The sequence below is a fragment of the Labrus bergylta genome, chromosome 2, assembly GCF_963930695.1.
Source record: "Labrus bergylta chromosome 2, fLabBer1.1, whole genome shotgun sequence".
NCBI lineage: Eukaryota > Metazoa > Chordata > Actinopteri > Labriformes > Labridae > Labrus > Labrus bergylta.
Window position 1 is genome coordinate 24,938,825 of NC_089196.1, and position 61,916 is coordinate 25,000,740.

Sequence of the window (61,916 nt, forward strand, 5' to 3'; positions counted from 1 at the left end):
TGCTCCTGGAAGACAAGAGGCAGCTGGAGGTCTGGTATTCATTCATACTTCCAAAACATGACCTCCCCCACCTTACCCAAGCGGCCGGCATGTGGGTATGTATACTATTGGCTCAGGGACTGTAGATTTAAAGCATTCTTTTTTTTAAACGTACTTAAGTGTTTTTACTCTGCATTCAGAAGGAAAATAGTTCATCTTCAGGCTGCAGCTCATTCATGTCTCCATTCATTCACTTCAGTGTAAACACAACTTTATTCATCCACATTTACAGGGCCAGTCCTTGTCCAGCTTCGACCTCCATGAGCTCTTCAGGATCACAGAGTAATAACAGAGGATTTAGTGATGTTATCTTCTGCATACCTGCCCTGGAAACAGGCCCCCACGGTTTACTATTTTTTTGAATGTGGTCCACTTTCATGGCTGGACAGTTTGTTGCGATGAACAAGCACACAGAAACCTACTACATATGTAACATAGTACACATCAGGACCAAAGAGAGAGTGCATCCTGTTTACACAGAGAAGGACACAATGAAATGTTGATGTCTGATTCTGTCTGTCTGCAATACTCAGAAACACACAGAAACACACAAACACACACACACACAAACACACACACACACACACACACACACACACACACACACACACACACCTTCATTTCACTAGGGGGAAAAAAAAAATCAATCTCCGCTTCACCTATATTCAACTCAGCTTAATGCACCTAAATTGCGTCAATCACGGTCCTATTTTAAATCTGTATGCCTATAAAAATGATTGTTGAGACTTAGCCTACCTTTTAATGGATGAGCCGCTGTTGGGAACGTATGTTTTTCTTTTCTTTTTCTTTTTTACAAAGATTTGTGGTTACCAAGGGGACTGGATCAAAAGAGCATCAGTGAAGCAGATCATCTTGTCATGTCTTACATGCTGCTTGTTGGAGCTATTTAATTGGGGTTAGAATTAGTTTTTGTATTTAGTTTACTAAACAACTGGTGTTGTTTATTTAATTATTCTACACATTTTCTTTATTTAGAAAAGATTTTGGGTAATTGTTTCTTTTTTTTGCTAGTTATTTGTTTAGTAAATTTTGTTTTGTATTAGTATTTTTGTTAGGTATTTGGGTAACACTGTGGGCACCGGAGATTATTTAAGTAAGAGGCAGGTGGAGGACCGGCATGCACCTGGGTGGGCCTATACTGTTTTTTACCAGGTCAAGAGAGGCAGCGGGAGCCACGATTTTCTTTGTTCTTTTGTTTGTTTTCCTCAAATAAACCAGCAAAATACCACAGCTCTTGCATGGACATTGGATTTCTCTTGCCTGCGTACATTACATCCCCATGGTGCATCAGTGGTCATTTGATTATTTTTGATATTAGTTTATTTGGTTTTTTTTTGTTGTTTTTTTGGACAAATAGCCACTACACTGCTATTAGGCCATAGGACCACTACCGCGAGAACAGGGCACTAAACATCACTTAGGAGGTAATATTCAGCGGAGTAACTCAACTTGAAAGCATTATCAGGAACTGACTTTTGTCTATGGACAATAAGGTTGGAAGTGTTTGGGGGTATTTTTCAGTCAATTCAAATGAAAAGCAATGAACATGTTGAAATTTGTATTTGTCAAATGTGTACCCAAGTATTTAGTATTCGTATGATTTCACAAGCTCATGTATAATGCACTCCTGTACTCTCTCCTACACTGCCTCTCTCCCATGTCTAAAATAAATCAATTTGTTCAAAGGTTTAGGTAAGATAAGTCCAAAGGTTTCCATCACACTAAGAAATAAAGTCAGTTAAAGTATTCTTGTGGTCTGATACTTGACCTTAAAGGAGGGACAGCAGCGATGTATTATCAGAACATTTGATGCGGTATCTGCTGCCTGAGATCTCCTGCATCCATCAGTGTCCGTGATAAAGAGAAGGGGCGAAGGTCACACCCTTGTGAGCATGTGGATGTGGTTAGGGAGTCTGACAATTGTCCATTTTCAGACACCCTTTGCTCCATTTAGAAAGCTCTTATTCCACAGAGGAAGCTTGGTGCTACATGGTTCAGTTGTTTGTTAAAAGTTTTTTTTGGCCAACATGTCTGTATGGTTCTCTTAACATATTTAAGATTTAAAGTCACACATGTTTTAAAGGCAGTTCAAAGGCAAAGCTTTCTTTTCACACAGCACTGAATAACATTACTCCTAGTGGCACCCCCTGGTGGCTTAAAATGATACCCGGTCATGCCTACAGATGTGGATTGAAGTGTTTATGCCAGGTCTGACCTCAGAGGAAAGGAACCACAGGGCAACTCTTGTGCACATTACTCAACAGGGGAAAAAAACACTTTACAGAGAAAAGAATAAGGAAGAAAAGAACAAAGGAAAATGAGGAAAGCGAAAACATGACTCACGGTGAGAAGGTGGTTTAGTTATTGTTATAATTTCACATTTAAAAATGAGGATGAAGTGATGCAAGAAAATGAAAGTGTGACTCGTTCATCACCTTGGAAGTAAGAAGTTGTCAAGCCATTTCTAGAACTAAGTGATTTCGCATCATATATAAAATGTAAACATTTGAGATCATAAAGTTATAAAGAGTTTATTGTATTACAAAATGTATTGATTGCATAAGCATTGTGTTTTCAATACATTCAAGTGCTTGATTTACAGATTGGCAGCAGCATTAACTTTCACTATCCTTGCATAGGGCTTTGCCAGGGCTGGACAAAAACTTCTAGTTGAGCCTTTCACAATGCTGCACTCTGTGGATTGTTTTAATTGTGTAAACCAATCAAAGTCTTGCACAGCGCTTAGCCCAAGATATAGCTTTATTAAACAGTGCCAGGATTGAGCTTTTTCTATGATTAGCCTTTTTCTATCTTTTTAGAACATTTAAATATTGAGAGGTGCACTCTGGCATAAACAAGGCTTAATCACCAAAACCATCAAAAGAAACAAGCAGACCTGTGTTGCTGCACGGACCAAATCTTTACCATTTTTGTGAGTGCGCTGGCTTGGACGTTTTTGTTATTTCATGTCGTCCCAGGAAAAGAAATATGCAAAGGAGAATTCCATCTTAAATATGCAGCCAATGGCCGGTTAATCATCACAATCTACAGTTGATTTAGGGAGAATTGAATCACCCTGCAGCAGCATAGAGCTCTGTATGCAACCCAAATCTTTAAGGGTTATTGTGAAACTCTCGCATGTTTGTATAACTTTCTATCCAGCTATAAATCCTTTGTATGTCTCTTTCCATAAAAACAAGAGGCCCTGGCTTTTATTCTCTGCAATTTCTTACAGAGAGTAAAAGTTCTGGCAGTCTTGCTGCTCATCCAATTCATTAAATTCCACAGGCAGTTTTCCCATCCAGAGACACTGAGTTCACATTTGGTACACATTACTCAGGAAATGCCGGAGTATCTTGGTGTCAGGATGACACAGCAGAGAAGTCTGTGGTTTGAATTCATCTAGCAGCAGCAGCCGCAGAAGTTAACTAGCTGTGAACTAGCTACCAACGAGTTTGACTCCAGAACATCTCAGCAACCAGGAAATACCATCCAAAAGACCTGACAGGGATTCTGCTACGGTATCCTGCACCTGAATCAGACAGAGGAACAAAATCAGTGACACTTGATAGCAATAAATGCGGCAGAAGATTTCAAAAATACTGAAATGATTTAATGCCAAAAAAAATTACCATCCAGGGGTTAGCCAGTTTTGGAAGGCCGAGTCTCTTTGCCATGTAAACACAGGAAGTGCGACACCTGTCCGTACTTCTTCTGATTGCGTCTGGTTCTTCTCTGGAAATGCAGGAGAGAACCAGCAGAGGCCTGGAAGCCGAACCCCCGGCGGCGCTCAGCAGAGCCCGAATCTGAGCCACCTCAGACTCACCTTCACCTGAACACATAGAATTTCATGCAAAGGTACTCAGCTAAACACGTCTATGGCTGCAACCAATGTGAATGACGTGATAAGAGAGGGTTCTCAGGGGGAAGAGCTGCAAATAAAAATGTCCTCTTCTTATCCTACCTTTTCCAGGCTCTGCATTGGCTACATAGATGAAACCATCCACCACCTGGCACACTTGCTGGACCTGAGGAGCAGGGATGTAGATCGGCTGTCCGGAGTCATCTGTTCCTTCCAAAGAAAACAGTTTATTATTGACGCTCTGCTGCTCCAGCCTGGCTCTTTCCCTCTCCGCCCTGCACACACAAACACAAGAAGTTACGTTGAAAGACTGACAATTATGTAACGAGGAACATAAATAGCAAATGCAATTTTTATGTTGACCTACAGGGCGAGGTGCTCACCTATTTGTCGAGTACAGAGTCAGGATATTGAATTTGTGTTGGTTATTGAACAGGTAGCTGATCCCTGAGCCAATACCTAAGATCAAAGAAAAGTTTGGAATTCGTTTCTTTACATTCTGGGCTGATAGAAAACATCTTTGGGAAAATACTGCCACCTAGTGGTAGGAAAGAAAACCTTACAACAACTCCAACTAATAATGCAACTTTTTAAATAAACGTGTTTCCTGATGTATGCATCATAGATGTATCATAACAACAGTTTTTAGAACATAAGCACTATAGTTTGGGGATAGAGTAATGTAAGATACACATTTTAAAACTGGTTAAAAGGGGAGATTTAACACTGTTATTTTAATGATAAGAGAGTACCAGTAGAAGTTTGTCCTTTATCCTCATCGTCAGAGTTATCTCACCATTTATCTGCCTGTGTGGAGTGCCGGACACGGGAAGCACATCTGGTGCATGCATGAGCCTTCTGACTAAAGAGACATCCAGCTGCTCCATGCCGGGGCCAAACATTGCATAGCGAGGCTCAGCTGAGGCTACCAGAGACTGAAGAAATGAAGTCACAACCGCGTATGCTGGGCGAGAGGGAAGCCATTGTTGTCTGCAGGATGGGCAACCTCTCAGGTATCTGATGAGACAGAAACAATGGTTCAAACCGTTTCCATCACATGGCTACCAAATGTTGCGCAAAACAATGGATACCTACTCTGACATGTAGTCAAATCTTGATTCCATCCCTTTGTCATCCCCTTCTTCTCTGTCATCTAGGCTCTCATCTGCATTGATTAGGGGTGCGTCCAATACCTCCAGTTGGGGCATGCTCAAATGATCAATGGAGGTCCAGTATGGCATGTCCCTGAGCAGGAAGTATCTCCACAGTAACCGATCTCTCACCACCGCCCTCCAGTACTGACTGGTGGCTCCCAGGCGGCAGATGTCAGCAGGAGACAGATACGCCATGATCAGGAACTGCACGTCCACCTTAAGAGGAGGGGTGTGATTTGACATGATGGTGATGAGGAATTTCCCCACAATTTCAAACGTGATACATCATAATGTGATATGTCCTCGCTCCAAAAAACGATTTGATGTTTAAATGATTCTATGCCCGTTATGTTGTTCTTTTTTAAGCAAAGAGACTAAAACAGTTTAAAGCAGAAAGTTGTAAAACAAACAGAAGACTCAAAAGCTGTGAAAGAGGTGAAGACAACACCTGTCTATTTATAGCTAATAAAAATGTACAAACATGAAAATAAACATGTTTAAAAGAAGCTTCAACATCTCAGATGAAAGCAGTAAAGTCTGCAAAGATAAGACTTAGAACTTTAAACTTTATGCAAACTCTTTAAACTCTTATGTAAAAAGAAATATTAACACTGTGTTGAATTAATAATCTGATAGTATCAGTTTCTGGGTCTCTGAGTTCAAAGTCAGGGAATATTATATTCTTTTATAACTAATGCAAAGACGAGAAAATAGGCTATTGCTGTTGTTCCAAACTGGAGTAGATAAATCTGAGCTTGTCCTTCATTACAAGTGGACATAAGTGCAGTGATTTTAAGTGCTGAGTAAAAGTAGGAAGTAAACACGAAGTGGCCAATTAAGGTTCAAAGTCTGTCCTTGAATGCATCTTTTATTTGCCGTTCAATAGTTCATTCGTTACATGGGACAAATACCCATTAATGATTCGTATATCTTACCGGCAAGCTATCCAGAAATCCATGTTGAAGCTCATCTCTATCTTCCACAGACGTCAAATCACTTTTCCCAACAAGCCCCTTATTTGGAAAGTATCTGTCTCTGAATCTGCGGAGGCTGCGGATCACCACAGACTCGCTGAGCTGCTGTGTCTCACCTGACATGACTTCACATGAAGGAGGATGTGCGAAAAGCTAACAAAATGCGGTCAAAACAGACCTTTGAGATGGTAACTAAAGTTGACGTTTTCCCTATACATGTCACACTTCCTTGTTGCTGGCGGCCGTGGTGCATTGTGGGCATTGCCGTTCTACAGTACCCGCTGAAACTACAACTAAAAACAGCGAGTAGACATGAGATGCAAACGAAGTCTCTTAATTAAAACAACGCGCGTGTTTATTGTCAACGACGACATAAAAAAAGAAAGTGATTTTTCGCAAAAACAACATTGATTCTGTATTAATAGTTGTACTATCAAGATAACGCAAGTGGAAGAAAAATGGAAGTTGCAATAGATGAGAATACAAGTGGTGCATTACAAGCCGGTATGACAAAAAAAATGAACATACTTCAATTATTAATACATCATTGTCAAATAGTTTCTGAACAACTTTCTTTGCCTTTAGAGTTTATATTTTTATGCACACATACATATATAATGTATATGCAATTATAATATATTAAAAGCATTACAAAATGGCAAAAAAAAAAAAAAACAATAAATAAAATGTTACTGTGCAATGTCTTATTTCCAGCTGGATTATCTTCAAACTTGTAACAATCTTATTAAAAAACGAAAAAAGGTCAATTGTATTAATAACCTTTTTTATACTCATATTAATGTTATTATAACACATTCTCAGAGCAAAGTAAGTGCCCCAGTCAACAGTCTGGAATCAGGATGATAACTGCTTTTTTCAGCAGGACATGGCAAACAAACAAAAACAAACAGAAAAAGAAAACAACCAACACCCTTCTCTGCAGCCCCTGCCAGTTTTACACCACCTATCTTATACTTTTCATATTCGCCTGCTTTGGCCTGTGCCGTTTGGCAAGGGATGAGGTTGCCTGTAGACACTGATCCATAGACTCTTTTTCATCACATACTCTTCCTATCCGTGCCTCCCCTTAACCTTCCACAACTTTACACCCCTCCTGATAGGCTCCATTTTTATTTGGGGTTGACACACACTTGAATACTGAACTTAGATCTGTGCCTGAGGGCAACTACAACACAGCAGCAGTTAGCTTCACTGTAAAATACTAAGGATTTCCTTGGCATTTTCTGTGTTCCAGCCCTGGCCCTGCAGCGGGCCCTCACAGGCGAGCACGTATTTGTTGAGGATCTGAGTGCCAATGTCCCGAAACTGAAGGCGATCTTCTTTGCGATCCATTGTGTCAGCGCTGCAATCCTCATACTTGACCGCCCAGAAACACATTTCCCCGATGTACATCATCGTCAACAGGTGTGTGTCAGAGAAGATGCCTGGTTAAAAAACGGAGGTAGAAAGCGAGAATCATTATTGGCTCAGACTAAAAGCTTTCTCCTAATTTAACTATAAAGTCACAACAAAACATGTTCTGCTATTATGAGAAAGGTGAACATAAATGTTTACCTTCAGATAAGAAGCTTGCTGTAGCAGGGTCATGGAGCACCACCCCATCGTTGAGCTTCACAGAGTTTCTCACCTGCAGCATCCGCATCAGGTAGCGCACACCTTCCTGAATACACTGGATTAAAATATACAAAACCAACTTGTTTCAGAATCAGTCAAGTCCACATGAACACAAATGCAATTTCCAGATATGCCTTGGATCTATTTTTATAGTGTGGTACCTTAAGGAATGTGTCCTTGTTTTTCTTGATCCACTGTTTTCGTTGGTGAAGGGTGTGGCAGTACATGTACAGCAGAGCTCCCCGTCTCCAATAGAGGCATTCTAACAGCTCCAAGCCCAACACAGACTGCACCTGTAAGAGAAAAATGATACGTTTAGTGCTGTCATATATGACATGGATGTGCGAGTGTGTTTTACAAAGCCAGAAATAACAGAGAAAACTAAAGTGGAATCAATCATTTACAAGAAATGGTAACAAACAAGAAGATGAGAGGGGTCTTATCGGTTGTAAGAAACCGATACTGACTATTCATCTTTCACACATACACTCTTTTCCATTCAAATATGGAACATCGCACATCATGAAACAGATATAAACACTGTGAAAAATAGTTTAATAACCCATAACACATATATACTCACTTCTTGTGCTGGTGCTAGCCTCCCTGCCAAAACTTCTGGCTCGGTCAGGTCTTGCAGCAGCTGCTGGATTTTAAACGGTGAACAGTCCTCAGGAAACTCCTGATCCACCAGCTTATTCTCTTCATAAAATGTGATGTCTAGGATCACCTGCAAAGTAAAAATTAAAACACATACCCACACTATATTTTAATATAAAAGCCAAGAACATTTTGTCAGACTTTCCCAATAAAAAAGAAAACAGTTTGTCCTGAAACCTCTGCTCAAGAAACTACTAAAATGTTACACCAAAACAGCCAAAAAACTGTAGTCACAACATTAGCCTTTCTCCCAAAATTAATTCATATTTAAACCCTTTCCTAAAAGCTAAATAGCGATCCAATTGTCTTCTCCTCTCTTACATTGGACTAACTTCTCTTGAAGAAAGTCACATCTTAAACAATCGTTACAAATGTGGATTGCAGCTTGCAGACAACGTAATGGACTTTGATGTAAAGCAGTACCTGTGTGTAATCCTGCAGCACCTTTGAAAGGTTGCCACTCTCCCCTCCATGCCTGTAATAGCTTTTCAATTTGTCTAGTATGGCAGACGCATTCTGTAAATAATCATCATCTGTGGAAAAAAGCAAAAGTTTTAAGTTTACATGTCAAAGAAAAACATCCTTTGTATAAAATTAAGGCAAAATACACAAAAAAAAAAGCCAAAGCAGAACCTTCGACTGACGATTCAATAAAACAAGTTATCACGTTTTTAAAACAAATGTAATGAACAGATGGACAACATAATACACCACTGTCTATATACTAACATCTACTGATTGACTATAATGATAGGATGTGACAGCTGCAACAATAAACACTAAAACGTCCCCTCACGTAGTCTCAACATTAAGGGCCCGCAGCGTCATGTTTGTAGTCCAGCTGATCGTTTGTCAACAAAACATTTTAAGCTAACACTAGCGAGATTACGCTAGCCGTGAACTCCCAACAAAATAAACCGCACAGTGACGACACGCCACCGTAAAGTGATCAAAGTACACATTTCACCGCATGTTTGCATTGCATGTCACCGTTTCAACATTTCATTATAGACTACGAGCTGTTGTTATGGCAGCGAGATATATAATTATTTTTTTTTCCACAACGTTAAGCTAGGTTGCTAGTTTTGCTAAAACAAAACTCGAGCCGTGACGCAATCGACGTGGAAAAGAAGGTCGCCGGACACGACGCGGGGAAAAGTCAACTCAATACCTTGTTTTTCAGCTCGGAGGCTTGAACACTTGATGTCTAACTCGAATATCCTTCTCTCCAACTCGAAACCTTGTCGCCTGTACTCGTCGGCCATGACTGAAACTATTCGTCACGTGACCCGGGGATTTTACTCACGTGCTCGTTGAATGTCACTTTTGTTTCCATGACATCCAAAACATCAAAGGAAACGACCGACTATCAAACCCTACACTCGTTTTTTTTTGTTTTTAAAATCACGTTTATGATATAGAAACATTTTAAAAGTGCGGTTGTTCTAATTCTAGTATAGAATAGAATAGAATAGAATAGAATTACTTTATTGATCCCAAGCTGGGAAATTGTGGCGCTACAGCAGCAGGTTATCCAAACACACAATATGAGTAAAAAACACAATGTTAGCAAATCTAAACACAATATAATATTAAATACAAGGTAAATAAGTTCTAAAAATATCAAAACTAAGAATGTGAATATATACAACCAGGATTTCACTAAGCATTACTAGTCTTAAATGGGAAGTTTTATACTTCTTCTTACTCCTTTTCAGGCATATAAATTGAATATATGTAATTTTCTTTTTTTTTTTTTTTTTTGTGAAATAATTTGAACATTGTTTTTGTTTATTGTATTTTCATGCTTTTCATTTTGTTTTGTATTTTTGATATGTTTGATTTTATTTGATATGTCTGAAATAAATTGAATCAATAATCAATAAAAAAAGATTAAATATGGAAGATTGAATGTAAATGTGCAAAAACAGAGTCGTAGATGGTTATAGATTAAATATAAAAAAAAGATTAAATGTAAATGTGCACAAACAGAGTTGTAAATGGACAGTATTGACATAAGTTAAAGTGCATGAGTGTAGACATATTATCAGCAGAAACTACACAATATAACGGCGAGTAGACAGCCAAATGAAGTGGACATGAGTGCAGGGATAATTTGTAAATTTAACATGTGCAGAACAGATAACAGTATGGAGAGACAGATATTATCATGATGACAGTTCTCTGCTCGCAGCTGTTGTAGAGAGTTATGGCCTTCCATAACCACCCTCTAACCATTATCTAAAAGATAATTAGACACTAACTTTATGAACATCCATTGGTAGAAACCTAGTTAGCTTAAGCTCTAAAAAAAAGATTCAAACTGCTCTTTGAGATGCTCTTTATTTTGCTTTTCTTATTGCCTTATGCCTCAGTCTTTTTCGGGTCATCAAATATAATTTGCTTTTATTTTGAAAAACTGCGAAGGGGACTTCCGCTACATCGTAAAGATAAAGATAAACTTCTTGACATTTTTGTGTTACAACAGCTCTAGAAAACAGGAAGCAGGAATATAATTATTAAAAATAACAAGAAGTTAAAAATCAAACATATTTACATCCGTTAAATAAAGGGTGAAAAAAATACAATAATAGAATAGAATAATTATATTCCTACTTCCTGTTTTCTAGAGCTGTTGTAACACAAAAAATTCAATAAGTTTATCTTTATGCATTTACACTTCCACTTGTGGAAAGAGTTATTGTTGTTAAAATTAAAGTTACGGGAGTAAATAAATACAGCTAAAAGAACAACCAAGAGGAGAAAATGTGGATTTATCTTGCTCTGACTCAGCCAGTGATGAGTGATGAGGATTATTGCTAAATGCACGTAACTTCACCATTTTATTATTTTAATGTATCCTTTATTTTAGCAGGGAGGTCCCACTGAGACCGAGGTCTTTTTTTGCCCTGCAGCAATACAAAACTAGAAACAGCACAAATATAAACACATTAACAGCTAACAATAATAGCATCTAGACACTGAAACACATATTCACACATGTAAAACCATGTCCATTTAAAATGAATTCACATTGTGAAACAGTTACAATTTCCTTCCTGAGGTAGTTTGGACTCAAGGTCTTTAAAACCATGCTTCAACTATAACCAAACAGCTACTTAATTGCCTCTTAATAAATCTTACTTGACCAATAGATTTTCATCAATGACTCCACTGGTAAAAAGTCAAAAAGTGTGGGGGATGAAATTACGTTTCAGTGAAAGTGTGAGACGCACCTGCATGGCTGTGTTCAGTAGTGAAGGGGTTACATTTAAATGAGTCCGCCGGGCCTCTCTGTTTCCACTTGAGCTGGCCCAGCCCATTGAGAAACCAGCCAATGTCAACGTAGCGCTGACTTTTCACTGTGTGTGTGTGTGTTAGTAAGTGCTAGTCGCCACATTTTGCGTCCTCAGACTGCATCATCTGTCACCAGCTGCAGCTATCAGTCTGCCCCCTCGGCTTTCATACACCGCGTGTGTGTGTGTGCGTGTGTGCGTGTGTGTGTGTATCTCCTGAACATGGCGGCACTCAAAGCTTTGTGCAGAGCGGAGAATTTATTCTACAAAAACCTCTCAGGTCCCTTCACAACAAAATTAAACGTCGCTCATCTCCAATTAAGCAAGGTCGGTATTAAACAGTCATTAGCTGTGAAACTACCAAGGTTGACTTTAAGATGGTTTGCCATGGCTGTGCAAGATTAAAAGGTCATACTATTATGGAGATTGTCTTCCTTTAGTCGTCCTTTAAATCAAAATAAAGTGATTCAGGTTAAGGTGATGTAACAATATTGATTTTTTTTATTTTTTATGTTTAATTTATGAGTTTACTTTTCGGTGATTGCTGCTGACTGATCTGACCTCAAACCGCAGCCTGCATTTCTGCCGGGGATTCTTAGTATTGTCGTTTTTAAGCTTACAGATCATAGACGAGTGACTTAGACAACATGATTTAGAATCATTTAGAAAAATTAGTTAAACCAGCAGGAGCAATATATTTAAACATCCAGCGTTAACACGTGTGCATGTTTGTGCAGATGGTGATAACACACGCGTGCATTGCCCAGTTTGTTTACCAGCATAGATTCACACTAAAAGTGTGTGTTTTTATTTTAGTCGGTACCCATAGTCTGGATATTAATCACGGTGCTCCTGTCTATAAATAGAGCAGTATGATTTCGGACATCGATGTGACGTCTGAGTTTCCAACCAATGAGGAAAGCAAATTTGTGGATCGCTTTGGGGAACATGCCCTGATGAGCGTTTCCTCTCCTATTAAAGTTATGATGAATCAATGCTTTTATCTTAAAAAAGGGTTAAACATTAAAATCTAACTTTTACATTTTTTTTTTTTTTTAATGAACAAGCAGATCAAGCAAGCATCAACTTTGAGCAAGAAAAGAGACAGAAGGCAGAGATATAGTGTTTAATGTATGTAAGAGCAGAAGTAACTTCCCATTTAACATTTTAGGCTACTGCATGTGTTTTCAAAACTTTCTCTCCATAACCTTATGTTACTACAGTTAATATTGTAGCTAAACCTTGAGAGGTGTCTTCTTTTTTCCCCCACACAGAACATTATTAATCATCTGTATTATGATGAATAAACGTTATTTATTCAAACAAGCTTTGATTTACAATAAGAGATACATGTGCACCTGATTTCTGGATAATGGGGAAAATGTGTTTTTGTAAACGATCAAATCCTGGCAAAAACGCTGAAAATATATCACACACAATAATACATTAAAGAGTCTGATCACCACATTTACAATTGCACTTGCAGAGGACATGCAAGGTTTTGAACTGGGTCTTTAGGAAGCTATATTTGGTTGGGTCTCCTCACTCTGAGCCTCCCTAATCTCCAGTCCTTTTGTGGTAGGATTTGTGCAGCAGTTTTGCTTATTTTTCCCCTTCTCAACTGGATGAGCCTTTCGAAACTATACAAACGTATTGTCTGCCTTCAGGCACATCAGGCAATATATTTAAACAAACAATGTCATGTGTTTGAAAGCGCTATACCATTATGTGTTTTTTTTCAATAATCACTAACATGTTTTGTCAAATACTATTTCCTTTTTTACTCCCTACAGGCATCCAGCTGTTACTTCTCCACCTCCTGCCAAAGAAGTTCACAGTTCTACTCAGATCCTGCAGAGGCAGTCAAAGATATCCCAGATGGAGCTACTCTTTTAGTCGGAGGTAAGATACACGAGGCTTTTATGAACTGACTCCAAGATAGTAGGATGAACACAATCGCACCTTAATGACCTGAGCCTAAACTCTGTATGACAAGGTGGTTGATAAGTATTCACAAACACACACACACACAAATATACGCACACACACAAACACACAAACACACACACAGAGGACACACAAGTTCCACAGCTCTTATTTATAGTCAAGTTCAGAGTGACATTGTTAAACATTTTCCACTGTGTCACACTTCAATGTGACGGAAAAAGACTAACCTGCCTTGTTCAGAGTTATATCACAAATGTGTTCCCATGCCATTTAACAAGGACTGGAATTACGTGCATTGATCCAGGGTTAGAGCTGAAAAGATCCTCTACTTCCTGTACCAGTCTGCTTCGTTACTTAACCAATATGTGAAACATTTGGCAAATGTTTTGAAAATGTTTTCCCTAATTTTCAATGCTTCCTTGCTTGTGTCTATGTTTTGTTTTTAATGCATTGGCTTCTTCATTTGCTTCCAACACAGGCTTTGGATTATGTGGTATCCCAGAGAATCTTATCAACAGTTTGCTGAAGACCGGCGTGAAGGGTCTCACAGCAGTCAGCAACAATGCGGGGTAAGTTTGTTTATGTATGTGTGGAGGGGAGGAAGCATGTGTTTTCTGTTCATCCGTTACTCGCATGCAGGTGCCTGCACAGAAATGTATGCTTAAACCATGCAGTGTGTATTCCATGGTGGTGCTTGATTTTGTTACTTAGTTAACACGTTCAACATCCCGACAAAATCCAATGCTGGTTTACGACAGAGGTGAGTTTGTTAATCTACTGATAGTTGGAGCCAGTTTCACATTTGGATCTGGAAATGTTTGTAGTGAAATGTCTCAACGGAAGTTGTGTAATCCTTAGTTATCTGACTTTCAACTCTTTCGCTAGTCCTTGAGGTAACATATTGTTGACAATTGCATGATTAAAGTCTCAAGTTCAAATAAGTTACTCGCAGTTGGACTAGTTCTTCTTTCAGATGTCTTGCAAGGTCAATCAATCAGTCTTAATTAGTGTAGCACCAATTACGAGCAAATGTTATCTCAAGACACTTGACAAAAACAGCAGGTCTTGACCATACCCTTGGTTATAATTCAAAAATGTCCCTCGATTTAAGAAGTGCTGTACAACATACCCAAACAGAGATTTGTACATTGTGAATCCTTCCCCTCATGTCAACATCAAAGTCCTACGTTTTGCCTCTAAAAAATGTAAAACAGGACTCCGAGTTGGTTAATATCTCTCCCTTCTATGTAGCACTCGAGCTAGTAAAATTGGGAATTACGAGTTGAAAACACTATCTTTATAGACATTTTTTTAAAATTCCCTACAGAGCTGTTAGTAACCTTTGTCATTACGTATTTGTTCAAGCTGGCAGCACTGACCTGTCATAAACAGGTACCACTGACCTGGAGGATGTCCATAAGTATGCCTCTCAAAGGAGGACAGAGGTCAGTGGAGCAGGCACAAGGGAAAGGCTGTTGTTGGTGGTATAGTATGTGACGAGTGACTTTGCTCTCAGCAGAATAGACTCTACTCCCTTAAACAAAAACCTCTTCCAGCGACACTGTGAGGCCTCTGTTACGCCTCGCCTTCTGTGTAAAAGCCGCAGAGGCAGAATGATTGTTGCGCTGTTTGTTGACACATGACACCTTTTTTTTTCCCCGGTCAGATTCCTTAACGCCGTGTAGAACCACACACACTATGCCAGCGTTATGACTGCACTTCTTGGTTTTGGTTTAAATATACAAAGGTGGAGTAACGGCTGAGCTCGGTCAGAGGCTTCCTTTGTGGCACATGACAGCTGCTGCCCTAAATTCCTTTTTTTTTTATGTACTCTATCTTTTTATTGCATTCCTAGATGTGTGGTATCTCAATCTAGAGATGTAATAATCTATTTTTCTGAACCCTGAGTTTATGGCAGTTTATGGCTCAGAATTGTTTAAAAAAATCTGAACGGCAATAACAAAAGGAAGAAAAGGACTGCGTAATGTTGACAATAGAAGTTTTAAACATACGGGTAGATAGCTGTCTGGGGGGGCGAGCAAGATCAAGGACACTCATTTTGAGACATAAATGCAACACTGCCACATTAGCTTTTCACTGAAAGTTCCCAGAGCATTGTTCAGCGTAGTTTATTTCCCCTCTTTTGCAGTCTTGGAAACAGCCTGTTTTCATGATGCATTCTTTCTCTGTAATTGAATCCCAGTGGGCCGTCACACAAGAGACAAAGTTTTATCCTCATTGTTGACAGAGCAACACTGAAAGGCGAGATGGCGCCCAAACCTGATCTCATCTGCTAAAATATTGAACAGATCCCCAGTATATTACAATTTTTTTTACTCTGATGTTGACTACAATTTAAGACCATGCATTTACAAAAACCACATACACAATAATATGTGTTTGTAGCACTCTATTTGAACATGCATACAAAACCAAACTTACTTATCCAACAAGTAATTTGCTAATAATATGTTATTCTCTGACTCATTTAATTTGTTGTACTTGGTTCCTTTTTGGTCATAAAGCTTAGTACAAGATGCAGATTTGCAGCCTGTCTTTGGAAGAGGACTCTGTGGAAGTCTGTTCATCTATTATAGAAACTACTCACTCCTTAAACTCGCAGAATATTGATCCTGCCATATACAGTTGGCCCAAACTCATGGGTTACTTTACCTGATACAACAAGCAAATTGCAGGCGCCAAATATATTTTACCCTCCAAACAAATTTCCTCTGGCATCATGACTCATCACATCTCCACTTCAAGACTCCATGGTGGTCACACTGATGACATTACCGGGGGTTACCTGAATGGAAGTTAAATTGGCCATAGAAGAAGTTGACAGCGGGATAAAGGAAGAAGTAGAAGCAGACAGTGGAATAATGTTGGATTATACGATGGTTATCAGAGCCGGAAAAGACAACATATTACAGAAGTTAAATATATTCATCCTGCGCATGACCTTTTCTTTAGGGGTGTTTCATATTCTTCAGCAAATCAAATACTGTGCTCGTGATATTACCATTAAATCCAGTGTATAAAACGCTATTTTAATACTAGTTTTTTCATCTAAAAATTGGGCTGCGTCATCTATTCATGGGTGCGACCCGAGACGATTGAAAATTCATCACCATTCATTGTGTATTGTAAGCTGACAGATGGTATTCAAAGAGCAACAAGCCTGAACAGAAATTTCACATTGTAGACTTCACTGAACACAATCCAAATCGTCCAACAGGAAGACAGTTAAAATGTACTGTATTGTGAGTTACTCTGGGATTCCCAGCCCTACTTTATGGACCAGCTCCTGTCCTTGCAGTGTAGAACTCTTATTCAAGTGCAACCTAAAAAATGGTAAGAGTTGTCTACACTAGTTATTACTGAAAGACTTTTGTCACACAGTGATAATTTACTATTATCAGAAGTGTAGATGTGCTGTAGGACGATGAGAAAGTCACACTGGATTTTGAATCCATTTTCCTGAGTTATTTTAACCTGAAAAACACACTCCTTTTTAAAGTGTGTGTTAGTGTACTACCCAGAGGTTTCTTTCCACTAGACTTTTGCGATGGACTTTGATTTTTGGGAATATTGATTTTTGGAACAGGTGCACAAAAAGTTTGTTTGAGCCAGGCCATTCCTCTGTACACTCTTTGCTCCACTTAATATTTCCCCTCTACAGGCACTAGTTTTTGGGGGGGAGGGTGATACCACTTGCAAAAAGTGTACATAATGTGTGTTGTTCCTAAAAAGTCTAACATGGTGAAACTTTAAAAAAATCTCTACTACATGTCTGCATGAAGTTTTGCTTGTGCCTTGTACATGCAGTGCCCTAGTACATGTCTTCCCTTCATTGTCTTTGAGAATACTAGTTTGATTTTGAGCTTATGGACAGAGAGATGCATTCATCCGAGTTTTCAACAAAGAGAGGAAAGTGGAGTGAAAAATAAATGTTCATTTGCAGGAATTGGTTGCACATGTGTCTTGGATTGTACTTGTTTTATAAAAGCCTCCAGGCCTGTGTGCTGTATACATCCAAAGTTTTCTTGACCAGCACAGATGAATCTTGTTTAAGCTTCCTGGCAGTCCTCCTCAGTGAAACCTGCTAAACAAGTAGTACAGTTCGTGTTCATTCTCAGAAGACGAGTAACGTGCAGGTGTATTTACACGAACCGTACAGGAAGAAAAAGTTTATAAATGGCTATCATTTGAATTCCAGTATCTGAAGTAATGTTTGTTCCTCTAATGCTGAAAAATGATATCAGGCAGAGAAGTTTGAATCCTTACAGGACATTAAACAGTGTACAGAGATTCTGCTATTTCACTTTGTAGGACACAGAGACACACTGAGCTCTTTATTCCCTGTAACATGAGCTGAGAGGGATTCAGCTGAACGCAGGAAGAGCTGTGACCAAACTGCACTCCCTGCAGCACTTATATGTTTTATGAAATAAGCTGCTTCAGAAAGGTCAAACCAAAAAAATCTGATCAACTTAAAGTGAAAAGTCAAAAATGAATATTCATTGAATATAAATATTCATTACCTGATAAAAAAAAAAAGTCCAATGCTTGAGAAGACTTTAGTCCTCTAACAAACACAGAAGACTCACTGAAGTTACACACACAAGAGATCACTAAATGTTAGTGTGGGAGTGACAGGGTGCCGCATCAGTCATCTGTTTTTAGTATTCTGAGTCCACATGGCCTAGATATCTTGTCAGCTGACTTGAGGTTAGAGTGGAGTACTAAACAAAGAGAGACCACTCTTTGCAGATCTTCCCTTTCCGCTTGTCCTCTTGGCTCTGATTTTCACGAGAGAGTGAGAGACGGAGCATTTGGTAGAGACTAGAGAGACTCTTTTCTGGAATAAATGATTTGAGAGTAACATAAAATAAACATTTAAAAATGCTGTAAGGTGTTTCATTGGCATTAACTTCATTAAATACACAGAAGAAAGTTCATAACAAGCAATGGAGGGAAATATGTTAACTCGTATCACATCACAGTACCTCCTTTAAAACAGTTTTATAGGTGTTATACATTTTATGATGACTTTATTGGTTAATAAGTGACGAGCATCACACCACACAGTCATTCCTCTCATAGCTGCAGGCTCATTTTATGATTCTTTGTCCCCGTGTAGTCACACAATAACTTAATGTAGTCACAGAAAGTTAAAAGAAAAGGGTTTGTCCAAGTTTGAGCTTCCAAATCTTAATATGTGACATCCAATAGTATCAGGTGGAGAATGTGTAACTAACACTAAAGAGCGAGATGAAACAGTGTCTGCAATTTATCATCTGACGACACCTTGCAGTCATTTAACTTTTATTAGCCTTTGAATTATCCCGAGACAAAAAGCTGAAAAAATGTCACTCTGTTCAGCCGAGTTATAACCTTGAATAACCCCATAATGGGAATGTCACTGAATGTGAGCTGTTACAAATTGTTAGCTAGCACCCTGACTGCGAGTGTTTGTGTGTGTGTGTGTGTGTGACAGAGTGTGTGTGTGACAGAGGCGCTGATGGCCTCTATGTTAGGACATTGACGGTATTTAATTCCACAGCTTGTCTTACTCTTAAAGCCCTTTTTAAAATCATTTGTAATTGTTTCTTACTTTTTGTTTTCTGTTTATTATGGTTGTACGTTTGTGTTAATGCTTTGGTATCTTCGTGTTATTTGCTGTCATGTCATAAAACCCTCATAAATACAATTGAACAGAAGTGCATTGATTAGGGAAACATCCAAGAGTTTTACAGGGAAGTGAGTTATGTTGAATCCTAGCCTAAGAACTTTTTCATTGTCTGTTTAATGTATATTTACGGCAGTATTTGCCTTATGTATACTGTGTACAGTCACTAGCAGCTTATAGGTGTTTGTAGATCACACAAAGATGCTGGTCTGTTTAAATTAAATGTCCTCTGTTTTACACAACCTTTGCGACTGTTTCTCTCGCTTTACACATTACCTATTGCTTTCACACTCAAAGTTTTCAGGAGTTTCACAAAACTCCTGAAAACTTCCCGAAAATTTTGGGGTGAGCTGCATGTGTGAACGCAAACGGCTGAATTTTTCACCCCGTCTTTATCTGGAGTTCTACCAAAAATGTTTGTAATATTCCACTTCTTACATATCATCCCAGTCCAATGGAACAACATGTCATTTCACTGTGTACGTCTATTCTGTTGAAATGACGACAGAGAAAAAGTTGACCTGACGTATTGGTTTATTTTTGGCACAGATGAACAGAAAACATATTTAAATGTCCGATTGATGACACATTTCTACAACTGACCAAATATGAAACATCAAAAAATTGACTTACTGTAAGAGAGTTTGTAGTCCAGTCCCTTTTGACATCCGGTAGTTTGATTCTGATAACATCTAAACACTAAACCCCCCCCCCCCATTGTTCCTAGTAACAAGGATAGGATAGGATAATACTTTATTGATCCCCAGAGGGGAAGTTCGGGCGTTGCAGCAGCACAGACAAGTAAGCTCAAAAACAATTGCTCAAGCTTTAATATGCAACATGGAGGGAATGAGTGAACAGCAGAACCTGCATAACATGGACTAATAATTAACCTTCATACTATATTAACACGGCTTACTGTTAGTTCAGTATATCATAACCTCATTGATCTGTTTAAAGTCGTTAATGCTGTGTGTGTATGTTCACTTCAGGGTGGATAACTTTGGCCTGGGTCTGCTGCTCCAGACTAAGCAGATCAAGAGGATGATCTCTTCGTACGTCGGGGAGAACGCGGAGTTTGAGCGACAGTATCTGACAGGAGAGCTGGAAGTTGAGCTGACGCCGCAGGTTGGTCAGAAAACACACGGAGCAGTTAACGCATAATCGTTCTACACAAGTAAGAACGAGAAACCTGAAAATACACATCAGAAAAACCAAGCTCAAACCAGCCATGGTGTCTTGATTTCTCTATTGTAAGCATGACATTAACAAATACATGCAAATGACATTGATCTGAGTACTACTTGTTAATCCGTCACCTTCTCCCCCACAGGGTACTCTAGCAGAGAGGATCAGGGCAGGGGGTGCTGGGATTCCAGCCTTCTTCACAGCCACCGGCTATGGCACACTAATCCAAGAGGGAGGCTCTCCTATTAAGTACAACAAAGATGGCACCATTGCCATTGCTAGCGAGAAGAGACCGGTGAGAGTGCTGTGATACCTGTTGTGGCTGTCAAGCTTGAGATGACTGCAGATGTGCCAAGAGTTTGTTTTGTTGGCTTTCAAGCTGTGATCAAACTTCAGTGCAGGGCACAGACGTTGTCTCGAGTGGTCCGCTTTTAAGAGTACACTTGAAAGCGGACAGGCCACTGCAGAGAGAAGCACAGTAAAAGATCTCATGTCTTTGGAAAGCCTTCAATGTTCTCCATAAGAAAAAGACTTGTTGGACTGGTTTGATTTTAGTGTTGTAGGTGGCGCAAATCATTTCATTTCATATTTGATTTATTTGCTCATTTCAGTGTATGGTTTCAACACAATAATACACAACAACAAAAATATTTTTTCATAATACTGAAACACTGTTCATGAGCAAACAGGAGCAGGAAGAAGAAATCTTTCTTTATATGCAGGTTAAAAAATGCTTTTCACAGATGAAACATGTGGCGTAATGCATGGACGTTTATCAAATTCTAATCCAGTCCTGAACCATAGGTATATGTGCCATGTCGCAATATGCTTTAAAACAGGTCCATGCATTCAGTGTACCTCACTCCTTGGATTGTGTTTTCATTTTGTACAGGTGCAGGAGTTCAATGGCAGGCACTACATCATGGAAAAGGCCATCACTGGAGACTTTGCCCTAATCAAAGCATGGAAAGCTGACAGGGCTGGAAACATTGTTTTCAGGTAACTGATGAAATGAGCAAGAGCTAACTCACTAAACAGGAATGTGAACAGACCCCACATCATTAGTCCAGGCCTGCTGTATGATGTTGGTGCCAGTATTTATCTTGTAAAGAATCAGCTTCTCCCTGCCTTAAAGCATGTCAGACTCGATTTGAATCACCTTTGTTGTGTTTGCACAACAGTCAGATCACGAGCAGCCCCGTGTCATGTGAAAATATTGAAACAGGAGTTTAAGAAGCGTAAACTGATTTATTTTCCAGCATTTGTCTTTGATTGACCTTGACTTTAATTGTGATTGAATCTTTGGGAATGAACTGTATGAACTATTTTTATCAGCAGATGTTCAATTTGTATTAATGACGCAGTTGTTGTTGTTGTTTTTCTGAGTTTAAAACAAACTGTTGTACTGACACAAGCCTCCATATGATGAATCATTCAGACAGCACACTTAGGAAAAAAGGTCTAATGTAATTGCAGTTCAACAATGTCCAAGGAAGCTGCACAAACTCAGAGAAATCACAATAAGGTGATATTATTATAACAATATTAAACTGGTTTGTGGTTATCCTGAATATTTACAGATAACCTTAAATAAGGTAAAGGTCGTCAGTTGAGTAACAGTTGTGTGATTAAAATTATTAGATGTAGTAAAATCTTTGTCCACAAGAGGGCAGTGTCTCCAAGTTAACTGTTGACAGCACATATAAGAGATGACGCTGAGAGTTCCTGAAACTTCCTGCGTATCTTTGTGTATTTTTTTGTTGTTACCTTAAATTTGTTTAAAAACCACTAACTTTTTTCAATTTTTCTTTCAGGAAAACAGCCAGGAACTTTAACCAACCTATGTGCAAGGCAGCCAAAACCACAATAGTTGAGGTATGCATCTTCAAACTCACAGTCTAAATCACTAACTGTTCTGAAGAAGAAATGTGTTCTTAAAGATGACTTGTGCAGTTTTTAAGAAGATCCTGACAATCACCACTTAACCAAGTTTTCTTACCTGAGATTTGTTTAGTTTAGAACAAAACTTGAGAACACTCAAGAGCACTCTTATGCACATTTAAGTGCTGATGTGTCAGAGCAAAATTACATGTTTTTGTGTTGTTCTTAATGGTCAAATCTGTAAGATATCTACTGAACTAAATCATAAAATGACCTTACTATATAATGTAACATTAAGGAAACATGCATTGTTGAAATACTAGCTTCACACAACAATGCAGCAGTCCTCCTTTTAAGTTTTGATTCCGGTGTGGGATTGTCTGCATTCGTTTTGACCAGAGAAAGAAGGCGGTTTTAATTCACCCCCACACAGCCGTTGTGGACGCCTTTCAGTTTGCCAATCCTAACCCTAAATTATGTTAACTGTTATAAATGAAGAAAATAAGAGGAATAAAAACAAACCGTTTTTTATCGAAACCACTCAAAAGCATCCTGTAGGCGTTAAGCATAAAAACAAAGTCGCAATGTCTGGTAGATGCTGGAGTATGTAATTACCTTGCGATGACGAGCTAGAAAACGAGAGGAAGTTCATTTTATTAACACTCAAGGTCAGAAGCAGAAATTGCAAACAAGAATCTTAACAGTTGAAAGACTTTTTTTTTTGGTCGAGGGCTGAAAGGACTAAGAGTGAAAACCTCCACTATAATGTGCAGATTCAGAGTTAAATGATCTTTACTTCTACCTGTCTGGGTCAAACATGCTCTAACTATGTCCTTGGTCCGCCTGTGTCATTCTACCTGTCTGGTTACCCCCCCTGTCCAGCATTTGTCAGTCCTAAAATGTGATCGCCTTTATCCTCCTTATGTTTATTTGTACTCGTATGTGTGTCTCTCTCTCTCCCTCTCCATCTCTCCAACTCACAAACAACTTCTTCACACCTCTCATATAGACACTGTTTGATTCAGAGAGCAGAAGGGAGAAAAACTGCGTGTGTGAACACCATAAAACACAGGCGCCTTCTGAAAATAAATCAGTAGCAAAATAGTCCCTCATAAATCTAATGGCGTTCTACAAAGCACATTTTCAATTATCCCACAGTTGCTGGACCTAAAGATGTAGTCGCCTGTTGATTAGAAATGTCTGGAACTAAATTGGGAGAGTGAATTTCCCCACCAGAGATTGTGTGTGGAGGCATCATGGTCGGCTGATCACTAAAACTTGTTTTATGGTGGTACATAACGGAGGTATTGATGAGTTTTTAGGCAGCAGCAGTCTGCACACCTAGATAGAACAAACACAGTCATTTTGCTTAATGCATGTTCGACATCAATCAAACTCTAAACCGGTGATGACTATTGTAGATATTCTTCAGGGATAATGAGACTAGTCGCTCTGACGTCAGAGATGCCTCCAAACGCTTGTGTGCGTGTGAAGTCTGCTGGTGTTGTGACGTTGACTGTAGTGACATGAATAACAATGCTGCTTTGCAAAGAAATACTTTATGAGATGCATCGTTTGTTGGATTGTGTCTTCAACTGTCTGCTTCAACTTTTGTGCACTCTTCATGTTCTGCTCAGGGTGTTTTTTAATGGTGAGTGGAGAGAATAAAACAAAAGGTAACTGATTGAGGGAACAAGGCTGAATTTGGACTGTGGAACAGAAGTGCTTTTGATTTCCCTGTTTTTTTTTTTTGTTTTTTTTGTGTTTGTTTTTCTGGCAATTTTGCTTGCATACACTTAACTGCGATGTGATTCTTTGGGATTTACCTGGAATTCCAGATTTTCTGACCTGAAAGTTGACCCAGAAGACTTTAATTATCCATGACAGCGTTTCCCACCCAAAGACTGTACCGGGGTGTGCTGCTGTTACTGCCATTGTTATTCTGCACTCTTTCATGATCTCTACTTGTATAAAGCTACAGCTACAGATATTCTGCAGGGCTAAAACAGTGCACAAACACAAGAAGGCAAAGCAAGGCGAGTTTATTTATATAGCACATTTCTACAACAAGGCAATTCAAAGTGATTCACACAAGACATGAAAAGCATCATGACAGAGGAAAAAAAGAAGAACCTTTTAAAGTCTTGGAGAGTCAGGAAATGTTGGAAGGAGAGAGTAGGCGCCGACATGCAGCAAAGTTTCACAGCCGCTGCGACGAGGACTATAGTCTCTGTACGTGGGGCGCGCGACATAACCACGAGGCTATCGGCGCTCCCGAAAATGTGCCTGTTGAACAGAACAAATAAAAGAGATTTTGAAAGACACAAAAGACGACATATGACAAAATCACAATTTCATTAAAAGGCCATAAAATCGATGCAGAAATTCATCAGAACGCAGGAAAATAAATGTTTGGTTTGTTTCCGTTTTTTTCGGAAGAGACATCCAGATCCCTTCTTACCTGATGGTGCCAATAGAAAATATTGAACTTTTTGAGGCATTGACCAACAGGTAGTTGATGAAGATAAAGGCACATTTTAAACATACTTCACTTGTTGGTACAGTCATTTTAACGTTGAAAGATTTCTCTTGTTTTTTTTTTTTTGTACATCTGTGCTGTACATATGTAGGGGTATTTTCCTACTTTTTTCATCTCTTCCCCCATCACATCCCTGAGTTAAGATCAGCTGGAATGATTAGAACGAGTGGAGGAAGAAGAGATGGCATGAGTTGGCAGCATGGTGAAGATCCCCCATAGCTGCTAGCACACAACGCACACACTTCAATTAACAAGGGATTAGAGGAGTGATGTACACAAACAGACTCTGCAAACTCTCAAGGATTCAAAATAATTGCTTGACTTGAATTTACAAACAAGGCCTCGGTGTATTCAGCCTTTTTTTAATTACACTCTACACAAATATTTAGCCTTAAGAAATGTTATTAGAAAAGCCTATTTATTTTTAAAAAATGAACGTCACATCCTAAGTAATTAACCTCACTCAAAACTCATTCAACAGCCTGACGTGAATCATGTCATTTATGTTCCCTGTCAGGACCAGAACCAGACTGTGTCAAACAACAGTGCCAGGTTCCCCCTGCTCTGTGAACATTTTGCATTTTAGTCCTTTTTCATGTCATGTTCTTATAACAAATATTACCTTTCAGACACGTGTCAACCGCACATCAGAGAAATGTGTCATGCTGTCAGGGATTTCATTGTAAACTGGGCTGCAGTCTCACAAGTTGGCTAATTTCAGACCAGATTTTCAGACATTGAATTGGAATTGATAATATTTAAAAAAAAAAACTGACTTCCACAATCCTTAGTGCTTCTTTGAGTTACTACAGCAACGAAAAAACTGAGAAGAGAACTTGTCTTTCCAAGAAACATGTGTCCTAAGGCAGAATATATAATCTCTTTATATATCTCTTTTAAAAACAAATATTTATTTCCCACGTTTATTTGGAATCACATTCATTGGCTGTGTTTTAGTACCTGTGATCCTGTTCTCGCTGATAGATCACTTTGCTTTATCGTCCTATCCGACAATTTGTCACATTGTGTCTTCCCATTTTTTTTTTTTTATGGTGCCTTTTTTTATGGTGTGCGGGTAACGCATGAACATTATCTAAGACAAGCCTACTTACTAGTGTCAATAAAGTGATAGGCCCCGTATTAGAAAACCCATTAAGAAGCTTTTATCGCTGACACTGACGCAATTACCCCCCTCCCTCTGATAATAAATGTATCTTTAGGAGTCAGTGCATGCTCAGTCATAAATCTGCGGATGTTCTGTCAATATTAACCCTGCTGTCTTCGTGCACTGGTTGAGGAACAGATGGGGTCTGGTGGTGTTTTTTTTTAAGCTATTCATTTCACTGACCATTCAGCTTGGCAGCTCAGGCTAGTGTGTGTGATATGAAGTCCCCCTTAGGGTCATGTAAACCCACAAATCTGTTTAAAAAAAAGGTATGAATCATTACAATATGGGTTATTATTTTATTAATTCATTAAAACAATGAAGTGTTTCTTAATGATTTTCTCAAATTCTGATGAGCTTCCCCTTGACACGCTGCAGAAGCTGGTGCTCATTAGCCTCTTGAATACAATTTTGTTTAGCCAACCCACGCCTTACTAATGGCTGTTTGAATTACCTGTGCTTGAACTGTTAACTTGCAGAATGAGGCAGTTCCAGTTCTCTAAGTATTTAGGTAAATCTGCATGATTTTCAGATTAATAATGTATAAATATTTCATATAATATTTATATTATATTATTATATAATATAATATTAATATTTCATATAATATTTATATTATTATATAGTATTTCATCCTTAAATCTATGTCATGTAAGAAAACATCCATTTAGTTGGAATTCTGAGCAACTGCATCCCCCTTGGCTCTATGTGTCTGTATGTGTCTGTGTGTGTGTGTGTGTGTGTGTGTGTGTGTGTGTGTCTGTGTGTGTCTGAGTGAGTGGGGGTGTGTGTGTGTGTGTCTGTCTGAGTGGGTGTGTGTGATGCTGCACAGTCCTTAGGGGCTGACAGATGTGTAGATATGTAACCCGGTGACTACACGTCTGTCACACATTAATGGAAATTCTGGGAAGCAAATTCAAATCATGTCCCAGTAGTGTATGAGTAACCCTGCAGTTATCACTGTACAGAATGTTTTTTTTCCTTTCCTCTTTTATAATCATGCTAAGCCCCCTTTTTTCCCCCCCATGTGCCATTGTTAAGAGAGTCAACTTTGAAGATAGCTATAGCTGCTTCATTGCCTCGGGGCAGTGATCACTGACATTGTAGTCCCTGTTCTTATTTTGAAGCGTTTATCTACTTTTTTATTCAAACTGAATTTGAACTACAAGAGGCAGGACGGGTGTCGGAGAACGAGATTACACAAAGCACTTTGAGAATGACCAGATCATCACCAGCTTCTGCCGTGGTTGCTGGGCAACCAAACCCTGCTGTTCAATTGTTGAATGTTCCACAGTGTCCAGCTGGACCAGTTATGCCCTTATCGCAGGTACAGTGAAAGGCCCCAGTGCATTGTGGGATACAATGCACCAGAGACTAAATCGAAGTAGTGGGTTCTGCTGTTGTTCGACCATCAGTCACAGTAAATAACTCAACTGTATTCTCTCACCGTGGCAGGGCTGTGTAGACGTGTGGGTGTTTGTATGCACAATGAAACAGGCAGTCATGCATGTATGAGTTGAATGAATGTATGTGTGACTGTGATTTGTCCTTTTAAACAGGCTAGGAGCCTAATTGGATATAAACGTAAATGACCTGTCATGAAGGGATTCAGACTCAGCCTTTAACTTAATATGTGTTGAAAGCAAAATGGCAACAAAAACCTACTGAAGTGTCAGTTTAAGCCATGAAATGAGAACTTTAGCAAGGTGAAGGTTTAAGTATTCAATGTTTGGCCATGGAATTGTATTATAATACCCCAGTGAGCCTTTCCATGGTACACAATGGTACACAACGTTGTGTTAATAATGTCACAATTTTTTAAAATTTGAATTAATCCGTTGTTTCCTGCTATTTTACAGCACTTATCATGCCTTGTTGAGTTTTCTTGCCTTGATCATGACTTTTGCCCCCTGACTAACTCCATTACTCAAGCTACTGTTGGCAAATCATTATAAATCCTCTCATTTTCCACATCATTTAACCAGCCTGAAGAGTTTAATGAATAGCTTTTCTGTGCTTAAGATGTGAAGGAAGGAAGCCGTTACATTTTGTGGCAAATTTGAGTTACAGGCAAACAATAATGTAGTGTAGATTGAAACACCTTTGTCTAAATAAAAGCAGATCAGACAAATGAACAACTAGGAATGTCTTCCTCTTGAACACAGCTTTCCAGTAAAAGTGTTTTGATAACAAACTCCAGTGTGGAGATGTTGTATTGATCTAAGAATTTAGAAAAAAGAGGTTGTTTTACACAGAGTGCTACAAAAACAGCAGACTGAGGAGGAAGATATGTCCGCACACTTGTTAGACATAAAATCACCTGAAGAAGACCTCTGGTTGAAATCCTTGATCAAACACATCATACACATGCTACTAAAATATTTTCTGCCTTTGACAAATGTATGTTAACTATGTGAAATATCTCCAATTTAGAAGCACATTTAAAAAAAACAGACTCTGTGCTCCGGACAAAGAGGGAGACCACACACTTTAAAAAAAAGATTTAAACAATAACTTACTTATAGATTTAATAATAACTTAAATCAAGGCAAAACATTTGAGTAATGAAGGAACATGCTGTCTGTAAATCAGTGGGGATTGCAATGATGATTGTATGGTGTGGTGGAGCGAAAGCAAACACACACCAAGTAGGTGATAGAGAGATAGAGAGAGATAAATAAAAGCTTTAAATAACCCAGGCCCAGCGTGCACAGGTGCATGAAATCAAATGAACTGGCTCCGCCCCTTTTCATAAGACAACCTGGAATGGGAGAGGGCAGAAGGAGCACTGACACAGTCAGGGGTGGAAACACACATCCTACATTTATAGTTGAGAGGAACACCCATCAGCTAGGCACAACCTTAGTGTGACATAATCCTTAAAGCTGTAGACATTCTGTACATGTGTGCCCTTCAATTAACACTTGACAGAGTGTTGGTGGAGCTCTGCATTGTCCAAGTGCCCTTGTTTCTGTCTGTATGTTATACAAGCTGTGGGGATGGTGTTGTGCATATTTACATTTTGTCTATGTTAGTATGTTCTTTAAAGGCCTTAGCAAATGTAAAGCAAAATAATTGTTCACTTGAGGGAAAAAAAAGACGCAGTGGATCGCGGTAGTGGATTGGCGGGTATTTGCTTTATGTTAGTAAATGGCTTTTTTTCCCCTATGAATGATTGCATCCCTATCCAAAGAGCACCTCCAATCTGCACTCTTTCTTTATTCCAGGTAGTGCTCCTTTCTACATTTTTTAAACATAGTTCACTTGGGCAGCTCCTGTGCAAATTGCAGTCATTGCAGGACTACCACTACAACAATTTGCTGTATTTCAAATGGCCAGGTGGCCATCAGAGCCTTTGGGGAAAAAAAAAAGGTTTCCCTCCTTCCTTGATGTGTACTTCAGGGAAGGTTTGTTTTCATGCAACTTTGAGTAGAAGTGGAGTTACAATAACACTGATGACATTGAAAATGTCATTTAAACTTGAGACTACAAATCAATTCATTCAGGAATAAAACGCCTTGTTATTAAAACTCACGTATAGTAGCCTTGAAAGAAACACTCTTAATATCGAGGTTAGCTCATGAATGAACTCGTATCTTGTACGGTAAGCCAGAGAATACGATTTTAAAAGAAATTTCACTTTACTACTCTTGAGCTTGTTGAGAGAAATAATGACCCATTAATATTTCTGTGGTGTAAGATAGTTGCCCAGGGTCTTTTTTTTTTTGTCATGTTCCATCTATAAAATGGAGCAGTGCATCACTTAAAGTTGTCTTATTTAAGTTCATATGGAAGGCTGACATTTACAGATGGAGACAGAGTGCAGAGCATAGGTTGAATAATCAGCTGTAGAAGTGGTAGAAAAAAGAGAGACAGAGACTATAGAGGTTATTGGAGCTCTGACAGGTTTGCTGAACATATGCACAAACTGAATATTTTAAATAGCCACTTTGCATTTTATATGCTCTGACTATTAAGTTCAAAGGTCTTTGAAGACTGGCAATCATCTGAATGTTGAAGCACATCGCATAGCGGCTTATGTGTTCTTTGAAATGTAAACATTATGCTTGGAGTGGAGCTATGTGCAGTATGTACTATGTGTCATTTGAAAAAAACATTTTTTTTAGTTTCGGTAACGCTGTCAGGGTTTTTGCACCGGGTGGCTGTCTCTCATATTCTGGATACCATAAAGGCTGTCATAGTGGATGCATTCTTCCACTGAGAGGAAACGGATCGTCCATGTTTTGAGTGTTCTGGGTTAGAGGATAAAGCCGGAGCTGAGCCTCGAAAGTAGCCACCATGGCCAAGTACACACACACACACACACACACACACACACACACACACACACACACACACACACACACACACACACACACACACACACTGGGAGGAAGATGGAGAGGCTATAAATACACAGGGTAATGAGAGTGTGGTGTTACTGTCATCCTCATGCTCTGTCGCCTGTAGCCACACGATCTTTCTCCTGACTGTTGCTTCTCAGTGTTTTTTGTAGTCTGTCCTTCAATAATCGGACTAAAATTGAAATGCAAGATTGAAATCGAAGAGTATAGACTCTGAATTTGTATAGAACTTTTAATTTTATCGTCTTTTTTTTCTTCCCATTCTGTTAACTTTTAATACACAATTGAGTGTGTAGACCGTTGCGTAATACGTGGTTGTGCATGAGAGTGACATTTTTAAGACTTTGAAGAAGAAGAAGAAGAAGAAAAGTTGCTGATCAAGCAGATAATTCCTTAATGATTTGGCACTTATCACCGCCACTTTACAATTAATAACAACAAGATAAACTTTATTTATGTTGAAAAAAGGTTTTTTACTTTGAAGAAATATTTGGCTTGTCCCTTTCTTTTTTGTCAACCTGGAGACTGGATGGTGATTTATTTTGGGCTGCTGGTGTCAATTAGCATCAGTGATCAATGCACATCTTGGTTCGATCTATATATCTCTTTTTTATTATTTGATTTTTTAGTTTGATGTGGTGTAAGGTGACCATCAGAAATAACTAATCGCATTCATACACATTTATACGCCGCTGACGGAGCAGCGGGAGCAACTAAAGTGTCTTGCACCAGTAATCTGGGGTCTATTTGGGTACTAAAAGGTAGAATATCCAGGTATTTCAACACTGAGGTGAGGACTTGCACAGACTTCGGAAACCACAATATTTACCGGTACGTGCACAGCACATATTTGGTATTCCTCAAAAATCGAATGATAACAGACACTAATAGCATGTAATCAATATTCTCCATCCTCTCAGTCCATTGTTTTAGTCATTAAGGGGGTAATGAACAAAGTAGAATGTACCACCCTTTGGCTCACTTACACTTAGTTTGAAATTACAGAAATATGATATGAGTGTAATATGACAACACAAACACACAACTTTCTTTGCTGATTTGCTGATTCTGATAAAGGCCACATGGTTGATATGGGTGCAGGCAGCTACAGTGTGGTTCTTTATTAAGAGAACGTTGAGTTCTGGTTCCAACAGGCTGTGTCTGTGTCTGAATTAATACCTGACAGCGAATTGGTGTGTTTTCCTATTTACTGATCATCATTTTTTGTTCCATCTACTTTTAAATATGCTCAAACTCTTACTGTGGCACTGTTTGTTTTGTATTTAGACTTGAGTAAACATCAGTGGGGGAAAAAAATGGCATACTTTCAGCCTTTGCTGTTTAATAATAACTGCAGAGGAAGCACTGTACGCAACAATATCATTGGTGGTTTATTCCAGGAATGTGGTAGTTTGTGTCCAATCAATTTGAGATTAACAAGATTCGACAAGGCTCACAGCCTTAAAAAAAAAAGTACAAACCCTCGAGAAAAAAAAAAGAAAAGAAACAGCATCGTGTGTCCCCTGAGGGCACTTTGATTCCCTCTATCCTCGTGCCAGCTCACTAGATGCCTTGCTCAGCTTTCATTGATGTGAAAATCGTTCTACAGATACGGGAATATCAATGTGTGTGTCTCATCGTGTGCCTGTTTGCCTGCTTCACACACCTGCTCATTTGTGTGTGTGTGTGTGTGTGTGTGTGTGTGTGTGTGTGTGTGTGTGTGTGTGTGTGTGTTCATTTGTGTGTTTTTATCATTTTATTTTAATGCTTGATCCGTCCCCGTCCGTTGAACATCCTGTCTGAACTGCATCTGAGCGCCAGTGCAGCCAGGACACAGCACCCAGATGAAAGGAACGGAGGCTTTTTTTTTTTTTTTTTTTATGTACACAGCACATTTAAATTGCATGAGCGTGTCATTGTGCTGTTACTTAGCTTTGGAAGGCTAATTGAAAATTTAATACAGGGTTTGTTTGCATGTGTGCGAGAGACAAACAAACGGATATGGAGGAACCCATCTCTGAGGGAAGAGACAAAATTAGGAATTGATACGGTTAATCGAATTCAAACACTAGAAGTCTTGTTTTTCATGCCCTGTTGCATATTTTCAGTGACTCTTTCCTCTTAAGTCTCTTCGTATTTCATTGCTGCTACTGTTTCATAATGTGATGAGCCTCATCTTGCTTGATGAAGATGTCTATGGAAATCATCACTCTCACAAAAGACACATGCAGCCCCCAGAGAAAAGTGTGGGTGGATGTGTGGGACTGCTGTATCAAATCTCTCGCGTTACCAAACTCATCGTGCATGGCCTCGTTTTTTTTTTTTTTTTTTTTTTCCGCTGGCGAGCATCACAGATTCACCAGAACCTGACTGCAGGAGAACCAGAAAAAGATTCTTAAATCACTTTACAGTCCTGCTCACCGCAGACCAAAGCCCGCGTATCCATGACAACGCCAAGACGGGATCCACTCTCTGCCATTGACTCCTCTCAGTCAGTGCTGAGTGCTGAGGGAGGAAGTGGAGATAAGGAGAGATTCAATTCAATTTGTTCTGAACGGTTGCTTGCCCCTCATGTAAATGGAATAAATAGGTTACTCTCTGAGCCGCACAGGAGGGAAGCAGAAACATAAAAAAAGGAGAATTATGCTGTCACGGTTAAGCCCCCTTTAAGACCCCGAGAGATAGAACGATAACTCTGGTGTGCTCTCTTTTTTTTTCCCCTCCTTTTTAATTTAATGTCTCTTCAAGTGCCCTTCTGAAGAATCTTCAAGAAGAAAGAAACCGCACCTCCTCCCTCTTGAAGCCTCTTCTGTTTGAAAAAGGAAAGTCACTTCTTGAAAGAAAGCCTTCTGCAGATCCCTTTTAAAGTTCAGCTCGATTCTTTGGTTGACTTAAAACGGCAGGAACCAAAGCCTAACATAAATATGAAATTAACTTGTGAATTTGAGGAGCTTGAACACTCTGAAAAGGGCTTAAAAGATTAAATGGAGTCAACACACGCTTTACAGCAAGTGGAAGTGGGAAAAAATGTGTTCTCCAAGCAGTTCACCTAAGGATGAGAGTGCAGGTGCGTTCATTCTGGGATTCTTATCTCAGTTATATATACCCAGCTTCGCTTAAATCAATAGACATCTCCATCTGTGTCTTGTTAGAGAGATATAACTCTATATGCTGCTCGACATTGGTGGTGCACCTCTGTGTGGGAGCCGTGAATTTGGTGTTATTTTGAGACCCGTGCCTTTCTCCTTTACACCCCGAAAGAACCAAACAACGGTCAAAGAGATAAAACCATGAAGGGTTCTTGACTGCCTCGTCTCTAAAACGTGTTACTGTGACTTATTCAGTAATTCACTCTCCTGTAAACATTGTCCATTTCTTCCATTTCTCTTGACATTGTTTCCATTCCATCTCCTCGTGATAGCCATTTTTTTTTTTTCAGGCATGCTAACAAGATTTTCAACAAACAACCGGCCTCTCTTAATGCAGTACCTGCTGTCATATTACCAGAGTAGAGTACCTTACATGACATGGGTAAATCATAGCCCAGATTTTAGTTTATACCCAAACAAACATTGCCCCAAAACTCCCAGAGAAAGCAAAGATACGACCCATTTCTTTTTTCATTTGCTAGCAGAGGAAGGAAGTTAAAGTTAGATGAAGTATTTAGACCAAGTCAGTGGTCAGTGTTTAAGCCGGCCCCTCTGAGATCTTGAGCTGAAATGTAAACCTTGCATGAGAGTCCTGAGGCAGAGCTTACGGATATTACCTAAGAATAAAACAAAGTAGCCAAACATTGCTGTCCACAATGGGGAGTCCAAAGTATTAGCCTTGTTTGACCTTTTCTGTTTCAGTTTCACCAAAGTCCACTCGGCGCCAAATATGTATCCTCCATGCACCCCTTCTTCTCTCCTCCGCCTTTGATCCCAGGATCAAGCTGTGATCCCTGTGCATGCTGTGTCAGACGATCCTCTTGTGTTTACCGACAGCCAAGCTGGCTTTGGCTGCACACATGGCCTACATTGCACTCTGTGGCTAAAATAAAAAATAAATGCAACACTTTCTCCCACAAATATTTACCCTCACTTTCATGTGAAAGAAGCAGACTTTTTTTTTTTTTTTTAAACTGTGAGACCATATTTGGAAAACAAATACGTGCTTGTGCGTCAGCCTCCCTGCTGTTGGACGTTCATTCAGAGTGTAGAATCAGACAGGGTTTTAAAAAGTCTATTGTTTGTCTTAAAATAATGGTAAGTGTTTCTTTGGAGTTTAGGAATTTCTTTGGATTGAGGAATGTCCCGATGTCTTAAAAAAATGTATATCCTAAGATGAGCCTTTAGATAAGCAAAATGAATGTGCTGGTCTTTATCGGACAATTTCACACTGGGTGGGCAGAGGTTATTTCCTGGTTGTGCAGTTCCATCAGCGCACAGTTTTACTTATCTGAGCTTTAATCTCATGGGTTTGGAGATATTTGTCACCTGAACGTGGAGCTTATCTCTCTGTGTTTCTGTGTAGGTGGAGGAGGTGGTGGATGTTGGGACCTTTGCTGAAGAGGACATCCACATCCCCAGCATCTACGTCCACAGGGTCGTCCAGGGAGCCAGCTTCGAGAAAAGGATTGAGGTAAAAAAAAAATAAAAATTGAGGCCTTTCAGATTTTGCACAGATGGAGAAATCAATATTGAAAGCAATCAAACTGCATTTGTTTTCTCTGTTTATTCTTGATGATTTTATTACATGAGAATCTTTTATTCAATATGTTGCATGGATCCTTCCCTTTTTTCTGGTTTTCGTCACTGCATTGGAAGTAGTGTTTCATTCAACAAATGCATACATTTAAATTGTTTAGAAGACTCCTGTAACAATGAAGAGTTAACCCTTTCTGACTTATCCATTGTAGCTGAGGTTTCACCTTATAATCACTGCTCAGAGACACACATACTCATGTTTCCCATTCATATGTGTCTGTGTGTACCTCTGTATTGTTCCAGAAACGCACAGTGAAGAAAAGCCAAGCAGATAAACCCAAACCGAAGAAGGACTCAGACATAGTCCGTGAAAGGATCATTCGCAGGGCTGCGTTGGAGTTTGAGGATGGGATGTACGGTATCCTTTTCAACAAACTCAAGCAGGCTTCCTATTAGGGTTGTCAAGGTACCAGATGTATAAAATGTTATATCATTTTAGACAAAATCCAATGATGTGGATCCCTGTTTCAATACTGAGGCACCCAATCTTTTGTCGTTTCTTTTTTTGAATACTAAATAATGCAAGGAAACTCAGGCACACTGTCTAAACTGTACAAATACGTTGGTGGTGTTTCGATACAAAAACGTTGCCAACATAATTGTGTACAGAAAGTGCTTTCCTGTTTTTGCTCAAGCCAGCGTTATGTTTAAAGATATGATTGACAATCTGTAGTTTTTGTTAAGGTTCAGCACTTTTGGATACAGCCTATCATTAAAATAACTGAGATTGTAACTTTTTAAAACGTTTGGTATTGGGACGCCGGTGGCCTAGCGGTTAGAGCACAGTCCCCGTGTACAGAGGCTGAAGTCTGGGTTCGACTCCGACCTGTGGCTCCTTTCTGGCATAACGTTCCCCACTCTCTTTCCCCAGCTTCTGACTCTTTCCACTGTCCTATCTCTAAAATAAAAGCATAAAAAGCCCTAAAATAAATGTAAAAAAACCAAAACATGTGTTATTGAAAAGTATTGAAGTACTGAAAATGTTGACAACCTCACTTCCTTTCACACCTCCTAAATACTCGGTGCCTGCAACAAAAAAAATGGAAAGCTGTTCCTTAGCTTTCTTTCTTTTAAAAAAGAAGCCTATTTTTGCTTTAGCATAATTTTTTTGTACAGGAAAATCATCCATATAATCCCTTTTGAATCAGTATCTCACATATATATTTTACTGTGTTTACTGTGTTTACCTTTGCTTTAGGTTTTATAAGACGGATCTGTAGTTAGTGCCGGTATATGTAATTCAGTATGATACAAGTGGTACCTTGGAAATGTTAAGATTTCAAAATGCTGTGGGTTGAGTCTTGTCCAGATGACAGTTTTTTCCCCCAGCTTATTTACATAACATCATAGTTGCAATGAGTCAGCAACAAACATGAATAGGAGGGTTTGTGTTGGTGTGTGGTATTCTGCATTTCTTAATGTCTGAGATTCATTGAATGCTTGATTAAAAAAAAAAGTGGTCCTGATCATCTTTAACAAAGAACCAACCAGCCAACCTTGGTATCGGTATCCCCATGCTGGCCAGCAACTTTATGAAACCAGACATCACTGTACACCTTCAAAGTGAAAATGGAATTTTGGGACTGGTAAGATGTCTACACAGAGCTTGATTTTCCCTTTTAACTTCCAGTGCTTTGAATTTCAACAAAACAGGCTAACAAGCAGCATGTTTTCATGTTGTTTTTTTGAAGCAGCAGTAAATGCTTTTAAACTAAATTGCTCCGTGCACAGGAAGCAAGATGAATAGTCGTTCATTTGAGTGGTAGCATTCCCAGTCAGGGCCATTATTTGTAATGTGTTGGGTGTGTTATGTAACAAATTCTCTTCCATTATTTTCTTTCTCACCATCATTATTCGAAGGCTCGGACTCCAACAAATGCCGCTGCTTTGGAACGACTAGCCAATCAGTTGTGTTGACAGGAGAATATAGACCTCTATGCTAAGGAATTATTTGTCAAAGTTTCATTTAATTACTATTGCCAATGTGAAAGAGATTCTGCTCCCTCCTCTCTTGTGCTCTCCGCTCTCCTTTCCTGTCTGTCTAACAGGATTGCTCCCTCTGTTGAACACAGAGAAAATCAATGTCTCATCTAATCAAAAAAAAATGTGATTGTGTCTGTCCACCTCTTGACTGGCCAAGCTCATTGATGTGTGTGTGTGTGACTGACCAGCTGTGTGCATAGTCTTGTTTAAAATCATCCTTCCTTCACAGGGCCCGTACCCAACTGAAGAAGCAGTGGATGCAGACCTGATTAATGCTGGTGAGTGTTAAAATTTGTGTAAAACAATTAAAGCTGTGTAAACATTATTTTGACTGAAGTTTAAGTCAGTTTAAATAAGTTTCAGTGGTCAACAAAGCATGTATTTGAATGTTCTTGCTCAAAATCGTCTCCTTTATTTTATAATGCCTAGAAACCCCTCTATTTCAGCCCTGCTCACAACAGGCTGTTTCTGTGTCTGTAGCTTTAAATGCAAATGAGCTGTGTCTGGCCACGCCCCTCTAGATGGGTTTGGGTGGCTTGGGCTTTCTTTCACCATGCTCATTTGTCTCCGGTGAGAAGTCAGACTCAGATGGCAGAACAAACACCTAGCTGTGGTAGTGTCACCCACCTGGGGGAGTGGTTACTGCCCTTTGTGATGTCATGAAGGGGAAAATCTCCAATCAGCCTGTTTGAGCACACATTTATTGAAAAGTGGAGCAGGCAAAAGAAGGAGAGGATGGACTTTGCACATGATTGGGGGGTTTGTCGACAAGCTGAGGACATATATTATTGTTAGAAAGAACATTGTGAAGTGCATTTTCATCAATACAGAGCTTTTCAACTATACAATCAGAAGTAATGTTGTGATTCCATTCAAAACTATAAACTCAACACAATCTGAAGGGAAATGTGCCCTTTACTTAAATGATCACATGTTTCTGTCTCTACAGTAAAACTAATAACGAAGTGTAGCTGAATACACGCTTTTTAAACACTGACTGAAGTAATGCTGTAGTGATCATACGTCTCAAGACGCCGTTTAAAGAGATTAACCTGTTGACATATGACAGCTTTAGCACCTCAGACTCATTAACGCTAAATGATTGCACATTCAATATCATTGATGCACTGTTCATTTGACAAATTTAGTTACCGGTAATCATTTTTGTAAACTGTTTCAACATTTGTCATTGTATTTCACCAAATAAGTAAAATGTGCCAACTCTGTGTTCTACAGGGAAGGAGACGGTCACTGTGCTCCCTGGGGCTGCCTATTTCTCCAGTGATGAGTCGTTTGCCATGATCCGAGGGTAAGATTAGAAAACAAGAGCTTTGAAAACGTGTAATCTGATTATAAGGTAGATATGCCTGATGTTTCTGGGTTTAGTTTTAGAAAGCTTTTAACACTTAATTTTTATTTATTTTTTGTGGGGGCAGGGGGCTTTTATACCTTTAATTTTAGGTAGGACAGTAGAGAGAGAGTAGGAGGTTGAAACCAGGGCTTCATGGACTATGGTGTTTTTTACAGGGCGTGCAATGTTACTGCTAGGCTACACAGGGCCCCAAGCTTATTAACCCTTAAAATAATTTTCATAAATCATGTCTAGAAACTTCTTAGTGTGGCTTATCCATAAAACAAGAAAAAGGATGTACCAGTACTTATATGCACACCTCGTAGGTGCAGGGAAGTGCAAAAACAGCAGACTGAGGAAGAAGACAGGCCGGCACACTTATCCATAAAACAAGTCAGCAAACAGACTTCAACTCATTGTATTTTCCCCTAATTCAGTTGCTTTTCACTTGCACCGTAAGCCAGCTATGTCCACTGAGCCGGACTGTAACACAGGACACACTCATGATTTGTAATACTAGATATTAACACATAGCTACTGTCACCAGTAGAACAAGACTGCAGCCGTGCCAATACTCCCAAGGTCCCTGCTTCTTATTGATTCACCAGCTGTCTGAGATTGCCCACCCGCACTCCCTGCAGCATCAGTTCTGTTTGTCCACCCAGAGGAAATCCAATAGTGCTCATAAATAGTGCTGTCCAGTCACTGGCGGGGGCAAAATGGAACCATGCTGTGTGTGTGTGTGTGTGTGTGTGTGTGTGTGTGTGTGTGTGTGTGTGTGTGTGTGTGTGTGTGTGTGTGTGTGTGTGTGTGTGTGTGTGTGTGTGTGTGTGTGTGTGTGTGTGTGTGTGTGTGTGTGTGTGTGTGTGTGTGTGTGTGTGTGTGTGTGTGTGTGTGTGTGTGTGTGTGTGTGTGTGTGTGTGTGTGTGTGTGTGTGTGTGTGTGTGTGTGTGTGTGTGTGTGTGTGTGTGTGTGTGTGTGTGTGTGTGCGTGTGTGCATGTATGTTAAGAGTCTAGAGTTGCTAACAAAGTAGAAGTAGAAAGTTTTTGTGTGTGTGTGTCGCCCACCTGCTGTGTTTCCAGAGAAACAATCATAACCAAGATGCTAATTGTTTAACTGAGGAAAGCAGTGCCATAGATTCTTGTTTAAAGCTATGCAGAGGCAAGCATCCTCATCATCACTCTATCTGCTCCAGAGGCACTTCTGGCTTTCTTTCTGGTAACTTTGACCTAAAAGTTTTGTAGAAACAGAAGGAAACTTCTCTCTTTGGACACATTAATAGAGTGATTACATTACTAGGGTTGAAATGAACATTGATTTCTTCTGCTAAAAGCAAATTGATATGCAGCAGACATTTCTTGTGGAGGCTGAAGTTTATCACCATACCAGCTAGAGATGAGACTTGCAAAATTCATATTGCATTTGAGGAAAAAAAAAAAAAAACTTAACTCAGGAGGAACAACAGTTTATAAACAGATCAATCCAATCTGTATTTGTATAGTTCAGATGAAAAAAAAACATTGTTATTAGTCTTCTACCAAAGAGAGGTCCTGCAATCATAGCAGTAGTTCACTAATGTCACACTAAGACAACGTGCTGTTCTGTATAGAGGCATGAAGATGTGGACTGCTCTTCCATCAGACATTACCAGTCTAACCAGTAAAACAGTTTTTTTAAGAAGACATTTCTAATGGCACAGAGACTCTGTTGAACTTATCAATTGCTGCATAATATCAATATGTGATCATTAATGTAGAATCTCTTGGTCATTTTTAAGTGTATATGCAATAATAATAATAAGATTTATCCAACACTGTATTTTATTGATTGCACATATATTATATTATATTGTTGGCAGATGTGATATAACCTTTCAAGGTTCAAGGTGTCTTTATTATCCCAGAGGGGCAATTTGATATACAGCCAGCAGTACATGATTTACAATCGCTTCATCTTTGTCTTCTTGCTTTGTACTCTGCCTGTTACTGTGTTTTTATTACTTCTCTTTTTTGACTTCTTCGGTTCTGCCCTGGACAGTTAATGATGTCATTTGTGTGGATTTTGATTTTCATATTTGTATGAGATGACTCCAGGAAGAGTAGCTGCTACTTAGGTAGTGACTCATTAGCCAAATGAATAAATAAGCAAATAGCCGTTATGGGAGGAAGTTATTATGATGAAGAACAAATCCTTCAGTCTTAAAAATTAAACCAGGCGATACATTCAGATTCTGGTTTGTCTTCAAAAAGAAGTCTGAAGTTTCTTTATTTTATTTTCAAAACGTCTGTGCAGTGGACTGGTGAGTTCATAAGTATAACTGATTCTGAAGTTGACAGCTGTCTTCCTCTGTCGTGTCATTCTCTGCAGAGGTCACGTTAACCTGACCATGCTTGGAGCCATGCAGGTGTCTAAACACGGAGATCTAGCCAACTGGATGATCCCGGTAAGTTTAGCGTTGCGGGCACACATCACATCTGTTTTCTGTTTTTCACATGTTTGCGTCCTGCTCTGTCTGCTGTGTATATAACATGACATCACCTGTACCAGGCAGAGGCCGTCTCTGAAGGCTTCCTGTGCTCTCTTATTGATTCACCTGTATTTACTGACTTGCATATTGTGTCATCAAGGACACGCACTGGGACATGGTGTGTCATCAAGGACACACACTGGGACATGGTGTGTCCTTTGAGTTCAGACTGCTAACTGTATCACGTCTGAAACTTTAAATGTGTCAGTTCCTGCATATTACTCATATTTCTAATATTTTCTCAGATTTTTTTTTAATGATGAACTTAATGAAGACTTGTCGATGAAGAAAAAAATGACTGCATCTAACTGCTTCCCTTCACTAAAGACCAATGCTTTGTTTATTCTCTCCAATAATCATTTTCAGTTATTGCAATCTAATAACCAAAGTCACATCTTCAGTAGATATACACTTAATACACTGCTTTGCTTACAAGTTCCCATGTTTTTAGAATGTATCTCAAACATTGTCTGCAAAAGGTAAAGAAAGCAACTTCAGTGTGACGGCCAACTGAAAAAATGAACAAGCATCTTTTACAGAGGAAGCAATGAAGAGTGATCATGTAACATGAAACGTGCACATTTCTAAGATGTAACAACAGTCAAACCTGACTCTCAATGGATGAACAGCTCTATGATCAAAATATCCTTTTAAGATTTTACCTCCAGTCCTGCAATAATTCCAATGACGGTTCTTCTCCAGTCTGGGGTGCAGCCATGAAGACTGCTTTAGGTAGGATGGGAACAAAAGAGAGGCGTGTGGTTCTCTTCTTCACCCACATGTTCAGAAGAAGCAGAGGGCGAGACATGACTCGTCTTATTTACCAATCTTTGTTTTAGAAGTTATGACGTCTGGTGCAGATTCATCGTCAGCCTAATGTTTACTTGAAGTCCTCTTACAAAATTCACAATACTTTGCTGTGCTGTCCTCTCCCCAACACCCCCCCCCTCCCCCCCCCCCCCCCCCCTTGGGGCATCGGCCTGACTTTGGGAATCACTGGTGTAATGTCTTCTTCACCATAATCAAGTTTCTGCATATTGACTTGTTGAAATGAGAATTTGGAATGACGGGGTTGTTGAGGGTACAAATATTTGTTGTCTTCTCTTCTGCCACAGTATTTATCTTTTGCTCAGTAAGATATAATTGTATTCTCTTGATAATTTCACACATTTTCGATTTTGGCATTTCATAAATATGACATGTCTTTGTTGAAGCAGATTCATTCAGCACACAGATATGCTTGTAAGGGGAGCAAGGTGTGTGAGCCCCCGGTGTAATGGGTGTCCAACGTCATGGCTAGATGTTTGATCAGGTCAATTTATCTTAAGTCCACAGTTGACACAGTCGTCCTCTTCGATTACTAAGGTCAAGAACCCATTAAGAGCCTGACTACAATAAGGCAGAGCTGGGTCAGAATGGCCTCTGGCACATGACTGCATGACTGCAGTGCACAGTCTAGGTTGATTCAGCAAAAGCATTTTCTTCTAGACGCTTCTTTTCTATGCAGCCTAGTGGATACAAAGTGTGTGTTGAAGATGTTGATTGTACAGAGACCTTGATCTAACATTGTCTGCACATTATGTAAGTTAGCATTGTGCACAGGAATACTGTAAGTGATGGTGAGCTGTAATTCATTTTCTCTTTACATTTCCAGTTGCACTTGTTTGTCGAGGTGATTGCTAATTAACCAGCGCTTGATTGAGGTAGCTATGTGCATTAAGACCTGCACTGGAGCTTATAATTCATTAGCAGGGGGGGGGGGTTTATCTCATTTGGCCATTTAGGTGTTAGGCAGTTTTAAAGCAGAATTTTCCAGCAGCACAGGCACACGTACCTCTGCCCCTACCTACGCTTCCATCTTCATTGTTCCTCTCTTATAAAAGGATGGAAGAAGAGAATCACATGTCCCACCTTCTCTGACAATGAAAATGATCCACTATCTATAGATCGGTACGAAGCGTGAAATTGGAAATGTTACGTAGGCGTAGGGCATGCAGCATTCTCAGCGTGATTATGTTGCTTTTGAACGCTTTTAATATGCAAAGTGCAGATGAACATTTTCCAGTTGAGGGCTTTGAAATGCTTTTACATCTCCACTCGGCCTGAAATATCAGGGAGAACAATATTGGGAGAAGGGATAATAGAATAAAGCGTTGTATTTTGGATTTGGTCCACTATTTTATTCGTAAGCTGCTGTCGGAGCTTTATGAAGCCGTCATACAAGTCTTGCACCCAGCTGTTCTCAGGAGATACGGATGCTGATGTTTCCTCCCACATGTTCCTCTGCTCAGATTTCAAGACCGGAGAGACATAAACCTTTCATAAGTTCGAAAGACATATTTTACTTTTATGATTGGGTTTCTGCTTCTTGTTTTCACTTGCCTTGTCAATCAGATCTGGTAAATTCAGGGACACTAAATACGTTCAGGTTTACAGAAGTAATAACTATGTATCTGGTCAATTACAACAAGAGAATTCAGTGTAAAAGTTGTTGACTTTAATCAGAGAAAACAAGAGCTACATGTGTTATATTCCCAAACCCCTGTAGGCTCAGTGTAACAGCAGCTTAAGTGCCGCAGTCTCCTGAGCTACTGACTATTAAAATGCAGTTTGTGACTGAAGTGCACATGATAAGGAATAATAACATCTTAAGTTAAGGGGCTCCTTAAAACAACTGTATTCACTATCCTACTGTATGGTGGCCACAGATCTGATAGTTTAGTCAAGGTGTGTGCTTCCACTGGCTCCGCTGCGCTGCGTCTCAGCTCCGGCAGTCCAGAGCCCTCCGCGACAGATACGCAAGGCTTCTATTTTGAGCTCCATTGTACTTTGGAAGTAGAATTTGTTTTCTTGTGTTTCTAGAAATATTAAGACTAATTGCTACATATCAGTTGTCGCTATTGCAGGTCCAAAACGTTTAAAATCAAAACATACAATAAATGTGTTTATCATTCATTATTGGATTGATCCTGTACTGGCCACATTATAACCTGTTTGGTTAGAAGTTCCCACTGAAATGTGTATAAAGTTCATTAGTCACTGTTGGAAAACAAAGTGTTGGTTGTAATTCCTCCATCTGCCGTACACTGAAAAACAGAAATGTTTTCCAATCACTTTGAACACGATTTCTATTGTCTCCCTGTCACATAACATGTCTCCCTCTGATTCTTGTCATTAGTTGTCGGGGTAACGAAGGCTTGTGGCGGTCCGTGGCTATGTTATTAAATGGCGAGTCATTCGTGTCAGACAGCGGAGACTGTCAGAGAATTTGAGGGGGAGAGAAAGGAAGCCAGTTGGTTTGGGAACTCTTGGATTGTGAAGGGGGTCATTTTCTGTGCTGTGTCTGCCACTGAGCGGAAAGTGTACACTTGCAAAACAAATGAGGGTTTTCTGTTGCCATGGCAACAAACAAAAAAAAAGAGCAAACCACTATGTCTGCAAAGACAAATAAAGCACTTGTGAAAGCATGCTTCCCGTGATGCTGATCTCATGTTTTAGTGCAACAGTAGAATCATTCAGAAGACGGAATCAGAGCACAGTGTGTCATAGAAAAGATTATCTTCTGAACCTTTTATCAGCCCCTTACGGTGTAGAGGATGAATGCACTTTCATATAAAAAGGAAGAATTCACAGACTTTCAATCACTATACGTGTTTCCCTGTTGTACAGAGAATCATTGTGTGAAAGATTATGAATCCAGTTTTGTAGCCGTTCCATTCGTACTCTTCTAAAAGCCTTTTTAAGTCTTCTATAAAAAAACCTTAGATTTTGCCGTTGTCATCTCACTGAGAAAGCCTTGTTGGTGGTGTGAGACTGAGTGTGTCATTGTCTCCACCCTCCTATGTTATGATAGGTGTCATCTCAGCAGAGCTTTGACTTAAGATGTCTAATGTTATCTGGGTTCTGCACCACTGATACTGCCTCCTGCAGGCCCCCCACACGATCTCTCTCTTAAGAAGCCGTTATATGACTGGATGCTCCATTACGTACATCCTCTCTTAACGCCTGTTTAAGTAGCATATCGGTAGGCTACAGTATATCTGCCTCTAGCATGGATTCTTTTCAAAGACATACTTGTATGAGGGGTAAAAAAAAAACAAGTGAATGTTTTATGAGGGGGGAAAAGACCACCTGTGGGAACCAGTGCTAACAGACGTTGTCATTACTTGCTCCAATGTGAAGATGTGAAATTAAAAACTACAAAGCTAACATTAAAGTTCCTTTTGAATCCTCATACTTGCTGTACCTAATCCTTTTTGCAAACCTGCAATTAATGAGGTTTTCTGTAATGCATTATGAAAAACAATGGGTAAATTGATATTTCCCTGTGATTCTATTTGAGCATCTGAACAATTCTTCTGAGGGTCAAATTAGCACTAAAGCGTTTTCATGTTTCTTCGGCTCCTGCTAATGAAATGTGTCAAGATACAAAGGTTCAGGTGTCCTACTGCCCCCATGGTGCCAAGATTACAGCATGCAAATTGACATTTTCACAGTGAGGAAATGAAAAACCTTTGGGGCTTTCAGTCAGACCTGGAAGGTTAAAATCATCAAAGCTGTATTAATTAAATGACTTAATTGCCCACAATGTTAAAAAAAAAAAAAAAAATTGGTGTAATATGCAGAGGATATTTCCTCACATGAATCCCATTTAAGTGAAGTCAAGCAGTTTGTTTGGGTACAAAGCAACATGCTCTGACTGTCTATCCACTTAAGATCCATTTGAAATAATAGTGTTCTCTTAATCTAGGAGGCAGAACAGGTTCTCAACACGTTCCTTTCTAACTTTGTAACGTGTTCCTCTGTCATACATACAAAACAAGTTATTTGGTCCACCTTGCAAGTCTTATGTATGCACTGATTACCTAGAGTTCTTTTATGTTGAGGTGCCTTATGAAAATGTGACTCCTTACGTTCACTAATTGTGTGTTACTCTTTGCATGTGTATGTGTGGGACGTATCTTTGTGCGCAGGCATACATAGACTTGTGCCTTATAAGCGTGTGATTCATCTTATTAGAGAAGTGTGTTGATATAATATATAGTGTATTCCATTTTTTTGTTGTTTAACAGTTTGCACATTCTGCAGCTCTCATCATAGCAGCCTAAACAACCACTTGCTAAGCTGTCAATCAGAGAAAAGCAATTACCAATCCTCTCAGCAATTCAGGTCACTGGCAAGCAGGGGAGCCAATACGTGTCATTAGGTGTTCACAATATTGTTATTATAGTGTTATCTAAGGAACAAGGTCATAAGCATTAGTGAGACATTTGACCATGTGCACATGCACACATACTCAGGGAATGAACTCGATTGCTGTTCCTGTAGCTTGACTGTCACTAGGATGCTACAAAGGCGCTGTAGCTGTCTCGTTTCAACTGCTTGTCCTTGATGTAATTTCCTTTAAATGCTCACTGTTGTTTTGACTCTAGTTGATCATAATGAGTCTGGTAATGTACTATGTAAAGTTGTTCTCTGGTTTTCTTACAGCTACCTACCAGCTGAGTGGTATATGTACGCAGGTGTTTGGCTCACTACACCAGGTCAAAGAGTGCTTTCTTTCTGGGGCACCTGAACACACCACCTAGCACTCACATACTTAAAATGTAATCAACATTGATTGTATGAAAAGGGATGCCATTTTCTTTCTGACCACTGAAGGAATAAAAGATGGTGAATTGTGTTAAAAGGTTTAAAGCCAAAGTGGACGGTACTTTAATAAAAGATAGAAGCTGTTTTAGTTTGGGATGTTTTATGAGCTGTTACAGTAAGACACTCTCGATTAGTGTTTTAGATGATAAAAGTTAATTAAAAAGCAGCCTCTCCCATATCCTCAGCTTGTGCTTTTCCTCACTTCCTCTACCCCGCCTCTCCTCTCCCAGCCCTCCTTCCGTTCTCTGTTGATATCTTCTCCACCCAGCTGGCCTCCCCGGAGGCAGACAGCATCCTTATGATGCACCACACTCGGCATATATATCCTCTGGTTATCGAGCACAGAGCAAAGCAGGCCCTTCACATGATTGATGAGCAAATGGGATTTTAATTCAGTTTACTCAGCCGTCACCCTATGGCCATATCTGCATGTCAGTTGTCCATATTTGGAAACCTTCTTTATTAGGGACAATGAGAGACTGGGAGCCAATTTTTCAAACGGCCAGCAGTTCTTTTACTTGTTATTTTAAAAAGTTGTGTCTTTGTTCCCTTTAAAAATTCTAATAAATACTCAAAACTTTACATTTTGTAAAATAATATATACATATAAGTCGATTGTATCCACTCCAAAACACTGGACAACATTTGAATTGCTTGTTATGAGCATAAGGAACATTCAACCCCAGTTCTATATCTCTACTATCACCGATGAGGAAAGAAGTATTAAGGAAAATATGACCACAAAAGAAGCTGTCTTAGCTGCCACAATATTATTGTTAATGCAATGAAGCAATTATTTATAGTCAAGGATATCATGTTACTCATGATAATGATTATTCCTCTAGAGATTAAACCTTTTTATTATTTTTACAAACACACACACACACACACACACACACACACACACATTAACATCTCACCAACACAACTTAATGAACCCTGATTTGTTTTAAAAGAATGCTCTATTAACTGCTCTGTACTAATTGTAATTGTCTTTTCTATGTTATCGTTAAAGTGTTTTGTCTTGAGCCTTGGGCACAGAATCACCTTTTTATTTCTTCTTGAGTATAACCATATTTAACTCTGCTTTCAATTTAAGGCCATTAGCAGTTATAACAAACCGAGACCTCGCAGTCAACCTCTGTTTACACCCCGCTATCTCCTTTTAACATACAGCCGCGAATGGCTCCACTGAAAACACCAAGATGGCTTCTGTCATGATACTAAACTCATCAGAATGCTGAAGTGCTGTTGCTGCCGCATCTTGCGTTGACCTTTAATAGCTTTAGCCATTAAATTCCAAGTCATAATGCCACTGCCTGCCTGAAATGTATCAAGATTGGTGAGCTTTTGAGGACTCATGACTCATATGCCTTAAGGTTTGGTTCACACAATTACAAAAAGCATAATTTCTTTTTTCGCCTCTGTTGGTATCTTTTCGTGCAGATTGCTCAGGTTTAATTTGCTCAGGTTTGGAGACAGCTGTCAGTGACATTTCTGCCAGTGGCGTGATACAAAGGCGGTGAATGTAATTTAGTCTGAGGGGCTCACAGCATGAAAATACCCGCATTAAGAAAACTGAAGAGCAACATATTTTCTTTCCAGAAAAAGGCTTGCTACAGTTTTAAGTGGACATACTATTTTTGTTAAGTTCTGCTATGCATTGATGATGACATTATGTCTACTACACCCTTGGTATGTTCACTATCGTATGAAACAAAAAAGTCACAGGTACTCCTCACCATATTGAAAACAAAAGTGCATGTGGGGGGGAGAATACATAATTCACTTGTGTGATTTCAGCTTTTGTAGTGCTGCCTCTCTGAACAAACCACATTTTTCTAATGCACAAGATCCTTTTTAATTTCTTCCTCCTGTTCTTTGTCTCATTGTGTGAAGCATCTCAAGCTCTGATTTGTAAAGGGTAAAACAAAGCTTTACAAGGCACAGAGCTTTAGAAGATATCCTTGCATTGAATTGACAAAGCCACAGAGCTGGAGACTTGTATGTCTTTTTTTTTATTGAAGACGGAGGAGGAGTTGTGTTTGGGAGAGCTTTCTACTCATAGGAGCGATACAAAGAAAAACATGTTTTTATCATTTCCTTCTAGCCTTCTAAATGAATGCTTTTCGTTTGTATGGTTTTATTTGTTGAACTTTGTGATATCTTTTTGACGGCATTCTTCAGACAGGTTAGGGTTTCAATGTTTCAGTGGTTCATCTTGTTTTATAAATAGGGTGGTCATGAACTCACCCTTTTTTTTTTAAATCATTTTTGTTCATAGGGTAAGATGGTGAAAGGAATGGGGGGAGCCATGGACTTGGTGGCTAGCGCTGGGACCAAGGTGGTGGTCACCATGGAGCACTCAGCTAAGGTCTGTATACATGTAGGAGTGTGTGTGTGTGTGTGTGTGTGTGTGTGTGTGTGTGTGTGCGTGTGTGTGTGTGTGCTTTTATCATGCAACATTAACATTACAAATTACCCCTAAAGACCCGTCTCAGGGAAATCAGGACTATTAGATTGCCAATTTTCTATTCCTGTGTAGAACCTTCCCCAGTGCACTTGTATCTGCTTCCACAGTAATGACTGAGTGTTATGACTGCTTAAGGATAATTCTGTTAATGGATCGCTTAATGCCTCTTTACCAGAGAGCGCCAACTCTGTCCTGATGAGGCTTTGTGCACAAACCGTCTTTGGATGATTTAAATACAAGTCTAGAATTGGACTCGGGAACAGCTGATTAGTTAGACTTGTGCTGCAGCTACAGCTGAATAACCACACTCGGCATAATCTGACAAAAGCAACAGAAAAAAACTATCCAAACGAATGGGTTTACAGTTGGAAAACTCAAACTGCTATGATGCAAGGACAGTGTAACATTCAGTGTTCATAGAAGCATGCTGTTTTGTCCTAATGGGAGCCTGTCTGGCGCCCAGCTATGTTCCAGATGGTGCAGCAGGTGAGCATAAATCTACTGCCCTGAAGCCTGTTCTCTTCATGATGGGGAGGGAGGGGTGTGTGATGTATGATGTGTGTTTCTCAGACAGCGTCAGAGGCATTTGGATATGTGCCTTTTGTTAAAGGTGACTGGCGGGGATACTGAGACACGCATATATGTAGAGAATATATATTTCCTTTTGGGCAAAGCATTAGGACACATAACAAACTGTTTCCCAGGATATGTTTTGTAAAATGTAAGATAAATCCCTGCACCTCTAAACACTTTAAGAAGAGACTGATTCCTTTATGTTAACCAACTACCTGTTTCTCTCTTAGGGGGGGAAACACAAGATATTGGAGAAATGCATCCTGCCTTTGACAGGAAAGCAGTGTGTGGACCGGATCATCACAGAAAAGGTGTGTTGATCTGTTTTTGAATGTATATTTTTGTAGACAGTACGCATGCATTCTTTTTATGTGCTAATACAGTATGTCGCAGTCATCCGTCATTTGAATAGAAGTGGTTAGATAAACAAGACATGCATGAATGGATGGGTGAGCCATTAGTCATAAACTTACACTGCATACTAAAAGATGCTGCACAGTCAGAACCAAGTGAGTAAGCCATGGCCGTGCAGTGTGCATGTCCTGGTTTTCAGGACCATTAAAGGTGTAGTAGTTCTGTATGTTGCAACAGAGTAGCATGGTTAGCTGGAAATTACATTTATTGAATTAACCCTAATTGAATCAGTTGATTTGTGTGAGGATGCCTGGTATTGATTTTCTTGTGTTGTGTTTTTTTTCCCTCATAGTAGGGTTTGTGTTTCCCTTCATGAGTGTATATGATGAACATAGGTTCATAACTTCCAAAAATTGGCTTATCAGTCACTCCCTGCTAAGTGCTAAGGCTAGCTCTTTAACTTAGTACAATGCCAAATAGATGCAGCAAGAAATCCAGCCAGTCTCTCAGATGACTGGAGTAGATCCTGAAATATGTTCTAATTCAAAAATAGACTTTGAATCATGAATCCAGAATCATTTTGAATCGAAAAGAGATTCTGAATCGAATCGTGACCCCAAGTATCGATATCGTCCATAATCGTATTGTTAGACGCCCAAAGATTCCCAGCCCTAGTGGGTGGATATGATTTAAAGTGTTGTGTTTGAAATACCTGTTTTAACTGAAACGTAAAACTTTCTAATCATCTGTTTCTGAAAGTAGCTGAAGTCCGTGCTGTTCTCACTTGACTTCAATATTTGGAACCTCAGTATGAGATTGTCAAGAAAACAGATGGACTAAGACCATGAGTAAGACTGTAATAAAAAAAAAAAAAAACAAGCTTACAATTTTAAAATTTAAATAGTTCAAACTTACTAAATGCAAATGATTCCTGTGCACAGGAACTTGTTCTTCAAAGTTTTGGCAGCCGCCGCCGACACAAACACAAACAAACGCTGACACAAACTCTTGAAGGAATCTTGGTGTTCATGGGTTACTTTTAATGACAGCTGTCCTTTTCTATCGGAAAGGTATCCTTATATGACTTCTTTCCCTGATTACGGACTCTATCCACTATCCTATCTCTACAATAAAGGCCTATCTCAGTGTTTCCCCTACCATTGAGATAGGTACTTTGCAGCCATGCAGCTATACAATATTGCCACCCAAATATCCTGATACCTTGCTCTATAGACACTCCAGACCACATACCACCCTATACCACCCCCTTTAGGTCAGACTGTTCCTAGCTACACAGAGACCTCCTGATCTCTATGTATGACATTTTTACAAACCCCTGAAGCAACCTTCCCTTTGTGTAGGAAATCCAGGAGGTCTTAAAGCTTGTAAAGAAATGCTTCTAAATAGATCACTTTTTGAGGAAGCATGTATTACACTTGGGGACGTGCCCTATGGAGCAGAAGGGGGGTACGATTCCCATTTTCAAAAACTGGGTGCGCTCTCGAAAAAGCTTACAGCTCAATCTCTTTGAAAAAGCGTATGAAACTAAGCCTGCAGGCAAATCTCCAACGTCTTCATTTAAGCGTGAAGAGCTTTGTTTCTGCTCGGCCTTTGAATTTCATCAGCACCCCGTGGTTTGAGATCTGCACATATGAAGGCATGAAAAGCATTTGTAACCATTTTGAATACAGCCCTCATGTACAGCCATATGTTGCCATGTCTTAGCACATATGATGAAGGAGGAGGGGCCCTAGCTGTGAATGAGAATGAGTAATGTGTTATCATTAACATCCCTCTGCTGTTGTAAATCATTTGAGCAAGCAGGATACTCCACAAGTGTCAGAAAGTGTCAGAATGGTGCCAGGGCAGAGTTTTCTTTTAGAAGGTGAATAAGCAGACAGTAAGCAGGAGCCCATGGTTGAATAAAAGAAAGAAAAGTGAGGATGGAGGAGAGGTCAAAAGAGCAGGTAGAAATGCTGACCGGGAAAAAAAAAAAGTGAAGAGAGTGAAGAGCTTTGTTGTGGTGTAGTTTGTGTGTTCTCTGGTTAACATCATGTAAGTCTCTGGTGGTTACTCTCTTTGGAACCGGCTCATTGAAAACCTGACCTCTCAGGAGCAGAAGTCCTGTTGTGTCTCGTGATTTATTTCCCCCCTTCATTTTCCTCCTGTTCTTTTTACTCTGCTGGTATTTGTTGTTTTTGTATCACATCCCTCACCCAGCGGAATTCTGTCAATATTTATAAAGGTTAAAGCTCTTTCTACTGACTTGCAAACACAGGTACCACCTCCTCTTTTACACCCTCCTCAATCCTTCCTGCTGTTCCTTCTCCTTCTCTTTCTCCTTCTCCCTCTCCATCAGTTAGTCATCTCCTCTGTATGTTTTGCATCTTCTTTTATTTTTTACTTTCTTCGCAATTAAATGAAGTCTTAATTTCTTTCTTTTATAACCTCCTCATTTCCTTTCCTCTCTATCAACACATTATTCATCTTTTCCTCTGTGCTGTTACTCTGACCTCAGCATCCCTGCTCCTTTATTAATTCGTTTGGTGCCATGGCTGTTGCTCTGTGAATAAAATTTAGAAATGTCTCTTTCCTCTACATGACTTTCATATCCAAACCAAAAGGGTATTGTACTTTTTCCACACACTGTTCTTCTTTCCAATGCTCCTTTGACAATAAATACCGATCTCTGTTTGTTGTTTGAAATGGAAAAACTGAACCTTTTAAAAATGCTGACATACTTTATGTCTCTCAGCCTCTCAGATACTGTCAAAATAATTCATTTTGGTATCAATTTTAGAAGACAAACATTTGATTGCCACAGGCTCTTGCTGCGATTGCTTGTGGAAAATCAATAAACACACTGAAGGTGTTTCCATGTTGAAATTATTTTTCTGTTTCAGTCAAGGAGCACAAGTCTAAAGTGCAGGGATTTGATTTTGTCACTGCAGCAGCTTCAGAATTAGTATTGTTAGCTTGGTTAGCTGCAAGCTCGCACTACAGATGACTACATTAGGACTTTCTCTACTCAGGAGCCATAGAGGAAAATGGAAATTTAGATCATATTGAGTATGTGGCTTAAGAGAAAGACAACTAAAGGACTGCAGATCACTCAAGGTGTCACAGTATTTTTCTCAAACTGTCATCTTGTGCCAAACACCAAATCTAAATTCCCTCAGGCTTTCTTTCTTGAAGCTTCTCTCAAAAATTGTTTGTGATTGATGTTTTCCTCGCTCAAATACCCGAGGGCAGCCATAATTCACATTGTGTGAGAAACACAATGTGCCTTGATCAGCGGGAATTTTAAACGATGCAAGTAACCTCTAGACTCCAGAGTGTATGTGTGATCATGTTGTGTAACAATTGAGTTTGATCAATAAGAAAACAGAAAAGTCAGCACACTCAATTTCCTTCAACGCTTTATTATATGGGTAGAGCAGCAGCATAAAAATCAACTACAGACGTGTTTCAGCATAAAGCCTTCATCAGGGTTGCAGACAATCATATGATACGATACATTTTATTGTCCCCTTGGGGAAATTTGTGCTGCTTCCACTCGAATCAATTCATAAAAATAATAGAAAAACACATCCACAGTGAGCAGAAATGTCCCTTACTTACAAGAAGTCTTAACCACTCCGGGCTGCCCTGTCGAACTGGAAAACAGTCCAACACATCAATAGATATGGACACCTAGAAAAATATGAACATCTTTACAAACGCTAATAAAAGAAGAGCTGAAACGGGATGTAATTATAATAATGCATATGCCAGTGGACATTTTGGTGCTTAGAACATGTTTAAAAAAGGTGACCACTCTTGAAGATATTGAATCAGTAGTCTGCCTCTCAACTCCAGAAGAAGAAGATATAATTTATTCATCCTGCGAGGGGAAATTCAATTTTAAACTGTTGTTGAACATGCTACGCACACGGGCTGAAATATGCACACTGCACCAAAATACAGATCCTATGGACATGCACTAATGGGAAGATGTCAGAGTGAGGGGTCTGCCTACAGCGAGAGCTCCTGAGCTGGTGGGAGTTCAGTGGCCTACTCAAGGGCACCTCGGCAGTGCTCAGCAAGTGAATTGGCGCCTCTCCAATTACCAGACCAATTTCCAAATTTGGTACGCACCAGGACTTGAACCAACGACCCTCCGGTTCCCAACTCAAGTCCCTATAGATTAAGCCGCCCCTTGCATATATACAGCTTTAGTTACAATCTAAAGGTCTTTGTGTCATTATTTCCATGTTCCCAGTAGGGGCCGGCTTACAATCGCATGACGTCCGCTTGTAGCACGGGGCCCCAGTGTAGCCACACTGTCTATAGCTACGCCCCTTGGGTGTAATTTAACCAGTGATTCATCAGAAAGAAGATCGACAGTCTGCCCTGCTACTGTGTTTCTCTAAAGCAACTGTGAAAATAATGATTTTCCTGTGATCGATGGTAAACGCAGATCAATTAAGTCAGCTGTTAATTTACAGTCTAAATTTACCCATGATAAACGGATCCCTTACAGTCGTTAATAATATTACATGATGTGGAAGGAGGATAAAAACCAAACATCAATGTGCTAACCAGTCAATACAATAAAATGTTTGACAATAATTTCAGCTAATATGAATACACTGGACAGCAAACCAATGTGGATTTAATGTGGGAAGTGAAATGAAAACTCTTAATTCAGAATCATTTACAGAGATGAATAACACACAACAGCTTAACAATATAACACCTTTTATTTGTGTATCCAATAATACGAGGTTTGAAAGACTTGTGGGCTATGATAACATTTTTATTGTTGTGATCACTCGGGGAAACTTGGAGGAAGCCATAGAAAACAAGGGCTTTCAAACCCCAAAGCAAACACAGCCTTGTAATAAGCTTAATAACTGTTATCCTCAAGTAAATCTTTACATAATTAAATGTATATTTCCAAAATAAAAGAAAAAACTGGGGCCTTCCAAACCCTCCCCTGAAATGTTCTTTCCATTTCCAAAGGTGACCTAAACAAACACAACATCCCCTTTTTTCATGGTGGGAAGAAAGGATGCTCCTCCGAGTGTTTTCCTTAACAGTGCTGCAGTGATTTGAGACTGAGGGTGGTAGAAAAACCTGTTGCCTCAGGCAGGTCTCTTCTGCTTCTCTGTATGTTTGGACCTTTTATTTACTAGGACACCATTCCTTGTCTCTTATCCACAGCTGCCTTGTTTACAAGCCTGCTGGCTTGGAGCATTGCCATCAAAATGATGGATTGCTCTATATTTTGGTTCACAATATGAGCATCAAGTAAATTGGCCGTAGTGCTTTTCTGCAACGACTGAGATCTACATAAAAAAGTATTTCTGTATGTTCTCCTTTCAACTCATTCAGGGGATTATTTAAGGGGCGGGGGGGGGAGCACTCACTCATTTACAAATGAAGCAGAACTACTGGTGAATTATTCAATCATCATAATGGGCCCAGAAAAGTATTATCCATGGCAGTTTCCATAATGAAAGCGGCGCCACTGACAGCAATTATAATTGCAGCAAACCAAATTGAAACTCCTTTTATGGTCCTACTGTGAGTTTTTGTCTGAAATGACAACAACAACTATAAAAACGGCCCCTCGTACAGTAATTGCTCAAATGCATTGACAGGATGCAGAGCAAGCTGGTGAAGTGTATTTGTTTGAGGGTAAATGTTAATTTTCAAGTCTTCTCTCTATTGTATTCAAATTTGTCTGAAGCAACGAGTGGGCTGAACGATGGCGGCTTTTTTTGTTGTTGCTGTTACACAAGATTCAGCCCACCTCTCGCTAGACATCACATGGGTCGGACTAGCAGCTTTTTAGTGACTAACTGGCATCAGTCTGGTTAATGCTGGTGGTGACTCTGTAGACCTAAAAAAAAAAAAACGGTGACTCAGCAGTTTTACAAGAAAAGGCTGCTTTGAAACACAGCTTGTTTTTTTATATTCAAGTGTGATTTCAGAAACCAGGTCAGTCAATAGTTAATTACTTTTAAATGTACTGACTGAGACCCTTTTGTATCTTGGGCATTTATAGCTAGGTTGGTCAAACTACGAGCACCAATTCATATTACTCAGATCTGCACAGTGATGTAGCACCTACATTCACCACCCTCGGAACACTTTGACGAATCCTAAATTATCCTTAATCACTAGCGACATGTGTCTCGATTAGGGATGCATTTCAGCTTTTGTGTCGTACGCAGACGCTATTTCAATGTGACGTTCCATCTGTCTTGCTATATTGGAGTGAGATATCTGCCTCCTGCCCCGTCGCTGTGTGTGCGTGGTCCTAATGAGCCAAGAGTCCTGGCGGGCTTCGTCTGGATGTGACTGTGGCTCAGCCTGTCAGTCCCTGCTGAGAGAAGCAACAGGAAAAAACTCAGCTGTGTGAGTGTGTGCCTGGCCTGTCTGCACAGAGTATTTTCTGCATCGTGTGCATAAATAGATATAATGATATTGACCCAGATTCAGTTTAAAGGCGTATTGTATAAGCTGTTCTGTATGTTCATCTTGCTTATTTGGTATGGCAGACGTGTGTTGAGGAAAAAGGCGTCTGTAAACTGAAGATAACGGATTCAGTTTGAGACTTTGACTTATGTCCTTGGCAATCTTCAGCGAGGTTATAATTTAATTTCTGATGGTTAAAGGTGCAGCAGGCACCTGGGAGTTACATTGTCCTGTTAAGACTTAAAATTAACATTATAAAACTTGCCAATCCGACACTTCTACAGAATTAATAATTTTGAGAACACCCTTGATGCAACGTCTACTCCTGTAGGGTAAAATACATCCAAGGCTGTTACTGAAAATTATAAATCTAAAGTAAGATCAAATAAGATGTACTTTATTGTCCCCTTGGCGAAATCTTCCTTGGACTCCGTCCGGCTGCAGTTTCCAAACCGTACAGAATACAGAACAGTAAAGTAAGGTGTTTTACCGTCTGAAGATAGAGTTGGCAGTGTTAGGGGATATTAAAGACCAAAGAAAGCGAGCCAAAGCTAAAATGTGTTTGAGACAAGATGACAAACGTTAGAACTCTGAAGTCCCAAACACAGAAATAGCAAACTAATTACTTTGGCCCATAAAAGATGGCTTACAAAGGCCTGCTGCCTGGAGGTACTCAACACGCATTAATTAGTGTTTCAGGTAGTGTGTGTTTTTTTTCTTCTTTTTTCTTACCTTTTAAAAAGCAGTAAATGACTTCTTCTTTAAATCCTTCTTCTACCTTCTTTCTTCTTTAAGTCCTTCTTAAGGTCGTTTATCCTTCAGTGTAAATTGCTTAACACGATGCTTCACAGTGATTTACAACAGAGTTTCCACTTTTCTGTCTCAATGCCTTTGGCTTTTTGCAGTATGTCATTTCTCTTGAGAGACCTACAAATCCTCATTTATAGATAGTAGAGTAGTACTAATATCGGCCAATATTAGCATATCCAGTAACTATCGTATCGGCTAATTTTGTCGCAGATATAACTGGATTTATTCACCAGTCAAACAGCATTTAATTTGAGTATCGTTGTATTACACTAGCAGTTCTCTTTCACCAGAAGAGGGCGCTACATGGATTATAACAAGCGTCATCACTCTTCAGTGGTGATGCACAAACATGCACAGTTACTTTCCAGTTGAGTGACCATCTTCTCTTCATTATACATCTTTTCCACACGTGTTTAATAACTGCATTTGAGGGATCAACGCAATACATGAGTATGTCTATATCTATCTCACTCTACAGATTGAACCCAGATCTAAGAAAGATATCGGCCGAAATATCGGTATCTGATTTTTTTTCTCTCCCCAATATCGGTACCGCCCCAAAGATTCTGTATCAGTCAGGCCATAATAGATGTGTGCACTCTTCTTATTTTTTGGGGTAAATATATACTCATCTGGGTGTGAATCGTATCTGTTCATTTCAGCTTTGTAAATGTTTGCATTTTTGGAACAACTCCTCACCGTACTTGTGCACAAACCCACAAATGAACCATGGAAACTCACAGATTTATTCAGTGGTGGATGTTGTGGCTGAAGAGATGCTTCACCCTGTGTCGCTACGGCTTTCTTTTTTTTTTAACAGTCAAGTGGTGCAACAATTAAACTATGATTGCCCATTATTGTATAGTGGCCCTGATATTCAAGTATCATCCTTTGAATTGAAGCCCTGTAACTGATGTGTCACCAATGATTGCAGTGGGATTTTTTTTAACGCCCGTGGATGACACTGAAGTGGTACTCTGCCCATTCTGCCTGTGGCGGGGATTTTATTTGGGGTGTTTTGCTCTTTAAGGTTACTTTGATGATTAAGGCCCCCTCATCCTTGTCCATAACCGCAGTAGCCTTACATCATAGGGTTCAAACCCATCTGTGATCCAAATACTCTCACTGTTATGATTGTGTGTCTTATCATCCGCCTCCATCTGCCTCTACTTTAACATCTCGTTCCTTTTTGTTCCCTCCCTGCCTCCCTCTCTTTCTGCCCTGTTTCTGTTCACCAGGCTGTGTTTGATGTGGATAAGACAAAAGGCCTGACACTGATAGAAGTGTGGGAGGGGCTCACTCCTGAGGATATCAAGGCATGCACTGGCACTGATTTTGAGGTAAGCAACCAAACAGTTTGGCCACTGGCGCTGTATTTGATTTTCAAACTTCAAGTATCGTAACTGTGAGACATTTTCTTTTTTCTCCCCTCCCTCTGGTCTGTCCGTCTTGTAGGTGTCTCCTAACCTGAGGGCCATGCAGCAGATCTAGAAGAGCTTTAAAAGGATCTAAGAAGTGTTTGTGGCTTTCATTTCATTTCTCTGTGCTCCACAGTCGGTGACTTAACAGCCTGTAACGGGTCAAATAAGCCATAACAACACAAATGCTTGGTTCAGTTTCCTGAACAACAGCAATGCAAATATTAGAAGGATTAAGTGCTCACTCATATTCACTGAACTGGATTCAAATGATCTAAAACGCATGACTGTTATATTTTGAAATCTGGTCTGACAAACAAGAGGGAACATTACATTGCTGCCTCTGACACCTTTACGTTATTAACTGTTTTTTCTGATGTTTGTACAGCTATTACTAAATAATGCCATCAGAAAAATGACATGAAATTTCGTCCAGTGTGTAACTGTAGTAATCATATGAAGATAAGGGATGCAAACATTTGAAAGTGAATCATATTTACTGTAGACTGATGTGTTACTGCACCACGCTTTAAAGAGCTGAAAAGTTATGAAGTAAGATATTTTTTAAAAAGCGTGCTGTAGTTCAGAGGATTTTATATTCAGCACATAAGGGACAATGTATGTACGCGTTAACAGAACTGCTGAAGAATGTATAATATCTTTATGTTTCTCATTGTTTTGGAAAATGTAGAAATAACATCTGACTGAAACATGTGTGTAATAATCACATCTGCCATACTTTCTGTTTGATGTGTCTTTTCTCTCTAACTCATAGATTTACCAGTTATATATCAAACCATTCATTTGAGCCAGGAAACATGAAGCCTTATCATTTTGTGCTTGACATTTTCCGTCCCCTTCCTTCCCTTTGTACATACAATAAAAGGCAACCTTGTTTGCTGAGCTGAATCACTGAGACTTTGTTTTGTTTTTTTCTGTCTCCATCTGATAGTTCTGGATTAAAAGCTCATAAAGCCACACAATGATAACAAGAAGTAAATGACTGCTCTGTGAGGGATGGCTTCTGACACTGTACAGGTTGGAGCTTTTAATATACGGGATGGTGCTCTTGCATTGACATTCTTGATGTGACTTCTCCACTTGAGTACAGAGGGGGGGGGGCTGCCATTACCTGAGGGCTGTTACATAACAGCAGAACTCAGCTTGTGGGCTTTTAGGTTCAAGAAGATCAACTGGATTGGGTCATCAAGCAGGAAAATGGAAGAAAGTGACAGGAGCTCTTCCCACCGGCTGTTGGTGCTTCATTCGACAAATTGGAGTGGTACCCTTTAAGCCTCCATTTATTTAACCTGTTTCTAGAGAAGGAATTGTGTAACACTACTGGCTTTTACCTGAAAAAAAAAAAATACAAGCAAAGCACGACTCATGACATAGTCATTACGGTTTACAACATTTTGACTTCATCCGTTAAAAAACGCACAGTCGGTTGATTTAGTATATTATATGTTATGGACAATAAAGTGCTACCAATCCTCAATATTAGTCTTATTGTACTTTCATTAAGAAGCTCCATTCATTCGAACAGGAATTATTGTTATTTAAGTTTGATCCATGGTTTTACATCCCTACTGCTGAACAGTTTTCTTATTTGTTAGCGTGAAGAAAAAAGGATTGGCTTTGCCTTGTGTCATGATCGCATTACAAAAAGTGTTTTTGACATTTATTGGTAATTGTTCGTGCATTCAGTGTGACATCCAATTAGGAACAAAGTGACGATAAACCATAGCGATATCTGATCCACATCGAGCCAAGCATTCTATTTGACAGTCTGTTTATGGTTGTTTTGGTTATGTGTCGATATTGATCGTGTTCACAGTGGTTTAATATGATCCAACATTTGCTCTCACGTCCACACATACTGCTCACACGTTCTTTAACCATTATTACAAGCATTGGAGCTAAAAATCTGTCTTATTCATTGTTGTTGTTGCTGTATTCATCTCTCTCTTTCTGCCTCTCCCTCTATCCACTCTCAACCACTAACCCTAACCCTGGTTCTGCTTGAGGACTCCGCCTGCTAAAATGGACGTTTTCCTCACCACTGTAACTTTGCTAAATGTATGCTTAGTGCTCATGATGGATTAATGTTGGGTCTTCATAAATAATCTATTTAAGATTACGGTATAGACCTGCTATTATTGTAAAGTGTCTTGAAATAACAATTGTTATGAGTTGGAGCTATACAAATATTGATTGATTGATTGATTGATTGATGTCACTACTTCTCAAACATGGATACAAAAAAACAACCAAAGATAAAGCCAACCAGTTTGCTCCAAATGCATGTTTGACATTCCGGCCATCCGGTTATTTGTCAAATAGCCTATCAGATATTATGATTGATACATTGATAAAATGCTGTGTATGGTAAAACCCTCCATCTGCTACCACAATGACCTAGTTTTTCTTATTTCAAGGTGGCCAGCATGCTGATTATTACCACAGTGAATGTCTCAATTATACTCACTGTCACTGTCATATTACGTGCAGTAAAATGAACCACATGCCATAGGGTCCACCTATAGGTCAACAGACGTGAACTTCAGCATTGTTTTAATGTTCTACAAAAAAAAAAAAAAACGATATAGCCTAATGAATAAAAAAAAAAAAAAAAAAAAAGCTCTACCATCCTGAGGATAACTGCGGTTATGGCTTTCGACTCTTGGCTACTGTAAACAACTTCAACTGGGTGTGTGGAAACATTTTAAAGGATTTTATATCTTTTTCAAAGGGGTATTCGAGTGTGCGTCAATGTCAATTTTCCGTAATAATAATAATAATAATAATAATAACTTTATTTATATAGCACCTTTTAAAAACACAGGTTTACAAAGTGCTTTGACAAACAGCAAAAACAAAAACAAACTAAACCAAACACAGAAAAACATTAACAACAGTAAGAATATAACAGATGCAAAATACCAAAAATAATTAAAAACAATTCAACAGAAAAGAACCCAAAATGCACGATACACAACCAGACATATATAACCCAACCATCATAAGAACCATCATAAGAACCCCGTAGGCCAATTTTAATTCTCTCTTGTATGTTCCTACAATCATTACACGTGTTTCTTACTGCACTGCACTGATGGATTTTTTTTTGATGCCTTAGGAAAT

General features: G+C 39.4%; 3 protein-coding genes across 3 annotated transcripts; 1 reads left to right on the top strand and 2 right to left on the bottom strand.

Moving 5' to 3' along the window:
• Nucleotides 1-2,575: 2,575 nt before the first annotated feature.
• On the bottom strand, nucleotides 2,576-6,228 carry fbxo4 (F-box protein 4). The gene is made up of 7 exons (XM_020646461.3): nucleotides 6,012-6,228; nucleotides 5,018-5,292; nucleotides 4,719-4,939; nucleotides 4,306-4,381; nucleotides 4,025-4,197; nucleotides 3,693-3,892; nucleotides 2,576-3,592 (listed from the first exon to the last, which is right to left on the bottom strand). The coding sequence occupies exons 1-7, from the start codon at nucleotides 6,171-6,173 to the stop codon at nucleotides 3,500-3,502; spliced, it is 1,200 nt and encodes a 399-aa protein (XP_020502117.2). The 5' UTR covers nucleotides 6,174-6,228; the 3' UTR covers nucleotides 2,576-3,499.
• Nucleotides 6,229-6,381: 153 nt separating this feature from the next.
• Nucleotides 6,382-9,670, bottom strand: rimoc1 (rab7a interacting mon1-ccz1 complex subunit 1). Its single transcript, XM_020646462.3, has 6 exons — nucleotides 9,517-9,670; nucleotides 8,769-8,878; nucleotides 8,269-8,415; nucleotides 7,847-7,978; nucleotides 7,626-7,740; nucleotides 6,382-7,495 (listed from the first exon to the last, which is right to left on the bottom strand). The coding sequence occupies exons 1-6, from the start codon at nucleotides 9,608-9,610 to the stop codon at nucleotides 7,260-7,262; spliced, it is 834 nt and encodes a 277-aa protein (XP_020502118.1). The 5' UTR covers nucleotides 9,611-9,670; the 3' UTR covers nucleotides 6,382-7,259.
• A 2,036-nt stretch (nucleotides 9,671-11,706) lies between these two features.
• On the top strand, nucleotides 11,707-59,681 carry oxct1a (3-oxoacid CoA transferase 1a). Its single transcript, XM_020646466.3, has 17 exons — nucleotides 11,707-11,968; nucleotides 13,435-13,543; nucleotides 14,067-14,157; nucleotides 20,273-20,408; nucleotides 20,614-20,763; nucleotides 21,361-21,467; nucleotides 22,283-22,343; nucleotides 34,933-35,040; nucleotides 35,409-35,523; nucleotides 36,657-36,751; nucleotides 37,378-37,426; nucleotides 38,385-38,457; nucleotides 40,868-40,943; nucleotides 48,964-49,053; nucleotides 49,956-50,036; nucleotides 58,593-58,694; nucleotides 58,810-59,681. Exons 1-17 carry the CDS (start codon nucleotides 11,864-11,866, stop codon nucleotides 58,843-58,845), a joined length of 1,584 nt encoding a protein of 527 aa, XP_020502122.1. The 5' UTR covers nucleotides 11,707-11,863; the 3' UTR covers nucleotides 58,846-59,681.
• Nucleotides 59,682-61,916: the final 2,235 nt, after the last annotated feature.

Coding starts and splice junctions, on each gene's coding strand:
- rimoc1 (XM_020646462.3), bottom strand. CDS start 9,610: ATGGCCGACGAGTACAGGCGACAAGGTTTCGAGTTGGAGAGAAGGATA. Junction 8,879..9,516: donor CCTCCGAGCTGAAAAACAAG/GTATTGAGTTGA, acceptor TTTTTTCCACAG/ATGATGATTATTTACAGAAT. Junction 7,496..7,625: donor AGCAAGCTTCTTATCTGAAG/GTAAACATTTAT, acceptor TTTTTTAACCAG/GCATCTTCTCTGACACACAC.
- fbxo4 (XM_020646461.3), bottom strand. CDS start 6,173: ATGTCAGGTGAGACACAGCAGCTCAGCGAGTCTGTGGTGATCCGCAGC. Junction 4,198..4,305: donor ACTCTGTACTCGACAAATAG/GTGAGCACCTCG, acceptor TTGTGTGTGCAG/GGCGGAGAGGGAAAGAGCCA. Junction 3,593..3,692: donor AACTGGCTAACCCCTGGATG/GTAATTTTTTTT, acceptor TGTCTGATTCAG/GTGCAGGATACCGTAGCAGA.
- oxct1a (XM_020646466.3), top strand. CDS start 11,864: ATGGCGGCACTCAAAGCTTTGTGCAGAGCGGAGAATTTATTCTACAAA. Junction 38,458..40,867: donor TCGTTTGCCATGATCCGAGG/GTAAGATTAGAA, acceptor CATTCTCTGCAG/AGGTCACGTTAACCTGACCA. Junction 40,944..48,963: donor TAGCCAACTGGATGATCCCG/GTAAGTTTAGCG, acceptor TTTTGTTCATAG/GGTAAGATGGTGAAAGGAAT.